Below are 72,089 nucleotides of genomic sequence, written 5' to 3'. Positions count from 1 at the left end.
GCGATCAAAGGCAGAGGTTAGTTGGCAGTCGGGTACACGCAATCATATGATTGAATTGAATGGCTCTCCACAATAGAGGATATAATTCAAATCACATTTCCTCGTTACAGAAAACATTCAATGCGGAGAGAGGGAGGATGAGTTATGCAGTGGCAGGCACCTGCTCCTTGCCCCTCTCTCTTTCTCTCTCTTGCTCCCTGCTTTTCTTTCTTTTTCATTCTCCTTCTCTCTCTCCCTCCATCTGCCTACTCTATCTCTCTATCTTCCTCCCTTTCTCTCTCTCTCTCCACATCACTCTCTCCCTCCCTCTCTTTCTCTCTCCTCCCGCCTTTCCTCCCTCTCTCTCTCTCTCTCTTTGTCTTTCTTCCAGCTGAGACTGCAAAAGTGTGGCTAGTAGATTTATGGTGCACTTAATTCTCCAGCTGGAGAATCGATAAACAAGACGTGCCCACCTTGATAACTTGGAGCCCCTGATCTATCATAACACGCAGAGCCACGGGGGCTGCGGCCTCGTTGAGTCCTGACACGCTGCGCTGACCTCTTGTCAAAGCACTTATTTAAAACAGTTCTTATTTTAGCGCTGATTTAATCAACGACCTTAAGTGATCAGCAAATGGACGTTTCCGGCTGAATTCTCTTCTGCTTCTACCTCAAAATGTGCAGGCAGAGTCCCTGCAGAGAGGCGAAGACAGTTCCACAGCCCCCCAAAAAAGAGAAGAGCTCAGGAACTATTTTGATATTCCATCGGAAGATTAATGGAAGATAATAAAAGAAAATAGACTGTCTGACTGTGGGTGCGTATATTGATGGTCTTAACTCCAGCATGTGCCATTTGGTCCTAAATGTACTGGTAAATGTTATGCTGGGCACATATGACTGTGTGAAACAGCCGTTTGAAATAGAGGCAGCCTTGTCTTGAAGGAGCAGATAAGTCTCAATATTGAGCCCAGCAACAAGTCACGGGATGATATGTCACTGTCAGATCAGCCAGTCAAAGTTAGGCCATGGCTCTCTGTCTGTCCTTGGAAAGCAATTGGCCATGTCCTAAGTAGATCCCTCTGCAGATGCATAGGGCAGGCTCCTTTCGTTGGCATTGCTTTGCATCAATCTCCGATGTTTGATATCAGTTTAGGTGGCTGCAGAGAGCCTGATGGAATAAAGTGAATATTTTGGCACATGCAAATCCACTGATGTGCTTGATGTCATCAGGCATCATGACACATCTCTTCAACGTTAAGCGTTATGCAACTGAAATGGCATTTTGAGACATTTTAGACATTTAAGCTTGAAAACAAACACCTATATTTAAACCCAGAAAGTGAAGCAAAACTTTTTTTCACCTCACAAATCAGACACCCAAAACTCAAGGGGAAAAAAAGGACAGTAACAGTGAACTATTCCTCCGAGAGCCTGTAGAAGTAAATCAGTGAGGCGTATGTTCTCCGTCCTGTCAAGGGGCCTGGGGGATTCAGTGATACGTGCAGAAGGTGCAGCACAATCTCAGCCATCTCACACAAGACACTTTACAGATGGGTGTTGATGAGCTTAGCATAGGTTCAGCTAATGACAGGGAAGAGAGCTTAGCCTTAGTCAGCCCAGCCTAAAATAAACCCGGTTTCACAAGTCAACCTTTCAATAGTGAAGTCGAGACATTTCTGTCAGTCCGGTTCTCCTTAAAACGGCATAATCAAGAGGCCTGAGGAGTCACTCTTCAGCAGTTAACCCCCTCATTAACAGAAAGGGTGGCTCAAACACAGGTCTGGAGAACTGCCATTTGAACATTAATGGCGAGACCTCAAATGGTAACTCTATAGTACTATATGCACCCCATCATGCCACATTAAGCGCAAAACGTATAGACCACTGTCAGTAATGAGCGAGAGGGAGAAAGAAAGAGCAGACTGATTCAGAATGCCACAATCAGTATAAGAGCATACCATGCACATTCAGCTTGACAGGATAAGTGGTAGAGGCAGGAGCCATCAATGCAGCTCAATTGTAATTTGATAAATGAAAACGTGAGAGACAGAGGGCTTGCCAAAACTCGACACGCGACTGATAATCCGAAGCCTTACCCCTACATGACTGTCGGTCACCGCCAAATAAAAGGAGTGGATTGGGTTAATTCATCAAGACATCTGACAGACACTGGTAGAGTATCAATTAAACAACACATTCGATTAGTACACTCTCAAAAGATGTTTGATTAAAAGATTGCTTGAAAAGACTGGCATTAATAACAGGCACTAGTAGCTGGCAATAGCTCAGTAATACTGAACAAAGCATAACTACAACACAGAATATTACATCATTTTTTGCTAATTTTGAAGTTATTGGTGTCCAATACATTATATTGTGTTGAAATCTGAAATTATATCTTTAAAATAAACAATCCATAACTCTCAGCATTTCAGATTACACATTGTTTATGAATACCAGAAGGGTCTGTTGAGTTGTGCTTGTTAAATAATGCATTCACTATTGTAAAGTAAGATGACCTTAATGTAAGACATTACCCAACAACTTGCTTGGTCATTACCCGTTATGAAATTCATCACATCTCTCTGTAATGAATCTGGGGTCCAGCAATAGGAGAAAGACTCATGTAGACAAGATTAGTTCCCAGAACAGTGATTAGTATGCCTGTCTCCACCGATGGCCTATGACCTTCAACAGATGAGCTGGTGAACAGGCTGCCTTCTAGAATGGAGATTTAAGAATTTAGAATGCAAGACGTCACCCGTTTTCAAGGTGATGGACACACTGTAAAACATCTCAAGTTTGGGATCATGTCTATCATGCTGATCTCCTCGTGGGTGGAAGTTTCCCAACATTTGAAGGAAACACTCACAACACACATATACAAAATAACTTGAGAACAGGCTACATCCTCCATCGTTGTAAAGTTTAGAGTTTACAAAGTTTGTGTTTTATTAATTCAGAGTTCAGAGTTCAAAGTTCACCAAATTTGAACTTTGTTATGGGATGATAGACAAATACATTCATGCAATATAGATGTGAGCCCTTTGTTTGTGCCATCTTCACAGGTCTGAGTCAACCCTGGTGGAACAGAATGGACTGATGTAACTATAACTTCAGTGCGGCAGCCATTGTCTGCCCAAACATCTGAAAGGTCTGTTAGACACCCAGCAGGAAAAAAAGGAGTGATACAGGTGATATTGCTGGAATGATAAATATCCACACAGAACCTTGGTCACCTGACTGATCACCTGATCACTCATGTTCACTGTTGCTTTCACTCAATGATGAACAAAATAAGAAAGTTTGAATATAGTCAAATGACTGTGATTATTGACTTCAAAGCTGCTTTGACATTGTAATGATGTGAGGAAGAAGTAGCACTATACAACATCACAAAAGAGTTTATGCATTCAGGTACTTTGACATGATTTGTGTGATGATACCCATGCAAGAGGCCTTTCGCTGCATCTGAAACAGCTGTACTGCCGTGTTTTATCCACCATCATTCGCAATGTCCTCAACAACATCGGAGAACGTGATCTCCTCCGATGATGATAAATTAAAGTCCAGCTGTATCCAAGAAATTTAATTAAGATTCAGCATTCACCTTCTGCTTAGTTGGGTTCGTTAATTTAAATTAGAGCAGTAGTCTGGGAAGGCATCGACTCCGAAGTGTGATAATATTCCTATGTCCTTTCGCCGCCCTCCAAACAGCTGTAAACATCGGACGAGCAAGTGACATGCCGTCACACACGTGAAGTAAACTCTGCTTGTTTATCCACTTTTATCCTCCCAGCAGTTCCGCCAACGCTATGGCACGAACACCAGGCCTGGCGATGTCATCGTAGAGGTCACAGCTGTGGTTCATTTACATGAGATTTACATCTGCTAGACACATCTCACCATGAAAGCAGACAGTTTAGCCTGTGGACCTGTGACACCTGCCGCTGCCCAAGCTGTGAGCCCTTATTCATAGAGCCTATTTATGTTGTCACCTCTCCATCCTCAGGGACAGCCAACAAGGTTTTCAACCGAAACTCAGTAACAGCCAACATAACCGTTAGAGTTACATAACATCACAGAAACTAGCATGGCATGGTGTGGTTGACCAACTTAGTATGTCCTTTGTGTGTCTGTGTGTGTGTTTGTGTGTATGTGTATGTGTGTGTGTGTACGTGTGTGTGTGTGTGTGTGTGTACTTGTGTGTGTGTGTGTGTACGTGTGGGTACGTGTGTGTGTACGTGTGTGTGTGTGCGTGTGTGTACGTGTGTGTGTGTGTACCTGTGTGTGTGTGTACGTGTGTGTGTGTGTACGGGTATGTTCTCCTTTATTAAGTTTGCAATGTATTGCTTTGGCTGTTTATCTGACAAAAATCACAGGATTGAAAGGATGCGCTAGATCAAGGAAAATTGAAACTTTTCATTCACCATGACCTACGACCTTTTCTTCCTGTCTTCTTTGTGGTTCCTGTAATATCAGAGCATTCATCCACCGAATGTTGTGTGTGTGTGTGTGTGTGTGTGTGTGTGTGAGTGTGTGTGTGTGTGTGAGTGTTTGTGTGTGTGTGTGTGTGTGTGAGTGTTTGTGTGTGTGTGTGTGTGTGTGTGTGAGTGTGTGTGTGTGTGTGTGTGTGAGTGTTTGTGTGTGTGTGTGTGTGTGTGAGTGTTTGTGTGTGTGTGTGTGTGTGTGTGTGCGCGTGTGTGCGTGTGTTTGTGTGTCTCTGTGTTTGTGTGTGTAGTTATTTGTCAAATATAATGTCTTTAATGATTTAAAGACAGAAAAAGGAACTAGTTATTTTGTTCCTTTTTAACCTCTGCATGTCAGTCTATGGAACAAGCATCATAGCGTGAGTGGAAATCCACTGAAACAAACAAAACCACAATGAACCCTGAACCACATGATCATGCGTGACGTTTCCCATTCATCTTATTTCCCCATGGCTCCCCAGCTGAGGTCTAACATGAAGTGTATGCAGGTATTGTGTGTGTGTGTGTGTGTGTGTGTGTGTGTGTGTGTGTGTGTGTGTGTGTGTGTGTGTGTGTGTGTGTGTGTGTGTGTGTGTGTGTGTGTGTGTGTGTGTGTGTGTGTGTGTGTGTGTGTGTGTGTGCGTGTGCGTGTGCGTGTGCGTGTGCGTGTGCGTGTGCGTGTGCGTGTGCGTGTGCGTGTGCGTGCATGCGTGTGTGCTGCCCCCGCGCGCGTGTGTTTGTGTGTGTGATTTAACCCCCATGGTTGTGCAGATACAAAGGTGCTTATGTACTTCTCTTCATGAGACAGTGGTGTCTACTGTATACATGATGATGTCTGCATCTGCACACGTGTTTGGGAGATAGACCGCTGTGCTGAGTGCTTTGCCCATGCTTGTTTAAGACACATGGGAACTGAAAGACTGATGCCCCATGTGTGTTCTCTGATTCAGTGTAAAGGCCAAATTTATGGTCCAGACAACAAGCTCAACAAAATCGTATAAACGTATAAACAACTACATTTGTGTTTGCTAGTGCGGCGCAGACCAAGTCACCTTGATGTAAAATTTTCGAAAGGGTGCAGGCATTGATGGTATTTGTTGCTCTCCCTGATTAAATGACAAGAAGATGACAAGAAATTGATGCATGTTTTTTGCCCTCTTGATGTGGCTGTGGTCATCTAGCTGGCTGGAATACTGCCCATCATGATACAGTACATCTCAAAACAGATTTGTAACGGGCCTTGTTAAGCAGTGAAAAGCTGTCAAATCTTATCAAATAATCAAGTATGCCTATGTAGAGGGGAGGTTTGCGATATGATGTCATGTTGCCTTGGAAATATATATATACTGTATATATACTGTATATATATATTTTTTTACATACGAAATACGGTAGTTTATGTCGTGGTTGCTGTATGTTGTATTTTATTTGGCAAATTTTGGAGTATTTGGAGTATTTTGAATCTTATACGATAGTACATTTTGATGTATTTTTGCCCATCCCTGTCTATGGCTCTGGGTCTTTCAGGGCTTAAGTTTTAGATTCAACAATGGTGTTTTTATGTCTCTTACTGTTATAGGTTGAAATGTCCTTCAAAGGATGTCCTTCACAGTTATGTATGTATGTTGCAATCAATATACTGTAAATGACTATGAAGGATCATTTTGAAGATATCAGTAAGATACAGTATACCCAATCCCCTCAATCATGTCTCTCTGCTGAGGTAAAATGTGAAACTATAGCCAGTCAAATAAATAGAGAACAATAATTGCCAACATATTGGAACAGATTGGAAATTTTATAGATAAATAGCTTTGAAGAAACATTATTAGTTTAATGTAGTGGATCAAAATAAATGGTTTACATCACTGGAGACAATGTGGCAGTCCATTATAATCATATTCATGGGAGCGATTATTAAAAGGCATTTCACAGACCTCATTCAAATTCCAAAAACAAATCATGTGCCAAAGTGTGAGTCTGCTGTTGATTTCTGGGAGCACAGTGTTTTGAAATAACACCAGACAACAAGCATTCAACACAAATACTCGTGAAATCATAGACAGCTAATGTAGAAGGACCCAACCAATAGCACGAGGTATATAACATGTTTTCCTGTGTACAACTAAAATGGCAGGGGTCTATGGCATAAAGCTGTATGTCACCATACGTCAAGAAATCTGAACTAGTCTATCATATATAGTCAAGTGTTACTTGTTTCCACGATAAAGATTGACAAAGACAGTGATTAAACTGTTATCAACTCATTGTTGACAGCTATATTACTTTTGCTACTAATACACCAACTATATACATTATTAATTCATTCAACATTTCACTTTTTTTAATTAAATAATTGTCTTATGTATCTGCTGTTTGGTCCTAATGTTCTTACAAAGTTATACAAAATTGTCCTTTAGATTGCCTTTAGATTGAATTGAATTGAATGAAAGGACTGATGTAACTATAACTTCAGTGCTGCAGCCATAGTTTGCCCAAACATCTGAAAGGTCTGTTAGACACCCAGCAGGAAAAAAGGAGTCATACCCTTCATTATGCATTGCAAGTGTAGCAGCAAAATACATTTTGTGGAATGAAAATGCTTCAGCCACGCATCATCCAAAATCCTGTTTTATCTCAGCTGGGGGACTGTTTAAAATGGCTGCTTTTCTATTACCATACTATCATAGCAAGTGTCTGCACTATTGTGTGTGGTGTCTAATAGCTATTCTAGAATTCGGCCTTCACCCTGTTCCACCTGTTTCCTGTGCCATTCTGGGGCTACTTCATTTCACATAGGCTGCTTGGGTGGGAGCACGTGAAAGCAGACTCATCTTTTAGTAAAATCACAATGATTTACAGAGCTCACAATTAGAAACATCACAATGATTTACAGAGCTCACAATTAGAAACATCACAATGATTTACAGAGCTCACAATTAGAAACATTAAAATGATTTACAGAGCTACACTTGTAGTACCTAGTACTTAAAGAGCTAGGGCTGAGGGGCAAGGAGCTACACAAAGCCACCAGAGAGCTGTCTGAGGAAGCAGAGAAGGCAAGTTTTTGGCTTTGGTTAAGGAGACAAGGCATGGGGAGCGAGCAACTCCTGAGAAAGGCTAGCTGCGGGGGGTGACTGGGAGACGTCCCTGTTCACTGCCCCGCCACCAGGAGATGTTCCGGGATAAGGGGCGAAACATCTGTGAAAGGTGGTCCCCGGCTGACGACCCCGCAGCTAGCCCAAAGGGCACCGGTGGAGGTGCGGCAGGCCTAGAGCCTAGCAGGTTTTACCACCTACCTGTTCACACTAATTGCCTGTCACAACTACTCCAAGGAACACAAGGGTTTGCCCCACTGAACTGTCATTTTCTCTGTAAATGCCAGAATCAGTGTTCTTCTTTGAGATTGAGGGCCATGAGTGCATGTCAACAGGCAGCTACGCTGACATTTGAATGAATTGTGGCTATCAAACCATCTTCCTCCACTGAACAAAGAGACAATAATTGCCTACCCCTGCACTGTGACTTATATTACAGTCACTTTAATACTTTAAAATACCAGAACATCCCCTCTAACACTGTCTTCCCCACCCACCTGTGTTCCCAAATATTTAGCATTAAAATGCTGCAGTGTTTGTGCACAGTGGCTGCATGTTAGGTCCTCGTTAGGATGATTGTATTTTCCCTCTTGTCTGATTCCTGTCAGGTGGGCTCCTGCGCGAGGAGACAGACAAGCACCTGTCCCTGTTATGCATTCCTTCATTGTACACATAAACATATGCTCCTCACATGCTGGCTCTTAGTGGATCAGTGCATGTGTCAGCATAGAGCAAAGGATGTAGGGTTGACCTGCTGGAAATATACATTATCATCCTATACAACAGCTGATAATATTCTTTGACAAATGTATGTGCAGTGTGTGTGTGTGTGTGTGTGTGTGTGTGTGTGTGTGTGTGTGTGTGTGAGAGAGAGAGTGTATGTACATTATATGCGTCTTTATCCTTCTGTTTCAAAGTTGTAGAGAGGGAAGTTAAGCTATTTTCATAATCCCTATTCCTATGGTATAAAAGCAGATTTCAGTCTTTCAGTTAAGTTCAACATGCGAAGGAGACTGAGGTCACATTTTTGTATTTTGAAGTAAAAAGTCAAGCTAGTTATGAGTGATTGGAAAATGCTAGAAAATGTGATCATTTCAAAAACGAATGAAAATACATACAAAATGCATTCATTGTTGTAATGTTACATTATGTAATATTCTTTTGCATGTCGTATAATTTTACAAGCATGAATGTTTAAAACATTCAGTAATTATTCATAAACGTCACCTTCAAACTGTCACCTTGAATCATCTCTTCTGGTGTGTGGTGATGACGCAGTAAGGCTGTGTGTCAGGTCTCACCTCCTGTTATACTGTAATGCCAACTCAGACCACGCCACAAGGCTCACCTACAGTGTAACCCACCACCTTACCATTTCCCTGGATCACTCATGATAGCTGATCTGATCTCTATTCTCTTCAAAACCACTGTGAAAATCAACGAATAGGAACAGTTCATGGCATGGCAGGTTGTAGACACTAAGACAGTAAAGGATTTTTAAGATGACATTTGGGGGGGGGGACCTCTCACTAATGCAATTCTAATGTGGAGGGAGTATAGCCTATACTTCACGAGACCAGCACTGTTTAAAGTGTGATCAAAACACAGTATGGTCTGCTAGCCTTGACAAAAAAACATTAGCGCTGTACCACCCAGGGAGGTGGCAGTCTCTGTCATGGACTCTTACTTGCTTCATGTTATTTGCATGCGGAAGATGTCAGATTTGCGCCTTGGGACCTTCCTCTCCCCAATGGTAGACGAAGGTGTTGAGGACATACAGTGCTGTAAAACTCTCACACACACAAACACACACAGCCCCCACACACACTGGCGTCAGCAGGCCAGATGGTGGATGGCGTTTGCTGTGTTTGCGTTTCACACACCAAATGGCCGCCCACATCTGGTTTTGGCTCTGACTGCCAGGCGAACAGCCGGCAGCTGTGCGGCGGCGTATGCCTGTCAGCGAGGATGACGTGCCGCAAACACACAACACAAAGCAACGGCGCCGCTTTGCCTGGCCACATGCCGGCGGAGAGCTCGGGCTGGTAACACCAGGGCACGGACTTCAGGCAACCGGCCAGGGGACAGCGGATTGAAGGTTGAAGAGGAAGACCAGTGGCACCAGCATTTCTTTCAGTTGAATGAAGAGACACTTGTAGCTCAGTTTTAAACTTTACTGAATAGGGGAACTGCAGCCATTCCAGCAGGGTGATCATAAAATGTACTACTTACAACCTTTAGAGCAGAAAGCCAAACAAACAAATAATTTAAAGTTATACAGTAGACACCTACTTTATGTGGACCTGAGGGTGCCAAGTTGAGAAACAGAGAACAAAGAGAAGACTGAAATTCAGTGATCACGCTATCAGTTTACAAACGAGCAACTCGTACATCAGGCTGAGTTCCTACACACATGCATAAAGTTTGCCCAGAAGTCTTAGCGTTCTCCAGAAGTGTGATGCGGTGTGGAGGAGGAGACCTGGATCTCTGACTGAAATATTAATGCTTCTAAGCTGTCTCATATTGCTGGGGGCACCAGGTCACGGTGCATTGCCAGGACTCACAGATCAGAAAAGCCTGCTCGTGAGGAGCACCTGGGACCTCGTGATCAATGGCCACACAGCCATGGCCCCAGCACAGTTTCATACTCTCAGGTCCTTACACATAATGAGACCAGCGAGAAGGGGAAGTGTCCCTCTGCCCCTGTGGTGCAAATTGAGAAGAGTTACCGTCATGTGTCCTTCCTTTGAGAGGAGAAATATGGGCTTTCATCTTGGGAGCGACACTCAGGTGGAGGCTGTCAGAATTGCCTGCAGTTTGTGAATGCCCGCCTGAAGCACACACAACTGTAGTCTACCACAGGGAGCAGGGAGGGAATGAGGATTGAGCTATAGATACAGAGGGACGGAGGGAGGGATGAAGAGGGGGAGAGAGAGAAAGAAAGATGGGGGGATGATGGAGAGATACAGAGAAAGGTAGCAAGAGAAGATACAGAGGGAGGGAGGGATGAAGAGGAAGGGAGAGAGAGATGGGGGGTAGGATAGAGAGATACACAGGAAGGAAGCAGGAAAAGAGAGAAGAAGAGGGGGAGAGCACCACAGCCAGAAGGAGAGAGATGAGAGTAACGGAGTGATGGAAAGGGAGGAACTGAGAGAGAAAGAGAGGGAGAGTGGGAGTAAGAAAGTGAGAGAGAGGAAGAGTGTGAGTGAGTGTCTGGTCATTATTTATGATTTTTATCTGTGTGACTGATCTGTCCTCACTTTCCCTGTGAAGTACTGTACCTCATTCCTCTCTAGGATATTAGACTATGCAGCTGAGATCTGAACAGTCGATCTGCCGATAGAAAACACCTTGTTTGAATTCAAACATGCACACCTTCCGATTTTCATCAACGAGGTGATAAATGCTTCCCAAATGTGTCCTCTTTTGGAGGCACCACACAATCCCAAGATAACCAACGAAATACAAATGTGGCTGTACATTACAATCTCAGTTGTTCCTCTCATCGGGCACTAAAGAGAGGACACAAGCCGTGAGATATCCAGTACACCAGATTGCTATTCCAGATTGGAAGAAAGAAGTCACCGGTGGTCCACAGAGGACACATCAATATGATTTATCATATTTGTTTTATGTCCCACAAAGCAAAATGTGTGTAAATAATTGTTAACGGTCACATTAACCGTAATAGCCTCATGTAAAATGGATGAATTATTATTGGATGGCCATAATATTCACAAACAGAGAGCGGAGGCATAAATGCTAAATAGCATTGACTTTCAGTAGCGTTCACAGGTTTTGCTGGCAAATTGAAAAATGTACCTGGTGTGTGTGCTCAGCAATCAGCTTTATTTCAGTTTAGTTCAAATCATCTTAAAATGATGTGTGCCACTGATTAACAATCAATAGTTTCTCAAGATGTTTTGCTGAAGCTAGGAGTGTGCTTGAAAATAAATATTATGATTATAATTAGTCAGAAATGGCTCTAATGCAATGGCCACTTAGTCCCATCATGTGTTGTGGGTCAAACACAATTACTGTAAATCAGATTATTTTCTCTTTTTAGGAAAAAGATTGTTGTTGTTATTCACAAAATATTTGGAATGAATCTATATCTATAAATGACAGGGTAATCATTTATTTGAAGGGGTGTGCATAAAGCCTGACATGACACCCTCATAACCATGGCATGACATCTGTCATGAACATGAAGGAGTCTTTATGAATGTTTATGACTGTTGTCACTAAGTGTCATTGGGTAAATCATGTCATTTTTAATGTCAAGTTGACATTGTTTGGGATGTCTTTGTCTGTTAACACCTTTTTATAACAACTTGTCATTAACCAAGACTTTAAAACCTGTAAATATCTTTCTTATGACAACTTGACATTAACCAAGACAACATAATCTGAAACATGCCATGGCAGGCCCAAAAATCAAACTAGCTTCAGCTTTATGTGTAATATTACATTAAATTGTCATATGTGGTTGGTTTTGAAGTCGGCTATCATGACACTGTTAAAATTGTGTCATAATTTTTTCTTTGATCTCAACTACAGTGGTACAAATTGGACTACTCCATGTGTCTGCTGTTCACGGGCTTCACCTGAATTACACCTGCTTTAAAAAGGCCCAAAACTCCAACTTTTCCTACGACCCTCCCACGAATGCATATCCAGAAAGTCAGAAGAGCACAATTTGCATTCTATGTCTTGCAGCACGCAAAATGTGGTTTTAACCATGTGTGGTCTGTCCGTACATACCATGGCATGTTTTAGGCGCATGTTGAGACGAACTTATACCTGAAACTAATACTACTACATGTTTGTATGACTCTTAAGGTACTGTTTGCTGATTAGCTCCAGGGAGAAGTGGACACGCATGGACCCTCATAAGGTCCCTGTAACAAACTCACCCAAGAACAGAAGTGGACACGCATGGACCCTCATAAGGTCACGGTAACAAACTCACCCAAGAACAGAAGTGGGTGCCGCCGCGGGAGACAGGACGCAATTCAAACAATTAAATTTCGTGCCACTCTAAAGTTGTGTTCATCAGTGTCTTGAAATTGGATTCGATTCACATCTGTGCACTTTATTTATTAGAACGGCCATGAAATTGACATTAGATTAAGTGAGACTAGAACACCATAGTCTTGTGAATGAGCAACATCAATGGATAACTTAAAATTGAGATATTTAAATTTTTTATCCCCTCCAACGTTCCCCTTTATATATTACCCACTGTAATAACCAATTATTTTTTTCGAAAGCATAAGAAGACAGTGACATTAATGATCATGCTTTGCCGTGGGGGTACTCGACGGGAATTTCAAATGAGATATCTGGTCTTGGAAATATTAAAATAATTTCAATCAGTTACACATGAGGGCGGGTGAATAACACATTAAGAATGCATCAAAACAAACACGAGCTAAAAAGCCACTGTGCATACATTACAGAGAGGTCGCTGGAGGGGTCATGCCTTCGCTTTCATTAGTCATGCCAAGGAGGAGAAGAAGAGACTTGCAGGTCTTAAAGAGACATCACCCAAAAAGCAGAAGGTCTGGGAACTTATCGACCCCCGATCAGGGCCGGCTCTGTGCCCGATCAGGGCCGGATCAGTCAAGGTTCATTCAAGTCGACTCAGCATGGGTCTACGATGACATCTTAAAGTTTATAATTACAAAAACAATAATAACAATAACAATAACAATAATACACTTTCTTTGTATAGCACTTAATACAATATTCCCTATACAGCTCGAAGTGCTTTGCATATCAGCAGACAGTACAAAATACAAAACAATAATGGATAAAACAATAAAAGGGGGCATATACACAATAAAACAATACAAAAAATAAAAGAAAGTAAAAGAATAAAACCAGGAAAGCACTTTAAACAGATACAGGATATAATTTCACTAGTGAGTCTTTAATTATAAGAATGAGGTACAAGCATGCCTTAAGGGTTATTTGACTTCCATACAATATTAGCAAAGTAAAGGATTTTGTTTCTCCCAACATATCTGGGCAATTTCAGCTCATTACTACAGGGCAGTAGTCTGTTGACATTTGCTTGCTTATGAAATGCAACGTATGGATGAGGGGCTGTGTAATATATTCATCTTCTCCAGACAAAATCTAATCATCTTGTCAATACACTGAAAATAAATTATTTATGGACACAGCAGGCAGTGGGCAGCAAATAGGAAGCAAAATGTAAGTAAAATGTCAATTACACATTGACTATGTTCCACACCGAGAATTCCAAACATATTACACCCCTATCAACCCGAGGTACAACCAGGGTTATACCCAGAGTTGATTTTGTATTTGAAAGGGTCAACCCGTGTTGTCCGTTTTGGCTTCTCAGAGGGGGGTCGGGTTATGTGGCATGGCAGCACCTGGGTTTCTATGAACCGGGGGGGCAAATTAATCTCATTGGTTGCAAAAGGGGGCGCACAGTCGTGAGGCAATTGTCACAGGTTGCCGTTGCCCATAAACAAAGCCAGCAGGAATTGTTGTCAAACATACTGGTGCTAAAGGACAATTGGATCAACATGGAGGTCTGGCAAGATTTCAAAGTGCACAAGCTCCTGGCCAAATGTGGTGATGTTGAGGAAGAGATCAGGAGGCCGCGAGGAACAGTATTGCCTATGTGCACATAATAAGGCTGCTGAATCAGAGAGGTATTAGCCAGTCACAAAAAACTCAAGGCACTCAAGACAATTTACACCAAGGTCCATGACTACTGTAAAAACCATAGTGGTTGTTGGGCGAGTGGACTGGCAGTACGATGATCTGACATAATGCCCTCACATCAGCTATCCTCCAGCTCCAGACTGGCCAGAGAAGAAACACCATTGCCATCACTATCACCATCACCATTAACTTCTGAGGCTTATGAGAGGGAGAGAGATGAGATGTCAGACATGGCCACTTAATCAGAGACTAAAGGCGATAGACCTGTCAGACACTACATGTCTGTCGGACACTACATGCCCCTTGCAATCGAGTGGTAAGAGGAAATATGCATTATCACAGTACACAGTTGTTCATTGTTTCCCGTTACATAACAAATATTTATGTTTCAGCTTATCTAATTACTCTTCTTTCTTTGTGCTACTAGGCTACACGGTACATCCGCCTAAGCAGAAGAAAACCATGATGGAGCAGGTGGCTGAAACCTGGACTAGAACCATGAAGGAACAGGTGGCTGAAACCTGGACTAGAACCATGAAGGAACAGGTGGCTGAAACCTGGACTAGAACCATGAAGGAACAGGTGGCTGACGCCCTGACTAGAACCATGATGGAACAGCTGTGGCTCCCCAGCTCTTCACCAGCGCCTTCACAGAACAGGTACCAGAGCTGCGAGGAACTTCACAGCAACCAGCTGCCAACCAGACCAGACCAAAAGTTATTTTGGGCCAACACATGTTAGCACACTGTCTGCTATGAGCACATACACCTGAACACACTGCACCAAAAGCAGGGTTTTGAAAGCATGATTTGCACATTTTCAATTTGTACATTTTAAGTGTTTCAAATACATTCCTAAAATGCAAGAATTGATCTGTCGGCTGCAGTTTTTCGTATTCAAAAAAAAAATCAAACACCAATTGTGCAGCCATTTCATAGATTTCAGTGCCCCGTAAGGCCTTATTTCACTATAATTGACTCTGTCACAGTTGATTTAACTGAGTCGGAAATTGGTCTTTGGTGCGTACATTTTGAGTCACACATAGTTTACCCTACAAATGCAAATGACACGAGTTACAATCCACATGAATCACTCAGGACATTAGACAGTAACCTCTTCCGCGTAATTATGGCGACAGATATTACTGTTGGCTCTGTGCAGAAAGTAGATAATGTTAGCTGTCCACTGTCAGCTGTCCCTCAGCCCTTTCCAGCCTGTGAGCTAATTGTTATGCATCTATCCCAGGTTGTGACCTAGGTTCTTGTCTGAAAGGTCATGACCAGGGATAAACCCGTGCTGACTGACTTGGTTTGAACTGACAAAAGAAGGGTTGAAAATTGGTCAAATAACCCCTGTCCGACCCTGGTCGTCGGTTTGAAAGAGGTATTAGAGATTCCTCATGTCATTCACACCATGACCTAAGCCATCTCTTTGTGGACCAAGTACATATGGCCAGTGAAACGATACATTTTCCAACCAATTAATCCCCACAACACCACTCCCATCACGAGAGGCAATTATGATGATTATATGGCCAGGAAATGATAAGCATAAAGCCTGATCGCTGGTTTCAGCCTCGTTCCGGAGCCAACATTATTTGCCAAAAGAATTATCGTTTGACCTTGGACTGTATCGGTTTTATCTGTGTTTAAACAGACCGGATGAGTCCCCACACTGGCTGTTTGACTGGCGGAATGGGGAAGTCAAATGCTGTGGCTTTGAACCGCTTTCATTAAATACTATTGAATGGCACAGCAAGATTGCTTGCCTCACCTCTCATCTGACCTTTCTGCAGAGATGTTCCTAATCACTCCTAACAATGTCCTAAATTGGTCAGGAAATGTACTATTAGAGTAAAGTTGTGACCTTCACTGTTTATAATAAGAAGATGTGTAACCTTGTGCTATTTAAAAAGATCCTCACGGGGTATGATGCACATGTTCAATTACAGACATATAAGGACCACCTATGCAGGTCCACTGAAGGTTAACTGGTAAGTGAGAGAAGTGTGTGTGTGTGTGTGTGTGTGTGTGTGTGTGTGTGTGTGTGTGTGTGTGTGTGTGTGTGTGTGTGTGTGTGTGTGTGTGTGTTTACGTGAACTGTATTTGTCTGTAGTTTCATTTGCATGTGTATGAAGCCTTCACAGTGAGGGAAAAAAAGCGCTGATATGAAGGTTCCTTCATGTTTTACATACTGACGTCTGTGGTTGATCCGAGGCGGAAGTAATAAACCCTGACAGAGGAGCTCATGACAGATCTCTTCTTGCCTCGTGTGAAGGAAGGGAGGCATCACCACAGCTGAGTATGTGCTCTGAATGCCTTATCAATGCGCTCAGCTCTTTGGTGATGTTTCTGAGGCCATGCATATTACCCATGAGCCGTGGGTCAAGGCTGGGCATAAAGATTATGTGTGTGTTTGGGTATGTTCCTGGACCTCAACTAGTAGACCAAGGTTTCACTTCTAACCAAAACAAGGTTATCAGTGTTATTCCCTGGAGGCATATTGGTATACTGTATATATCTTGGATTTCAAGTATGCCAGTGGGATAACATGGAGTGTGTGAACGGGATGGCAGACCATGACTTCAAGTCATTCCCATTTATACTCTGAGTGCTCTATGTGGTCAGAGAGCATGAAGGTATCTAATATTAAAACTTTAGAAAAAACAATGTCAATACACTGAGGTACAGTAGTCCCAAGTTTAATAGTGCAATGTTTCTACCATTACTAAGCAAGTCAGCTGGCTCTCGTGCGTGTTATCAGAGATGTGCTACTGTAAATATTTCTAGATAAATGAGAAACATTACAGTCCTGAACATGATACAGACTGCATCATTAGACATGTTTTCATTATCAGCCTGATGAGAAATAATTGATGGCACATAAACTCTCTTATTTAATATTCCACTGTTCGGTGATTTAGTGAGAGAAACTTCCATCTATCATTAATTTTAACTGCACGCTCAAGACTACAGGCATCTGAGTATCTCTACTGATACGGATATGTCTGACAATAATGCCATGCCAAGTGTCTATTGTCTTAAATTAGCTGTCTCTTCAGCAGTACAATGATTCAGCAAAGTATAGACTACGTGACTATTTTCATACGTTCTGTGTTGCGACTAATTGTGAAGGGCATTTTGGATGACATTATTTTGCTGTGAAAAGGAGCTGAACTGATTGCACTGATGTGCTGATTACTGATTGAAAGTTGTTTTTCTCTCCTTTTGTCAATCAAATCAACTCACACTGTTGAATAATTAGGAGGATTGTTTCTATCGACTGCCGGGCGCATTTTTAGGCAGAACGCATCATCCCCCGCTAGGTATAACCATGAAGATGAGTGGTGTGGAGAAGCAGTTCATGCAAAGATGATCGATACATTTAATCCACTTTATTGCTGGCTGATGACTTTGTTGTTGTCGGTGAGCCTTTACTCACATTTGCATGTATCTGCTTTAACCCGAGTTAATTTCTGATTTTTGCAACGCTGTTGAGTACCATTGGCTGGGCTTGCGTGTGGCCCAGTCCCTTGTTTACACATAAAAGACATGATTGAAAATGCTCATAACCTTTTAGCTGAGAACGGCGCACGTCTTTCAAACAATGCTGTAAAACAAAACAAAAATCTCATTCAGTGCCTCTCTACTTTCAGGAGGGATTGGTCTAAGGAACATTTCCACTTTTTAATACTTGAGTGTTACATTAAAAGAATTGAGAGGAAATGGGCACTTCTTGCACCAGTGGTTAATGATGGGGATTATTCACTGAGTGATTCGGTGCTGCTTACCGTATTTATTTCATCGCTTCTGAATCCCCAGGGCTCCAGTCGCACTTTGAGGCCAGTCGTCTGTGTCTGTGGGGAAAGGGAGGCTCTTTCAGTACTTCACGCTTGCATGTAGCATTTTCCCTTAGCTCTAAGGGAGAAACATCCTTAGGGTGACATTTATACGAAACGCCTGAAAGGCTGCGACTATGCTTTTTTTTCTGCCACTGTTATTTCCTTTTTTTGCACAGCAACAGGGAAGAAGTTAAAGGGCCACTGGACTTAGAATGTTATGTGATTGAGCTTTGCAGTACTTAAAGGTGTGGTCCGTGATTCTAATCCCATACCCTTTTTGTGAAATTCAGCTAATTGCTCCTCTCAGTCGGGTGTTCATACTAAGCTCTGTAAATGAGAAACAAACATAACAGCGAGGACCAAGCCCTAAACAATCACAGCAAATTAACATGGTGCTTCAGGAGCACGGAAGAGAAGAGTGTAATTCTATTGACTGTTGAGCTCAAATATCAACAACCTTTCTCGAAATTACAAAACTGCGAACTACATCTTTAAGGGTGTGCTATGCGGACAGCCTAAGATTTAACCAAATGTTATCTTACCTGAAGTGCATTATAAACCATAACAGGATAAGATATTTGCAGTTACTATTCTCATCAAACATCAACATAAACAAACAATCATTGATTCTGAAAATGTAGTAATGCTACCCAGCATCGCCTGCACAGAGGCCCCTAGTAAGACAAACAGCTCCAGCAATGAGGAACAAGCTGCCGTTCTGTGTGTAACTACATACAATGTCCAGCACAATCTTGCCAGACCTCCATGTTTGGTCATTGCCTCTCCCAGCGTTACATGTGAAGGACAGGTGACAGCAGGCTTAAGAAGGACAACTGGCGAGTCGCGTTTCATCACATTAAAAACATGAAAACATTCCAATGGGGGCTTGTAGTGATAGTGATCCCATCTGAAACAGATGCCTGGGCAAATCATTTAAATAATCTGAGGATTAATTGGGTAAGCAACGCAATAACCCCCCTGGTTGTACCACGGAAATTGAAGTGAAATCAAATAAGAAAGTCTGTAACATGGCATTACTCACAGGTCTCTGAATACATTAAAATGAATTCACCAGACCCAAAGCGACAGAGTCACAATAGAAACTAACGATGCATTGAAGTAAGCGCTGCGACTTGTGTATACTTAATTTCTTTTGAACAATAGCAGTCGATCTTATGAAAGACTGATGGGAAAAAACAACTGTGACGCATTATATAAAAAGCGTTATATAAGAGATGGAATGTCTCATTCTGCGATCGCAGGAAATGATAATTTCAGTGGATGCAGGCGTCTGTGTCATGCTCTCAGGGCGCTGGTGTGAAGATCTGCCTGTTGACACGAGCCAGCTCAGATAGATACACTGAACTGATAATGGTGAGGATCACGTTACGCTCTGGAAGTTGAATCAAGTTCAACTCTGCTCCCACGGGGACGAAGTGTAACGCTGCTGATCCCGGCCATCGTGTCCAAGTGCGGCTACGCATCTGGCACAGATCTGGCCCGGGATTGGGTTAGACTCAGACCAGCTTCTATCTAGGGAGAAAAAAGTGGCTGCCTGAACACACACAATCTGACACCCAGGAACACCCCCCACGCACACACACACACCCACACACACACTTACCCATCACAGCGAGGCCCCTGATAAAGGCAAAATTAATAATTCAGGGCGATCTTAATCTCGACAGGTCACAAGGTCGTTTCCCCACTGACGCGGCTCAAATGATTACCCAGGCAGATGAGATTACTTTCTCTATGAAAGATGAGAGAACAGGACAAAGACAGCACTTATGCTCTCCCCTTCTCCTCTCCATCCTTGGAGGGATGGATCATCAATTTTTGAAAATGGAGCACGTTCCAGTCTTACTCTAAACCTAGCGGACACAACTGAGAATTAACAAGGTCCAAGTGCACTGTTGAGAAAAACGCAATTGAAAATCCAGAATACAAAAAAACACCATTCTGTGAAATCCATTTTCACATTATTTTATTTTATATTATTTTTTATAAATAATATAATATTATTATGTTGCACCAAATCATGTTATTTTAGATTATTTGGTGCAAAAAAAAAAAGATTGTGGACATGTCAGATAGACCTTAATACTGTTAATTCACAGTTGATGATATGTTACAGAACACATATCATCTCATATATCACACATATCAACTTCTATTAAGAATTTTGTTAATAATTCAGTTTCTCAGGTTCTACCTTGAAGTGAAGCTCAAATCATGAATGTTCACCTCTACTGAATTGCATCAGAAATAAAGGCTTTGTGTATCCGCCGGAAGAATAATGGATTCTATCCCACTGAGGTACAAATCTAAAATCAGTTAAGCTTTGAAGTTTAACGCTCTCTGACGTTCCAGCATTTCCACGCATGACCATCTGAAATCTGCTGTAATTGGTATGGACAGTGTGCAAGTCAGGATATAATGGTCTGGGGTCACTGTCTGCGGCCATCTTACTCTTTACATGTAAGTGTCTCCATCAGATGTGGGTGCGCAGAGTCAATGATGAAAGTGAATTATCCACGTTCTGTTCATTATATAGTGGATAAGGGCTTGAATTACCAAGCACTCGGTATTTGGCATACACAGATGAGTATTGACTAAGCAATGGTTTACTATATATATACGTATATATGCTGTTTTAGCTAGGGGTCATAAGACGTGTATCGTATCCTTTCCAGGAAATAATCACATTTCCTGTAGAAGTAGCACTGGAATCTAAGAAACTCATTTTAAATGATCATTTTGGGTTGATTCTTGAAGGTCTAGGATACCTTAATCATCTGTAATTACACTGCGAGTCCAAAGAGCCAAGCCATTAACCTGCAGTGGCATTTTGCTTTAAAATACCACTCACAGCATCAAGTACCACGGGACTTGAACAGAAAGCACTGAACTTTATCAGAAGATAATGATGTAAATAGATCTTCTCGGACATGATGAATTGTGAATCATTTGCTCACCATTGATACCCACGCAGATGGTATATGTTGTGTTTAATGCATTTACCTGACTTCCACAACGTGACCAGAAGAAATGAAAGCAAGAACACAACAGAAGATGAGAAAAGAAGAGAAGAGAACATAGGAAAAGAGAAGAGAAGAGTCCAGCAAATAGCAGCAGGTCACTGCTCCCTGAGTCATGACGTTATTTGAAGTTATTCAAAGTCATTCAAAGTCAAGAACTTTCTTTACTAGTTTTATAAAATGGGAAGATTGCTCTCAAGATGATTCCTAACCCAAACCAAAATGCTGCCAAATAAAAGTGAGAGGATTAAGAACTTCAAATGAAAATAAACAGGGAAAGAAAACGTAACCTTTCTAGGTTGACAATAAATAGAGAAGAGGAAAGAGGCAGCTCACCCTTTAGTAGGTTACACAGACTCAGAGAGACGGATGTGGACAATCTTATCTAATCTAATCTAACAGTGGCCTGGCAAATAGTAGGTAACTGAATTGTGTCTTTATGCAACAGTCTTATACACAGTCTGTAGATTCCTGAAAATAGGACTACTCGAGTTGAGACTCAACTGTTTCATTGTCTCTGCCAACAAAAATAGTTTAATAATGACGCCAACAAAACCTGTTGCCTGGGAACACTAAAAATGATCTCAGTTTAGCTCTGCAAAGCAGTGGGCTGCATGAATTAGATAGATACGTATCAGCACAGATGGGAGGTGTCTTGTCCAATTAAATTACTCAAGTGGAAACTGCTGTTAACTCTTGGGTCAATTAGGAAATGCTGAAAATTGAATTTTGGCCTTGGGACATAACAGCCCATGAAAAGATTTGAATGGGCATTATGAATGTGCACCATAGTATCTATCTTCTAGGTTTGAAATATACTGCACAAGTATCACACAATCAATGGTGAAATGAAATGGACACATAAATACATCATTGTAGTTCATCTTCAAATGTGAGGTCAGCCAGTTGTATAAATTAAGCCATGACATACCACAGATTCCAGCTGCTTGGAATCTGTCGGTAGTTTTTAGGAAATGTCAAGCTGACATTTAAAGAATCGGCTCCAGGACACCGAGGCTTTTAGTGGAGGTGCTATCAGGCAACAAGGTCACTTGACAAATATCTACAAAGATCCAGATCCCCCCCCCCCTCCTCACCTCCCAGCCGAGGCTTCTCCATGGTCTCTGTCTGCACTCTTTCCTCTTCTCTCCTATAGGCCCAAAACTGGAGCGCCACACCACCAAGAACTTTCCAGCCTTTCTCTTTTCTTTTTTCTTTATTTTCCTGAGATGGAGATAAAAGTGGAAAATTAAATATTAATGTGAACCAAGCAGACCAGGTTCCAAATGGTCATTAATCTTGGCTTGCTCTCTGAGGAGAGACCTGGAGCTGGGCTGGGGTGGGGAGAAGCTACAGGGAATTAATCTGGCCTCACACCTTAGATTAATTTAGGAGATAAAGGAGGTTAAGTCAACAGCCGAATGGGATAGAGGCAATGCCTTTGTTTGGTCGCGGAGGCTGAGGATGGGTAGGCGATTGGCAAAGGTAAACTTGAGTGTGACTGAGACCCTTGCACACAGAGCTCACACTGTTCTGGCTTCTACTCCACTGCTTCATCGAATGACAGGAAAGGGAAAAAAAACTCTGTAAGTCTTGCTTGCTTGTTACTTGCTTCACAATTGGCCTGTAACTTATGCAGGACCTTATACTTTTTTTTTCTTCTTTTTTTCACCAGTGCTCTGTCTCTCGTTTTTTCTCTCTCTTTTTTTGCTTCCAGGAATAAACTGAAGGCAGTAGGTCTGCGATTAGGCATTGCACATTTATCAGTTTCCAAGGGTATCATTATCCCCCAGGGAAGCTGTGCTTTCACCACGCACTGACAGGTGCAGGGCAATTTGGAGATTATTTATAATGATGGCCCAACCTCTGGATGAGGCGTCGCCTCCTTTGCCGCAGAGGCAGGAAGTACGCTCCTCTCTCCCCACATGCTGTGCCGCGTCGCTCCACGCATTAATGTACCATTTCCTGTTTTAATGGCCGCGCCGAGGCAGCAGTCGCTGAAGACGATCCAGCGCGGATGAAAAGCATTGGAGGCAACACAGCTTCTCACTGAAAGGTGCCAAGAGGAGGACGGAGAGGAGATCTCATCGCACATTTTCTGCTCTCCACTTGATGTGGTTTCCCAGTGAAAGATACGAGGAGTAACTGTGCCATGACATCGACTGAATGATACAGAAAAGTAATTTCACTTTGACAGCCCTCCCTCTACACACTTCTAACTTCATCAAACTGAACTTTCTTTCATGTGTTCACTGTGCCTTTATTAGCTCGCAGTATCTTTGTTTCCCCCTTCTTTAAGCACACGCCTGTAACTCCCAGCGGTGGAACCGCGAGATATTAGTGCTGATGAGCTTCCTGTTCTGTCTCAGCGATGATGGATGCCTGAGCTCTTTACTGTATCTCAACAAAGCGGGACAGCTCCCTGAAGACGCCCAGCCCTACAAGAGCACAAGATTCTGGGGGCAGATGTCTCCATCTGAACAGATAAGAGCACACAGGACACAGCCCTCTGTCTGTGCAACGTTATTGAATTTACCCCTATTACCAGGGAGCGTTCCCGGGAGGTGTTGCTCTCTGGGGTGAGGGTGCCACGTGAAGTGATTAGACGAGTGTGGACTAATGTCTGCCGCAGGTCCTGAGGCGCGACACACAAACGCAGCTCTCATCGCACCCCTGCCAGTTGCAGTTAAAGCACAGCATATATAATTCCAATGATGCATTTTCTCAGGTATTAGTATAAAGTTAGAGCTACCGTTTACTTGCAGTGGAGGAGAACAAATTTAAGGTCTGCCCTGTTAGATGATACGTGGCAAAACGCAGTGTTGAATTAGAGTGAGAAGAAATTAGGACTTTCCCCCTGAGCCTATGACTCTCGGGACTAAGTGGAGAAGCCAAATAAAACTTCAGACGAAATACTCTACAGCCTGGGTGCGGGCATGGTATCCAAACGCAGCAAAACATAATACACAACGTCTCTGTAAGCAGCTAGAAATATGCAGAACCCACATTTTCAAACTTGTTGTTGTGGTTTAGGGCAGCTCTCCAAACAGCCCTCATGTGGATTTATATTAATTATATTTTGAGATGCAGCTCATAGAGGTTGACAGAGAGGCATTGGAATCACTTCCTGTAAAAGCCCACTTTACATTACAGGCATCATTTATTAAACACTGAAAAGGACACTGGAAGAGTCAGACATTCGTATATTGGAGAATAATTAGTTTGCATTACATATCAATCTAATTATATTTCAATGTTGATAACATGATTTTAATGTTATTATAGTACACTGGTAATATAACGACGCAACCAATTCTAATCAGTCCCAAAGGCAGAGGCCTCCCCTATAAATGTTTTTGCTATGCAGACAATAGAAAAAGTTCCTTTGTAAATACTGAACACTGCAGAAAAACATTAAAGCGATGCAATTGATTACAAACAATTGATCCCTTAATTAACTCACGCCTTGTTAATTATCACACACATGTTTCTTATGTGGATTAGTGCGATTCTGGCTTTTTCAGCAAAAAATTCAATAACTCGTAAAATGTGCACAAAGATCCCTTTTAATTGGAGGAGCGGCATCAAAGGTGATGTTCGATGGTGGAAATAACAACAGGTTCTCTCTCTCTCCCCTCTCTCAGTCTCTCTCTTTCTGTGAATATGTTTCTCTGTGTTACTCTGTGTAACCTCTTCTCTTGAATTATCCACGAATCCTCAGGTAAATGTAAAGTCCAGTGCTTGACCAAGTCTTGTGCTAGACTATGCATGCTTAGTCTCAGTGCACTTGTGATGGGCATTGAGGGCACCGTGTGTTAGCGATCAATGCAAATGAAATCCTCATTAGTGCACATATTATCATTGTATGTCTTGATCGGTGCATGGTGTGTGGTAGTCATCAGTGGAGCCGTGGTCCTGATCACTGCTACTTCACAGTATGCAGTGTTGCATGCAAAAGCCTTTTTTCGGTTCTTCTTCCTAAACAAGTAATCCCCCATTGCAGACGAGTTTATTTCTTCAGGCAAGTTAGGCTGAAGTTGCAGGTCTTGTCTTAACATCATCTTTTTTTCTTGCTCTCTCCTTTTTCTCTCTATCCTCCAGCAGATCCGCTGCGCAGGCTTGGCTGTCCATACTGTCTCAGAAAGCATCAAACCAGGCAAGCACATGATGGGCCCAAACCAGCCAGAGTTGGTTTCTAGAGACAGCTAGCTGTGTGCTTCAACTGCCAGTTCTTCTTTTTTCTTTTCTTGGAGCATTTCTTTCGATGTGAGATGTTGTGTTGCGAGGGAAATATCAACATACCTGCTGGAGACACTTTCCTGGACTACATCTGGACTACATGACCCGAGCTACACAGGGTGCTCTATAAACAAACAACAACAACAACAACAACAACAACCACAGACTCAACAAACTCACCTCAGGAGACAGAAGGAGAGGCTGAGAGCAGATCGGCCAAATCCACAAGTAGACAGAAAGGAAGTGCCTTGTCACACAAATTAGAAGTACCTTAGAAATCATGGATATTTTATTTTCAGTGGCTGTCACAGTTCCCTTGGCTGAACTTTGCTTTTCTTACACAGTTGCGATAGTCATGAAATAGTGAGAGGTTTGGCCGCCGTGGGAAGTCCCCAACCAACAGGACAAGGAATACTGCTCTAGCGGCTGTTGTTGTATATTCATTACAGACCTTAGTCTGACCTGATATACTTGGGTACTTGTTATTACAAAGGGAACATAAATTAAGATGTACCAGGATAATCGTTGACATTACCCAATCAGCTTTAACAACCCTTCTTGCGTCATTTTAATATGACCTTCTACAGAAAAAGTGGGCAATTTCAAAAGAACACAGGAGAAGGAGTCATTACTTTGATTGGCAACAATTTTCCAGTCCTCCGTGGCAAATAACCCTTTTCTGATTCACAATATTTCATGCAAATAAACGATTGCGGCTTTGTATGCGTAATCTCAATAGATTTGTGATTAACTGTTAAATAACAGGCAGAGGAAAGTAGCTTAAAAGTGTTTGTTTCCTTTTCAAGAGATTCAGAGTCACATAAGTTTAGCTCATTCATCTAGCTCAACTGTATTTTTCCAACACTTTTTCTTTGGACTCGGCTATTCTTAGGATTATGGTGTCCATTGACTCTATATGAAGCTATTTGCATGAATGTCCTTATTCACGTTGACATATTGTATACATCATTTCAGTTATATAATACACTGACACACATGAAAGATCCATACACAAAGAGTGAACAAAATCGACACAACTTTGAGAACATTTTGTTGAAAAGTCCCACTCAGTCTAAGCGCAGACATTTTGCTCCCTATCTCGATTTCAAACCATAATAAACACACCGTTTCACTTTCATAATATGCTACCACCTGAAAGATCGATCCACATAGAATGATCAAAATCATTTTAGAGACATCTTCATTTAAAAGTCTGGCCCAATGTTGTAGACAGTGACATTTTGCACCCTCTCTCGAAGGGAAAGCATAATGCATAGGCCTGTCTTCCTATAAATGTAATTACTTAGCTGTCAAAGACATGGTGCTTCAAATAATAGTAAGATACTCTTGTCCAGGACCAGTTGTTTGTGAAGGTGAGTCTTTATTTGAATAACTGCCGTCAACATGAAACTGTGCCTGGTGTGTTTAATCACCAAGTAAAGTGTGTTTAGGTTTAATGTTTAAAATCCTAGTAATATCATTGCAGGTAACTGAAGTGAATCATGGTGGCTACTCTGTTACCAGGATCTTAAATATTTTATGGCACAAACACACCTGAGCCTTCTTGGTGATTAAACACACCGCACACACAATGGGGGGCGCAAACATTCAAAACAATTTCACTTTCCATCTATGTGACATGTCTCCCAGAAACAGAGACTGTTTATTTTCAGTTGACCTGTAACACTGTGAAATGATCACATGTTTCGCCCACTGGTCTACCACACAGCCTGGTTTATATGTAGGACTGTGACATGAAGACCTCTAATGATGGTCTCTTACTTTCGTGCCATAGAACACCAAAGCATTGAACAGAAGATGGCTGAATGCACTAGCTAAGCACCTGCCATTAAGATGAATGGTAAATCCTTAACTCTGTCCAGGTCTGTATGATACCTCCATGATCTCAGATTTGGGTAGACTCAGCTCCACCTTACACCTTAAGTGTGTTTGTGTACCAATATGTCTTGGTACCGATATCAATTTATATGGCTACATTCAGTAATAGATGTACACTGATAAAACTGTAGCAAATATCCATCAAATCAGATTTTTCATTCTTAGCTATTACACTGCAAAGCTGCAATACTGACAAGGCAATACCCTAGACCAAGGTTGCTTAAACGTAATTTATTATGAGCCATTGAGAAGACTTGGCTTTTGAATGCTTACTTATGGCTTGTTGAGACCTTGTAAAAGCCGAGTTGTTTTATCCTGAAGGAAAGTAATTCTGTTAATGTCATTAGCATCTAGCGCTGAAGTTTTTTTTTTTTTAAACTTGATGGAATGATGTAGTGCAACAGGCTTTCAGTGACATGATATACAGCCATCCCTTTTGGGTGTGCTCTCCCAGTGAGAAAGCCCATTACAAAGACTTAACAAGCTGGGTTATAAATCCCCACAGAGTAGCTGAACCTAAGACCCATGTGGCTCGAGTCTGGCCCGCCTAATCAGAACCAGATTAGTGCCGGATCAGTGCCGGAAGAGTGCCAGATCTGGGCTAGATCTGGGCCATAGTCAGCTAGCGTCTAGGTTGAGACACAAGGGCAAGAGTGATTCTCATTTATTAGCGAGTATGCTCTCATAAACTGCCTCAGAGCCCTGAGATGTTTACGGTCCTGGAGTCCACAACTGGCCTGGTGCTGCCAGACTATAGTTATAGCTCACTGACTATAGCTCAGTGCCGTTTTCAGGGGGATTATGGAAATGATCAAGACAGCAGAGAGACTTAGAGTACATGTTTTTATGTTGCTGTGAGGAGGTAAGGAGTAGCTTAGGTGATGGAAAAGCACTTTATGAAATCTAACTAGAATGAGGTTGGAAAAGATGAGTCCTTTTTAACACAGGTTTTGTGAGTAAAGTTATGGAAAGGTGAGTAAAAACTACGATAGATCAGATAAGCAAAGGAAAGCATCTCTAAGGTTCATCTCTGGGATCGGGAGGCTAATTTACTGGGCTGTCTGCTGCATTAATACCGTCACAGAGTTCTCTGTGATGTCAGCTACAAACTGACCCAATCACTTTCAATGTGGTCTATATTGACTCTCTTTAGCTACGTCCCAAACCTAAATGGAATCCAATGGAAAGTGTCCAGACCACAATCACTGCATTGAATGTACACTGGCAGCACCAGGCTAGTTGAGTGTCCTCAGCATAAACATGAGAGGGGTTGAGAGATCCTAATAAAACACTTGCACTCAATACTAAATGTTTCATTCTCAGCTGTGGACCATTCCGTAACAAGCACGTGAGTGGCAACTGACAATCTCTCTTATTATCAGTCACAATTCAAGAAGCAGAGATGTTCTGCCTATTTTTTTTTTGTATCTCTCATGATTAGAGTTTTGCTGCTGCCATATCTCCAAATTGCTGCCATGGCTCTGGCATTTGTAAAACAGACACCGGCCTGCATTTTGCCCTCAGATAAAAACCCCTTTTGCCATCTCCCTCCACCAGCATACAGATGAGGCCGGGCTGCTGCCTGGCCTTGGCAAAAGGCCTTAAATTGCCCCACAGTCCCACGATGTGCTGAGTGAGAGATTTGTCCCTGAAAAATACATAATCTCCTTAGCAGAAAAATGAAATAAAAATATCCCTTTCTGTCATGAAGGATGAGACTGTAGAGAACAGTTTTTTTTTTTGCTTGTTGTTGTTTTCTTTTTTTCCCCAGAATGGCTCCTCTTTGGAACTTATCCTGGGTTGACTTTTTTTGTTTGTGTGACCAATATGTTTGTTTTTGACTAATTCCTCAGTACAGCTGCAGCCGACGAGATGAAGCATCTGCTACAACATCTGTGTCTTTCATCGATATCCCTTTTGGTCTGTGAGTGGTGGTCAGGCTGAATACATTTCACAAAACACACACGCTTCAAAATCTTTCACTGAAACTTAAAAGAACCTAATTTAAGTCTGATGCAAACAAATACACATCTTTTCTTTCATGGCAAAATCATATTTTAATAGGACACGAAATCCTGGCTGTCCTTGAAACCCTCTGAGCATGATGCAGTAGTTTTCTACCTAATAAAATGTCCACTAAAGTTGAATGTTTTTACAGCTGTATTTGTTTACCTCCAACTAGCGGGAACGAGCCATCAACATTAAATTATTCCTGCCCTCCCCTCTGATTGATTTGACCAGCGTATCTATTTTCAACATAGCATCTGCCATTTTAAGATTAGGTGTAATTAAGCCACAGACCCAGCCAGAGTTTTTCATATCTACAGCGTACGATTCACATTTTGAAATTTGAACATTGTGTTATGTCTTGGATACAACAAGTGTACTATATCCTATGTACCATATCTCTCACACACACACACACACACACACACACACACACACACACACACACACACACACACACACACACACACACACAGCATATCATACACTGGGTTTCTGGGAAATGATAAACACAACTTTAGGTCAATTAAGTATTAATTGTACATACATCTTCAATTAAATTGCATCCACAAAATGTTTTAAAAACATTTTCTACACACTTTTTAAAGTACTCTCTTGACTACTTGAGTTTCAGGACTCATTCATTAATATGCCCTGGCTCTTTTCACAGAAGACACTGACAGAGAACAGCAAATGAGGCACTGCAGCCGGAATCCCTGACGGCAAGCCTGAGGTGACAAAACTCGCCTTTCGGGAGGTGGCCTTAAATTATACCGGCGAGTTCTTGAAAGTAGATCCTAACTTAATGCTTTCCGTTTATGTGGACATCTCCGCAGCGAGTCTGCAGAGACATGAGGGAGATTTAGCACCCCGGATAAATAATGATCACCAGTTCCCCCATTCCTTAATGCTGATGTATAACTGCAATCGGACAGGTGTGCTAGCCTTAGCCTTCTCTTATCACAGTAATTCATCTAAAGTGTCACGACAAACCAGGTGCAGATTTAGCCACTACACTGCATGAATTACAACATAGTGTTAAATCTTACTTAACCAAGTTAAAATCCCAGACACATCGATTACCAAAACTACCATTATAATGGGAAATGGAGAGGAAACCTACGATGTAATCATTCGGGGGAAAAAACAAAAAATAAAAAACAAACACACCACACTTCAGTGATACAGTGCTGAGATACTTGGGGTGTTTTGGATTCAGGGGCTGTGTTTAGGCATGATTAAAATGCATGGCGTAGCTGCCATTGGTATTCAGCCCAAAGCCAACAGTCAGACACTTATGTTCCCCTTACCTGACCCACTAGAAAACAATCAGAGCAGAAACTGATTGCGCTCGTTAATGCTTTTCACCGGAGCCTCGTCCATTGGCCCAGTTCTGCTGACAGCTAAAGGTGGGGAGTGACGGGGAAGTCAGGCTGACTACGGAGAGGGTGCATCTCCAGAGGCATGGGCTGACACCTGTTAGCATGGATCTCACTGTGTATCTTTCAAAGTACAGACACAGTGTAACTCATGCATGCATACAAAATCGCGTTAGAACATGCAACAGCAACGTAATGGCCTCGCCAACCAGTGATGTAGAGCTCTTCATGATGCCTGACCACATCTCATTCATGATATTGATGTACTTGAGCCATTTCAGCAGAATATCAATTTTTTATTTTTTTATATTAGGACTATATTCAGTGAAACTAAGACTATTTGATCAGCTGCAGTACACATTCTGAAGTATAACTTTCCTTAGGTTACTACTATTAAAGCTTATACCGCAATATGCACAATTAGTCAGGCGAAAGAGCTGAAGTGCACAGATGTTTTGCCTAAGGCCAGGACTCACTAGTTAGAGTGAAAATCAGAGAGGAAAAAGAGGTTTTCATGATAATTAAACATAATTCTTAGTAGCGATTTCCTTTCACTGCTGCCTCCATAAGTGCTTGGCAGTGTGAAATCAGGGGAAAGGTCTGTAGGCCTGGCCCTGTAGAGCTGAAGCGTGGATGTGGGTGTGAGTGATGGCTGGTGTACACCCCAGAGCCCAAAGATGTAACTGCGGCTTGAGGGGACAGGGTGAATGCTTACTAAGGGGAGTAATTACAGTGTGTCACCTTTATAACCACCCAAACATCTAGAAATGTCCACAAAAATCCCTGCACTTGCAAATTTGAAAACAATAGAGGACAAATTGATCCTTCTCTGGGGGGTTTTGGAGGGGGTACAAACAAATGATGACACTGGAGGTGAAAAGCATAGACAGCACAAATTATCTAAATGCGCTTGATGGGTTCCTTAAAAAGTTCACATTTGCAAGCTCGGGGAGAGAGGCGAAAGGGCTGCGGTGTGAAGTGCCTCTTTCGGCGGTTTGAGGGGAACGCAGCAGAGAGCTACCCAGCAAAGGGCACGCCATACACAAGAGACCTGAGCACGCAGAACACAGAGGATGGGCCCCACATAAATTCTGGCAGAAATAGAGAAGAAAGAGGCTGGGCTATAAGGACATGGCACACACAGCAGAGCTTTTCACAGTGTCTTATTGCTGAAAATCACACCCACGCCATGTTCTCTCAACACAAGGAAAATAAAAGTCTGTGTATTATCGGCAGATTACAAAAAAGGATTTCAGAGAGCGATAGAGAATTGTATAGGATGTTATGCTAGCTAGACTACATAAAACAAGTACAATTCTGGAGAACTGCAAATGACAAATAAAGCCTAAGAGTTACAAACAAACCTGAGGTAAACATGCATACAGTCCCTCTATAAGACCTGATTCATTTCTTAAAATAAATAATCATCTGCCTCTGTACCATTACATTTCTGTGCAGTGAGAGGACTGACTGGAAGGATTTATGTTCCCCTAGTCCATATTTTACCCATAATTTATGAGTGCGTTGGCCAACATACCACCAGTGAATAAAATGGTGTGTTTGAACTGGCTGGAAATAAAGAGGCATGCTGAACTTTCCAAGGTCATAACCAGCTGAATAAATATGAAGGTGAAGATAACACAAAACGACAAAGAATATATTTTACAAGGAAAGACAAAAAACGACAAGCCAATGAATGTTGTGGACTGAGAATGAATGGATGGATGAATTAATTAGTGAACACAAATATCAATGCCTGTCTTGTGAATACCCTCCTATGTACTCTCAAGATCCACACACACAATGTATCTGTGGGAAGCAAATCTGCAGGAAACACAACTCAGTTTGAATAGCAACACACCCTATGTCACACTATTCCACTGTGTGTTATAAGAGTTCAAAGAGGTTTGGCATAGGACCAGAGATGGTAAAATAAAGCAAATAAATCACTTCTCTGGTTGTTACATTGATGTGAAGATGTTCTTTTTTTTCCATCTAGGGCAACCAAACCAATAATGACAAAGCATTCTTCATTTTAATAGGGCTTTGATATGGCTTCAGTAACACCTAATGAGCTGGATTAAAGATGTTGTCTTATTAAGATCTGTATCTATTCTATACATGGCCTGCTTCTCTGCCATTATTTGTATTGCTTGTGAATATTAAACTATAGAAGCTGAATGTGAATGACCAGGAATGACTGTTTCAGGTGAGCAGCTGTTTATTTGTTTCAGACCTGCATGTACAACATAATCCCACTTGACATCATCGCCACATGAGGCCATAGTATCCTGCTAACCTCATCCAGGACCTCCTGTTTATTGGCTGCATACTGTTATATATAATTTAATTAACACGCCATGTTTCATTTCAAATATAATTTAGAAGATTGAATTTTCATCAGTGGACAGATGTCTTGCTGAGTATAACCAAATCCCAAATTTGTAGATAGGCCAAATACATAAATAAGTGACTGAATAACGGATCACTCGCTTCATAAATTCAGTTGTATGACAGTGATAGTAATATATAATGGCAGTATTTGGTATTACCTCTTATCTTATTTTCAATAGCCTGGAGTTTCTGGAGAGCAAATACATATTCGGAATGAAAGACAGTCACTACTGAATCACCTGCAGCGCGTTTCTAAGTTGACCAGCTGCATTTGAATTCATCTTAAAGGTATTCTGAACCCGTCATTAGCAAAGCGTATCATCTCAACGGGTGGTGGGCTGGCATCTCCGGCACACTGCTGTAGCAGAAGCGTTCAAACTGATTGCACTTGCTTCGCCATGCTGTAACATACTGTAATATTTGGCTATGGATCAAAGTAAACCACAACAAACGCCGTGGTGATGTGATGTCAAACAGATGGAAAATGATCACAACTCTTGCCTGTCTAATGTTTAAACAGAGAATCCATTAATTCATGTCAAAACGTGCTTTTGCTGTCTGTGCTTATGGCTGTGTATACGTTTATGAGTCTGAGAGAAAGAGGGAGAGAGAGGGGGAACGAGAGAGCGCAATAGAGAGAGTGAGTGAGAGAGAGAGAGAGAGAGAGAGAGAGAGAAAGAGAGATCTCGCTGTCAGCTGATTGCAATACTGCAAGCGCCTCCCTTGGGTTCGAGGGGCGGAAGACAAGTCCTGGATTTGAGAAATAATTAGACTAAACCATGGCCGTGGGAACGCAGATCTCAACAGTTCACAGTTTGTCTTAGTTTCCGGCGTGATTCGGGTGGGGAAAAGAGTGACATAAGTCTGTCTTGGTGTTTACCTGAGTAATCCTTTAATCCCTTGAAGGAAGTGGGGTAGGCTACTCGCTGAGCGGAGTCTGGAAGGATCACTCTGCAAGGCTGCACGGCGCAGAGCGGATGGTCTGATGCCGTCGCTGAGACTTGCATGCAGTCCTTGAAATCACTCTCCCTGAAAAACTCAGTCAGTCTCGGAGTACAATGGTCAATCTACAGACAACATTTTATAACTGGGATATGTTTCAGCGCAGTAACTGCAACTGATTATCAAGGGAAACACGAGTCCAGCATGCCGACAAGATGCAGCACTTTCCCCAATAGGTAAAGTAAGTCAGACTTTTATCCATACTGTTATACTGTTAATATGACAATAGTGATGGTGATCTTTTCATACAAAATACCATATTGATATAAGCTGCTACTGTAGGGCAAACTTTTCAGCCCCCAAGCAGAATGTTCATAAAAAGGAGTACCTAAACATGTAACGGAGTCCCTTGGAAGTGAAAATAAATTATGATTGGTATTCATGTAACTGCTTCTTTAAAAAGAAAATTTGTATATCTAACACGTGAATGTAAAGGTCATTTTCTTGACTGGTCTTGACTGGTGCCGTGATACCGACTTTGTTGATAACATTAACGCAACACCATTGAAAATCCTCTTCATAGCTGTGTAGGTTAAGTCGGAGGCACCTGTCCAATGTTGTATCTACGCTGACAAGCCAACAATATCGTTACTCATTTTAGACACTGCGATGCATACCAAACATTTCAAATACATAGTTTTTTTTATAGCCAGGTTACAAGAATACTTGAGCAATGCACAATTTTAGGCAAATGAGCTGTAGCCTACAGCATATTAAACACTTAGGTGAACAGCACACTCTCACACACATGGACTCACAGACACACACATCCTTGCTGTTCCTTTGCCCCATAATTTAGCCTTATGTCTTTGCCTGGGTTTATGGTACTGAGTGTATTCATACCCTGTGCAGCCAGCAGTGTGGTGCATATGTAACTGACCTAGGACTGTTTTTACTGGGAAAAGGCATACCTGTGGGTTTGCTTGATTTTACTGTAGTGTGCAGTGAAGCAACAGCATGTTCATTATGTATGTTTACATTTGACCTGAAGTGCAGGGACTAGACATCAATATATTTTTAAAATTTTCTTCTGACTTTTAGAAAAATCATGCCCTTGCTCACCTGTGTTCTCTTTCAGTGTGTCTACTTATATTGTCCTAGACTGTAAGTTATACTTTTACAGACCAAATGCATCTAATTAGTCATGTAGCCAAGGCAGTGCAATAAGGAAATTATAAAATGAGATAACATGTGTAGAAAAAAATGGAAATCAGTGTAAAGATAGCAGCAAGGGACCAAATGCAGTATCTGACAAAGACATGGCAGTAGCACTAACCCAGATCAAACTGCACTGGCCTTCTACATGACTGAATGCACCTTTCATGTTCCCTGTTGCACCCTGTGCTCCTAGACACAATTTTGTCTGTTTGTTTCATTGCACTGGAATAGGTTTCTGGAGCCCACTGTCATGTCAGAGGAAGGCAGCCCCAGACCCAGGCATGGCTTGGCATCCCCGGGTGCGATGAGAGCTGCAGAGGACGCTTCAGTGACGAGCCTCCCTCTTCCCCGCTTCACGCTCCGGTCCGAAAGCGTGTAAAATGGCCCCTCTCATGGGCCGCCTGTGAAAATGTGATGAGCTCTGCGATCGTCCCCAGCTCAGGCGCGGATGGAGGGAAGTGAAGGAGGCATGCAAGTTAATGAGACCATTGCTCTTACACTGTGGAGCTCGGGACAGGCAATTATCGGAGGATTACCCACTCGAGCACGTACAACAAGTGCAACAGCAAGCAAGAGCATCCAGGTACTTCTGTTTGCTTGAGGCATTTTATTTTGACATTTTCATTCCCTTTTTGTGCTGTCTGTGGAGTTCGGCATTTGGTGTCGGTGGCCTACGCAGCACTATCTAAAATGGAGCTACAGGTACGAGGTTGGAATAAAGACGTTGCTGCGTTTATCAGGCCTTGGATTCCCATCATGCTCGGTCTTCACCTGCAGTTTTCCCGTACCACTTCCTGTCCGGAGGAGTGCCGGTGTGACAAGGCTTTTGTTTACTGCAACGAGAGGAGCCTGACGTCAGTGCCGCTAGGGATAGGCGAGGGTTACAAGATCCTCTACCTGCACAACAACCAAATCAACAACGCTGGCTTTCCCCTGGAGTTACATCACGTCACCTCGGTGGAGACCGTATACCTGTATGGGAACCAGCTGGACGAGTTTCCGTTCAACTTACCAAAAAACATGCGCGTGCTGCACCTGCAGGAGAACAACATTCAGACCATCTCCCGTGCAGCCTTGGCTCAGCTGCTGTGGCTGGAGGAGCTGTACCTGGATGATAACTCCATCTCCACTGTGGGGGTGGAGGAGGGGGCTTTCCGGGAGGCCGTCAGCCTCAGGTACCTCTTCCTCACCAAGAACCACCTCAGCAGCGTTCCCATTGGGCTGCCCGGCGATCTGAAAGAGTTGCGATTGGACGAGAACCGCATCGCCGTCATTGCGGAAGAGGCCTTCGAGAATGTCACCGCCCTCGAGAGCCTCCTTCTGGACGGGAACCTGCTGACGGACGAGGGGATCGCCCCGAGGGCGTTTCAGGGCTTGGTCAATCTGAGGACGCTGTCGATAGCACGCAACTCCTTAACTGTGCCCCCCTCCTATCTGCCGGCGGACTTTCTGGAGAAGCTAAGCCTGCAGGATAACCAGATGAATGAGATCCCTGTGGGAGCCCTCTCTCGGCTTCATCGGCTGGAAAAACTAGATATTTCCTACAACCAGCTGCAGGCGCTGACACAGGGGGTCTTTGATGGCCTGCTCAGCCTGCGACAGCTGACCGTTCGGAACAACCTTTGGCACTGCGACTGCGGAATTAAATGGGTCGTGCTGTGGTTAAAGTCCCTGCCAGAGACCCTCAACGTCCGCGGCTTCATGTGCCAAACCCCAGAGGGCTTTCGCGGGATGGCAATCAGAGAGCTCAACCTGGACCTTATCCAGTGCCCAGGCAGTACAGTCGGGGAGCCAACTTACCCACACCTGCAAACACACCCTTTACCCACAACTTATGCCTCAGAGGCGCAAACACCCCTCTCGTCACCACAATCCCCACCTCAGGCCTCCCTGCCCCCCTCACTGAAGGGTGAAGCAGGGAGGGAGAACACAACAAACGTTTTGGAGTACCCACAGCAGGAGCCGCTGCAGGCTTCTCTCACTGTGGTCAATGACTCCTGCATCCAGGTGAGCTGGTTGGCCATGTTCCCTGTTACTGCGTACAAGATAACATCAATTAAAATGGGAGAACGTTTAGTAAGTGAAAGAACACATGAGACAGTGATTGCAGGGGAGCTAAATGGGATTTTACTGGCAAACCTGGAGCCTGAATCTACCTACCACATTTGTGTCGCCCCCTTAGATGCTTCTAACAACCACTACCCAGGAAGCTACACGGTATGTTCTGAAGTAACAACCTTGACGGTTCCGGTGGACACTGAGAACAATGCTGTCGGGCCAGAGCAGGCCACACAGCAGGACCCAAGTTCCCCGTTTCTGCTGGCTGGGCTCATCGGTGGCGGCGTGATTGTAGTTCTAGTTATGCTGCTGAGCCTGTTTTGCTGGTACATGCACAGGAAGGGGAGCCTGTCGTCTTCCAAGTGGAAGTACAGCCGAGGCCGACGGAAAGATGATTACAGTGAGGCGGGGACGAAAAAGGACAACTCCATCCTGGAAATGACTGAGACCAGCTTTCAGATAGTGTCCTTGAATAACGAACAACTGCTGAAAGGAGCCTTTCACATACAGCCCATTTACACGACTAATGGGAGTGTTGCTGGTCCGAGACAGAGCGACTCTGGGAAAACTAGCACAGCATATAACAAGACCAATGGACCACACTCAAATGTTTGCCACACAAAATGATTTTTCAGTGGAAATGGCCATGTTTGTACATTTGTATTAAAGCGCCTCTAGATATTTAATTTATAACATGAAAAATAACTGTGTTAAATCTGTGCTTTGTGTACATTAGTAAAGTGCATCATGATTTATGAGTTGCTGGTTTCTCTTTTTGCATCATCAAGCATTTCAAGAAGTATATTTTCTCTGCTCTGTGGTTCAGATAATGCACAAATCTTTTCAACTTGTTGCAAAATAGTAAGTGTTTGAGATGCAAACATTCTGATGGAACTAGGACATACGAGTTGCTTTGGCTGCATTGATGGTTTGGGATACAGGGCACAAAGTAAAAGACATCAAAGAACTTTTGATTTTGCCATGTGCGTTATTTTGACCTTGTCCTCCGACTCTGGGTTTTCTTGAGCCTGGAACCTTTGGAAATATGGTACTTTGGTCACATAGGAAATTCACAGTATTTTTATTGTATGAATACAAAACGTATATTAACAGATAAACTAAATTAAATGACAATAAAGCTATATACTCAGTGTTAAATATAACATGAAATACCATTCAATTATTCTGTAGATCATAGAAGATGGCTTCTTTAGATCCATTTACTTAAATATTTATTTTGGTTTTTCAATCTTTACTGGTTCATGTCATTCTTGGACTCCATCCCTATCAGATGTGCATTGTTAGAGTGACTGGGTCGTCTGTTGTAGTAATAGCTCATTAATGTGCCTTATATCTACCAAACGTTTACAACACACCATCAACTTGTCAAAGCACCAAGGTATATTGTTGTACAAAAGTAATAAATGATTACAGTATTAAATTAGTTGTTTTGTCCAAATGCACAATGAATGGCTGAAAGATTTGAAGACTATCTGGACATTAACATCATACCAGGAATAACATCACAGGTTTCTTTTAATCCATAGAAATGTTTTGTTATACATTCATTAAAGTACATTTAAGTATTTATAAAAAATAAACAAAAGACTGAAGTGAACATGACAGTAAGAGCATGACGTAAGATTGTAGGGTATATTTTTGGTTCGGCTGAATGTATTTTACATCCAAAAACAGAAGTATAGCTTTACACTGAAGAGAGAGTTACTGGCTATGATACTTGATGAGCCTTAGTCCATCAATAAGCTGTCTTTTTGAGGAAGACTTCAATCTCCAGTTAATTTAATTTGTTCTGCATCTGTGCGGCAAAATCGTTCTTTTGTTCTTTTGTCCAATTTGTCTTAATTATCTTGGCTAATTAGACATTTTCTATTTCTGTGTTGTATTTAATGCATTTCTGTAGTAATAAAAACATCGTTTCAGTGAGGGAAGAAATTAATGAAGAACTCTCAAGGGCTCACTGAAATCTGTGGTATGGCTGCTGTGCTGTGGGTTGAATGAACGTATACTACATGTGCTCGCACCTCTTCTATTCCTAAACGAATGGTCCATTTCAGAGAACTGCGGAGTCACCACTCATAGGTAATGAAAGTACTCAGCTTTGTAAAAAAAAGAGAGAAGATTTAACAACTGATAATGAATGGAAATAATCACCCTCTTTGCAATCAGAGGTTGTGCATTTAGTACTGCTGAATTGTGTGAAAGGGTTTTCTATTCTGTAATGAAGGTAGGCTATTACAGGTGTAGATAGGGATTTCTCAAGCGTTCCTCTATAGTAAGTACCCATGAGACTGGAAGTTGTAACAGCAATGGTTTTCTTTGTAAGAAACTGAACAAAAGAAGGACTTAAAAATTGACAGCCATTTATACTGAGGATCAGGCTTGCCAATACATTTACCGTACACACTTTAGGCCATGAAAACCTTACCAAACTCTTCGCACAGCTCCTGGTCAGGAAATCCACACCATCCTAAATAATCCCCCAAATAATTCATGAGCTGAGACAGTTGGGATATTTGTCAGAGCCAGCTAATTGATAAAGATTTGTCTAAGTCAATGGGCCGGGTGTTTCCAGCTGTTTGTATTTAATCTTGGAGGATTATGCTAATGAGTGTTAGTCACAGAGTAAACAAGGTTTTGGGATTTCTGGCTCAAGATGGCTGCCAGAGAGGTTTGAGGTAAAAAAAAAAAATGTACACCCCCCACCCCTCCAAACACCCTTAAAACATTTTTTTAACTGAAGCATCTACGATCAGTGGAGTGTTCTACTCCTGCAGTCCAGTTCAGAGCCCACTGCTGCTATTAGTGTTCTACTGGAGCAGCCCTGTTAAACCCTGACAAGTCTGGTGGTTATTCAGCCATTTAGTTTCCTCATTGGTGCACTTGACTTGAAACCTAGAGATAGTGGACTCAAGCCCACTGAAATGCCAGGCTGCCCATCACAGTCATTCAGGTCTGATCAAGGTTTAAGATGATGGATATGACAGATTCAGGCTAATCGTACAATAGATCATCTTACATCTGAACCAAGACATGGTGCTAATAGTGAAGCTAGCTTTATGGCTGTGAGATAGCACCTGCAAGCTTTCCTTTAACTTTCCTATAATATATAGGAACTATTTGCATCCTGGTATCTTCAGGTAGGGGGCATGGGGTTTTGTAGGTAACTCATCTGACCGATTTGAACCTCAGCTTTTGATAGATAAGGCTCAAATATCTGCTACAATCCACTGCACAGGAAACAGAACATGGATAATAACAGCCTGCCATCATTAAACTGCTGTAGACAAATAACCCCATAGTCTCTTAAATAACTGTTGTTGAATTTTTCTAGGACAAACTCTCATTAAGTGATGTGTGATGTATTTCTGGGTAGCAACAGTTGCTATGTGCAAGCATTTGGTAAATATGGATGTGAGTGTTCTCTTTGGGGGAGTAAGTGTGGATGACTTTGCAACAACATGGGCTCTTTTCAAGTTTTAAAATAGTTTTGTTTTGTGAGTTTATGTTTTTGGTTGATTTACTTGTTTTTCGCCCCTTGTCCTGAACATGATTAGGTATATCCTGGCCATCTCTTGCGCTGGGGCTGTGTCTGTGAGAGCCTTTTTTTTTAGGTGACCACAGACTTACTTACTGTGTGTCTCACATATTCACTCTCCTGGATTGATCTTTAACACTTTTGAGTGACACTCCAGTCACCCCTATTAACCTGAGCACTGTGCATGAGCCACCAGTGTTAAAGTGACATAATTGCCAGGCCACGGCTCCCTCAAATTTCAGTGCTTGTGTTGCCTCAGTTCAGAAATGTCTTTAGCGCATTAGATTAGATTTCCTTTTTTGAACATTTATCCATTTAGCTGATGCCTTTATGTAATGTATATATTTTATCAGTATGGATGTTAAGCTAAATGACAGTGGTGTTAGTCATTTTATCAGGTGAGCGACAGGAATCCTCATCTGGTATTCAGTTTGATTAAATTAACAAAATACTGTTCGCACTGTTCAGAAGAGACGTGATATTTTCACAGCTAGGCAAGGCCATTCGTTTTGTGAATAAGAAAAACACATGCATAGCCATAGGTCGTTGTAGCATTATTTGGAGTAGTTATTTTTAATTTTTTAGATTTCTCTTTAACACTCAAATACATAAGTGGAGGTCTTTGGTGATGTAAAAGGTTGTCAGAGTATAACCACTGACAGAATCACGATGTGAGAGCTGATGTATCTGGTAAGGATGGCTTGATTGCATATTACACATGAATGACACCAATATGAATGAGACCTGTTGATGGCTTGATTGAGAATGGTACTCACAGCTCTGGGAATTCCTGGGGGGCATCCTTTCTCTACCATTGCACTCATTCTAATACAGTTTCAGTTTACCACCTAACAAACTACATAAAAATGAGACCTATTCCAGGTCCACAAAGTCATCTTTACTTTGTTGCCTTTTGCCAGTTACCAAGCAAAGTTTGATGTTATTGTCAGTGAACCCAACGATTCATAATCAATCTGAAATCTCAATAAAGAAAAGAACGTGATGTAATTACTTTTGTTATGGAATCTGACTAGTTGATGAAATCCCCCCCCCCCCCCCCCCCCCATTGCTTATGTTTGATATTAAATGATTACGAGACAGTGATGGATGATTTCATCATTCTTGTGGAATTCTCTCCATTTAGAATATTTACATCGTTCTATATCTCAAACCTAGGCTCAAGCTGAATGAATCCTTGCACAGATTGAATCATTCATCCCTGATATTTAGGTGCGACGCTCTCCATGGCCCTCTATTCTACCCTCACAATCGAAATGAGATTTCCCCTGGACATTAATGTGGACCTGAAACCCTTTCAAGTATGCAGGTCTATAATGACCTCCGTAACCCATTCTGCATATAATCTATCACTGCTTGAGCTTAATGAGAAAACTCCAAGGCAATGGGCAAAAAGTAAATTAGATCAAATCGATAGTCAATGTTGATACAGAACTATGCACCCAAATCAAATGCGAGGTGCTTTTCTGTGTGATTGAATCCTTACTGAATCCTTACTGAATCAACATTTATTTTCACTGAAGTAATTAACAATTACCAAGAAAGCATATTATTGTATAATTCTGCTATATAGTAAGTATAGTATGGTATAAGTCATATAATTATATAATGTTTAGGGTTACATGGAATTCTGTGGTAAGATTTTTCTATGGGTAAACTGTGCATACATATTAGTCTGATTGTCGGCTCTGGTCTACAAAAAGAGGCTTTTGGGATTCTGTTTGTTTACAATAAAAGGATTTTAATAGGAGGAAATGCATTTTGAACATACATTAAAATGCAACATCATTCTCTGTAAATAGCATTGAGTTGTCAAGCAAGGTAATTACTCTACATTATTAAAATATGTAACACCTTTATATTGTCAGTTGTGCAAGACTTTTCTTGTATAAGAACATATCCCTGCGATACTGATTATACAAAGCTGGCAGGAAACAAACTCTCTGAGAGCCTTTAATCTAAGCTTTTAATCTTAAAACCCATACAGTAGATGTTTAAGACAACCCTGCATTTAAAGGATGGTTATTGACAAAGTCAATGGAGCTTCAAACTGTCTGGGAACAAACCAAACAATCAACTCCAGTTTAAAGCAAAACCCAGAGCCTTAGAACAGGAGGGGGAATGAGAGCATCTGCAGAATAATTAGTCTACTCACAGGCTGAAGCAATGCCAAGCCTGCCACTTCACACAATTAAACTAGAGGTGATCATATACCATTAGACCAAGGTGACAAAGATTTTCTACGGGGTGAGTTAAGGGACAAACCTTGAAGTTCAGCTGCGTCACTGCGTCGGCATTCCTTTCTTTCTGCTACGCTTGGTTTTCCAGCATCTAACTGCCGTAAACACATTTCCTCACAGATCACTTCACCGAGGGCCATGATTAGTATGGAGAGATGACTCAGGAAAAGCAGAGGAAGCACAGATCGCTGAATTAAAGAGCACCGAAAGTCTCTCAGATCATGAGTGGGCTGTGAGATCGCACATGTAAAATGCTGTGAGGTGCTGTAAGTTATTCAGATGAAACATATGGCCGTCAGAATGTATATATTTTTGGTTCGGGCGGGGGTGTAAATAAACATCTGATATCCATCCAGGGGGGTGCTCCAAGTACCTGATCTAGTGACAAATCTGGGTAAGCTCAATCAGAGTAAGAGGTAATCGTCTTAAAAGAAGAGACCTGTGGCTTTGTTGTGCTAGGAGACTTTAGACATAGAGGAGGTCCTTCTATGAGGAGGTTTGCCACTTACTCTGAAGTTAACTTACCCAGGTTTGTCACTAAATCATGTACTTAGAATACCCCCAAGGTAATGTTCTCACTTGTGCAGGAAAGTGTATTTATTTATTTAATTCATATTAATTAAATTGAATTAAATAAATTATTGGCATTATACCTAACTAAAACGAGGCCAGCTGTAAATATGTGTCCAGAATGCATTACTGCAAACATTTCCCGTTAGGTTTCTGTTTCAGTTTCAGAGACTGTTTGTGGTTTGGTTTTACCTCTGTAAGCATCAGTGTGGAGGTGTGCAGAGCATCATAAATAAAGCAATAAAAGGTACACCTTGCTGGCTTGCTAATCCCCCTCCTGCTTCAGGAGGCATCACTCTCGCCTGGAGCGCCAGCCGAGGAGAGGTAGAGGAGAGGAGGCTTGGGTAAGTTACCTCACTTTTTTTTTTCTAATTGCACTGTGTCATTGCCCTGGGGGCATAAATAATGATTTTCGCTTCACGGCATTGTGCTGACTGAGTCGCTCGGCTGTCCCGTGGTTAGACAGCGTGACCGCGACCCCCTTTCCTGAAGTAAGTGTCATGGAGGGAGTCAGAGCAGACACCCTGTCTGGAGCCGCCGGCAATTGGCCTCATTGATTAAGACAAATACAGGGTGCGCAGAGGGACGGCTGTACAAATTGAAGTCGATATGGAGACAGCAGATAAACCGTGTGCTTGGCTAACCCCTAATGCGCAAGCTTAATATTCCCGTTTTCCCTTCCGATCCCATCCGGGATAGCCTGTGTCACATTTTATTTTCAATGGGAAGAAGAAAAAGAAAATTCTGCAATGTCAAACTGAAGGACACTCGCTAATTAAAATTGGATTCAAAATATCAATCAATAATCGATGTCCCGACTCTCCAATTTGGACCGAAAAAGGCCTTCTCTATCACATCTCTATCACACTCCATATTAATTTCCTCTAACCTTCAGCAAAGCAGTAGTTTAGATGAGGTCGTTAAAGAGGTGTAGTCAGTGGCGTCCTCTCCACACAGTGCTGGGAAATTACATCTGTGCAAACATCCGAGTGACCCTGAACAACTCTCTGAAACTGTATATCATGCATGCCAGACGTTCTCTGCATGAGCGCTCTATTGAGTGAGCTGTTGACCCGGGGAGCAGGAGATCTGCTGCAGCGGGTCTTATAAAGAGTCCAGCTCAGTCTTATTATTCTCTCATCACTCAGGCTAAGGGATGAACCAAAACAAGCTAACAAGCCTTGAAAAAGGACCCCAGAAACCACAACCTTTCTCTCTTCCCCTCTCTCTCTCTCTCTCTCTCTGTCTATGTCTCGCTCTCTCTGTATCTTTTTTCCCCCTTTTTTCTGGTGACAGTTACTACGACATTTTGCATCTGGGCTTACTGACAACCAAAACTACCAAAGTAGCTCTTTGGAAGATACTACTGTATATGTCTGGAAAACAGACTCTCTAAATTGAGACTATTATCTGACAGAAGCCATTATTAGTCAATCATTTCTGTTCCATGAGTGCACTGAGTTCAGGAACAATTTGACCTTCTTGATTTTTACCTATACTAACAATGCAACCTGATCTTTCCTGTCTTACTGCTTATTGACAATCATAGTTAGGGACTGTGGACCAAGTGAAAGATGATAGGGGGAACACTTAACAAATCAAGTAAGAATTTGGGTTCACTTTGTCATAAAGTAAGCACAGGATTCAAAATGATGTTGAAATTTGGAGGAGCATCTTTCTGTTCATCTTCCCTGAAGATATTTCCTACAGAAATTACTTCTGGTTTGCAGATGTAAGAAAGTCATTAATCAGCAGGCATGACGTATTTAACAGATTGGCTGAAAATAACAAAAATATGAGTTCTTCTTCAGAAACCACCATGACATTGTAGTTCTATTCAGCTTTGAAGAACGTGTGTCCTTGACTGTACTGTTACACAGCTATAATAGTGTTTATGTTTTAATGGTACTTCAGACTGGACTTCCCTTGGGAACAAAAACAAGCAAATGCCTCTTGGTTTCTCTTTGCTGTGGCACCGTGGCTTTCTGTTCCATCTCCAGTACCTGGAAACAACTAATTTCCCCATGCCTGGCACTACCTCTGTAGCCTGCTCTACAAACAAATGAAAATGGCCTTCTTTGACTTAAATGTGCATTCAGTGATTATAGTCCAATGCTCTTTTGATCACATTCAGTGAATTTCTTCTGAAGGTCCCCAAGCTGTTCTCATTCTGTGTGTGTGTGCTCAAAAAAAAAAACCCGCTGGTGGTCGTATACAGTCTTGGTTCTGTGAATGGGAAACAAACAAAGTGGCTCGGACAGAACCATACACTGTTCCAGCCAATAAACAACTTTGCTTTGGGACTACTGAAGATAGGGGTGTATTTGATTGGCTGTTGAGTTCATATATCAGCAATCTTTTTTGCCAGGATCAAGGACTGCACCTTTGAAGTAAAAAATAGCAACTTTGCCGAGAGCAGCGACTGGAACTATTTCCTATTCCGTTTGAAATAGCAGGGTTTGTTTTTAGTATGGTGCCCTTTACATAGCTTCACTGAAAAGGGCAGCATGCTTTAGAGTGCACTCTATATGTAGGCCATGCCACAAAAATGCTTTCATATACAAGATTTGTGTTCTTGCCATAGGAAAAAAGAAGAAACATGTAGACTTTACTCAAAGAGGCTGAATTAGGGCAACTCACTTGCACAATGCAGGAACAGGGCAAAGTCAGACAGAGAGCCAATAAACTGAACTATGTGTTTTCAGATGAACTGACCGTGTTTCTGGCTGAAACAGTGTGAGATTGTAATTATTTAAAGCAAACATCATTATTTCATCGTGTATTAAAGATGAAAGCAACAGCACTGTACATTTGCCTTTGCCGGTTGGTTTCTTTATTTGACACGAGCTCAAAGGTATACATGGCCAATGCTTCTGGAAGTCAGGCTTTTTGAGCAGCCTGAGCTGTATGGGATGGATAGTCCCTGATGAAATGTCACTGCGGGACCTTCCCTTCAACCAATCAGAGGCTCAAAGTCAGGGATTGGGCCTTTAGGATGTAAGTCTAACTGGAGCATATCATGGACTGGATGGGGCAAGGAGGGGGAAGGGAGGAGTGTGTCCGAGAAAAGTGTATTCAGATCTCTGGGAAGCACACACACCTGATCTGCAAGTCATGCATACTGTTGCTCTAATTCTTAAGAACTCACAAGTAAAATGACATAAGTGAGTTAATATCAGTAATCAGTACTGTCATTTGTCTTTGAAGAGTACTTTAAGGCAATTGTGGTGGTAAAATGTAATCAAAAACTTATTTTAACATTGAAGAGTGGTTTAAAGCACAGTCCAGTATAACAAAGTGGTAGTTAGGCACATTAATACAAATCAATGCCATGTTCCATTAAGCTGCATTCAAACACAGTACAGGAGTGCTTACAGCAATTGGTTGAATAGCAGCTTTATACAAAGAGAAAACACTCTGTAAAGGAAGTGTGTGTAAAAAAAAAATACTGCATATTCTCAAATGGATGAAACGGTGAGAAAACGGTCCCAGTTCAGTTATCACCAAATCCCATTTGATAGCCAGAGCCTCAGATGGCCTGTTGTTGTCCAGTTGCATGTATTAAAAACCTCCAAGGGTGTCCAGCAAGTTCCACACTGCGAGGATGCTGTGGGGATTTGTATATATCAGGCCAATCTCAGTCTGAGATTTTATCACATTGCATTTCACAGCTTTTAGTCTTGCACATGAAATGAAAAAAAAAAAAAAACATGCGGCACCTCAGGAGAGATATGGTAGAGAAGTGCATCGATGCGAGTGTTCAGCGATGCGAGTGTTCAGCGATGCTCTGCCAGCAAACAGGCTCGTTTCAGAGGGCGCTCCCTTTGTTGATGTACAGCGGGTGAGCTTGCGGCCCCTATTACTGACAATATTAATGAAACCTTGTGTTACCACTGACAAAGTACACCATTATGGCTTGCAGTGAGGCACAATTTCTGTCAGATCCATGAAACTGAAACGGCGTTTCTAATCTGTGCCACCAACATCAATCCACACCAAGCACCTCAGATATATGACAGTGCTTTAAAGGATCTCTGATCTTCCGCATTTATTACTCATTGCGTGCGGCAGTAGACTACCTACTTCAATCAAAAGTCCATGAATTATATATGGCAGCATATGGGCTGTCCTCCTTCTCTCCCGTATAATTATACGTGTCAAGAAAAATCCAATTTGCTATTCTGCATTATTAAAAACGTCAGAAAATGCACACGCATCTCAATTAATAGGTTACTTCTGATGTGAAGGGGGGTGAAAAACTACTTGCCACACACAGATCGCCCAGATTTGTGAAGTGCTGATCAAAAAGTGACAAACAGGTCCTCTACTTCTCACACAGCTGTATACTATGTTTGTGCAAATAAAACTTTCCAGAAAGTTCTATCCACCCTAATTAGGGTATTTTTTAACGAGGCGGGCGTTTTCTCCCTAGACGTTTAAGCGGGGAGCTGAGACCCAGAGGATCATTTTCAGGATGATGAACTGATGGTTTTGGAATTTGCCACAGGGGGCTGGAAATTATGTATCTTGGCAGTGAATCAATACCACCCTCTGTTGCAGGGGCCTGGCCATGGCGCGGTGACTGCCGTATCCGTCAAGTAAGGTCGCGCTAATGAGCAAAGCCTTGAGTTGGGCTCCTTTAAATTACCGTGCTGAGATTTAACAGGAGGAATTGACCATAGGGATGGTGATGCTGGGTGGCAGGATTGTCTGTGAAAGTCTCTGTCACTGCATATTGCCACCACAAAACATGACCTGTTCCCCCGGAGACAATTAAGCTTGAAAAATATGTGCAGTGCCTGTTCTCAATTTCATCGATTCCTTTTCTAATTTGATGTGCTGCCTCTTTGAGTGCCCTGTTTCTGTTTACTTTGTTTTTTTTATTAGTTTGCCCAATATCCTCATGATTAACTAAAGTTGTCTGATTTACTGGTTTGCTCTGCTGGTGAACGTACCCAGAATGTGAAATGAAGCAAAGGCACAGAGAAATATTATTATTATGGGTGTGTCATTGGTGACGTCCAGCCACAGGGTGGCTTTTAGGTGTGTCATCCATTGTCTGACCCCAATCACAGCACAAGTTCCTTAAAAATATCCCCTGTTAATCTATGTCTTGCTGTTTACAGACATTTGAGGATTCCAGATATCCCTCCACTGCACTGCCCCCACCTGGTTTGGACCCTTTCCTGCAGTCTTGGACAGGTCCCCTTGCCCCTTTTTCTCTGGGCATTCCATAGACTCTCACCACTGCACTTTAAGATGGAGACTTGCCTAAGATTTGAATTCTCGCTGTTGAAATAGTGAAGTGTTGTAGTGTGCAAGGGGGTAGCGTGCTTCCGTGTGATGTAATGTAGTTCCCAGAATGCTTGGTGAATGTGCTGCGTGAATGTTAATGTTTAATTGTATAGAAGTGTTTGAATTTAGAATGTAGATCGTGTGCATTACTGTTATCATTTTAGTCCATGTGTCATGTTGTACACTTAGAAATTAGAATTAGAAATTACAAAAGCTTTATTGTCATTGTATTTGCATACACCAAAATTGGGCTTGTAATTTGTAATACCTGTGAGTTAGCCCTTTATGTTAGTTATCGTCTCTGTGCACCGTCAATGCCTTTGCTATGGAGAGAATAGACCTTCCTCCTGTTTCCCGGTAGTCAGTATCAATGTTTCCTGCCTATTTGTGTGTATTGCATTATGACTGACTGAAAACCAATGGAACGCGTGCTTTTCGTTCCTGCTTGACATTGCAGTGTTAATCAATTTCTCTACAGCACAACACAGTATGAGAGAGCAGAGGGGTCTATTAGTCGCAGTAGAAAATATTACCTGCGCTATAAAGTAATAAAACATTCACAGCCCTGATATGTGTTCATTCAGGTTATTTAAATTATAGGGAGCATTATTGCACAAGACCACTGCTGGTTTGATGATTATTTCATAGATATTCTATCTTTTACAATATTGCTATACTGCCTTAAAGTGGGAACAAAACACAAGACCACACTAATGAAAATGATTTTGTTATGCTCCCTTCGAGACATGTTGCTTGTGGGTGCTCCTTTAAGGTTCTTGAAATGATGACGCCATCTAGTGTTTGAAAGAATGAACAACACCTTGGTTTTGACCAGCAGCTGTGTGTTTCTAAGGAACAATGTACAATAAACAAAGATAATATTTGCAAAAAATACTGTGGGTTTTTCTGCATCATTTTCATGCTTTTGTTTACATTTCCACAACCCAAAAATATAAAAGAAATGAAGATTACTGAGTACCTCCTGTGTGCCACTCAGTGTTGACAATGTCTCTACATGATGAGACATACGTATACTGAAGCCCTATTAGACTGAAACTGACCAGAGATATTTTGTGGTGGTAATCTGTAGAACCTCCACGATAAAACATTCAGAAGGTAGGGGATACAACAAAGAACCAATTTCAGATATAGAATAACAGGCACACATAGCTGTAACCATAGACCTATATATGTCTATGGCTGTAACGCCCACATTCAAAGCTCAAATTAACACCAACATGGACGCACAATATTGTTACTTAGTGTGTGTTGTGCAGATGTGGTCAAACAAGGGTTTCGATGAAATAATCAGGATGCAGGAGAACTGACATCACTCCGAGTCTGCAGCACATGGTGAACATTTTGGAAAGTCACGTCCAAAGATCACGTCAGGGAAAACAGGAATGAGGATGATTAGCCTCTGGGAATGATTAGACCATCTCTGTCTGTATCCATGACAATGTTATGACTGCCAGAGTCTGTCCATAAAGAAGACAAGTTCATAATACTCACAATTGAAGTGTTCAGTGAGTTGTCCATGTACAGTGCATTCAGAACCCCTTCACTTTTTTCACATTTTGTTATGTTGCAGACTTGTTTAAATTAATTTCTTCCCCCTCATCAATCTACACTCAATACTTCCTAATGATAAAACTGGATTTTAGAAATCTTAAATATAAAAAAAACTGAAACGTCACATTGACATAAGTATTCAGACCCTTTATTCAGTGCTTAGTTGATGCACCTTTGGCAGCGATTACAGTCTCAAGTCTTCTTTGGTATAACATGAAAAGCTTGGCACACCTAAATGTGGGGATTTTCTGCTATTCTTCTCTGCAGATCCACTTAAGATCTTTTAGGTTGGATGGGGACTCAGCGGACAGCCATTTGCAGGTCTTTCCACAGATGTTCGATTGGGTTTAAATCAGAGCTCTGGCTGAGTCACTCAAGGACATACACGGAGTTGTCCCTAAGCCACTCCTGCGTTGCCTTTACTGTGTGCTTAGGGTCATTGTCCTATTAGAAGGTGAACCTTGACGCTGAAAACCATCCCCAAAGCATGATGCTGCCACCACCACCGTGCTTCACCGTTGGGATGGTACTGGACAGATGATGGGCGGTGCCTGCTTTCCTCCAGACATGACTCTTAGAATTGAGGCCAAATAATTCCATCTTGATTTCATCAGACCATAGAATCTTGTTTCTCGCAGTCAGAAAGTCCTTTTTTGCAAACTCCAAGTAGGCTTTCCTGTCTTTCACTGTGGAGAGGTTTCTGTCTGGCTGCCACAAAGCCCAGATCAGTGGTGTGTTGCAGTGATGGTTGTCCTTCTGGAAGCTTCTTCCATTTCCACGTATGCATCCTGCTCTGATATGCATTGTCAGCTGTGAGACCTTATATAAACAGGTGTGTGCCTTTTCAAATCATGTCCAATCAATTTAATCAAGGTCCACCCAATCAAAGCGTATCTCAAATATGATCAAAAGAAATGTGAGGCTCAATAGCTGGGTTTCGTCAAACTCATTTGCATCTTTTATGTTGATACATAAACACAAATGCAAAGAAATACAAACAACAAAATGCGAATCAATGTGTTTTTTCATCAGCTTTGTTATGTGAATTGAAAAAGGACACTCACCTCATTAAGGGAGGAGTTGCCTTCCGCCTTCGCACAATTAGTAGCCTAGTATAAGTGCAGTTGGCACCCCTTAGCACCGCAGTTGTCCTTAAGAATTTTCCTTCACATCTTTCCTTGACCTCATGACTTTTTCCATTGAGGTCAAGGAAAAGTTGTTGACAATCTGATCACAGCCACTGACTTTAGGGACTCCAAACCAGCAAGAGGCTGTAATAGGCGACCTACCACATCTCCAGTTAAGCGCTCCTGTTGTTCATAGCAACAACAAGCAATCAGGAGGCAAACTCAAATTTGAACATATGTCAGTATAAAAGTCACATTCCTTAAATATTCTCATTTTTGACACTACTTGATGGACTTGATGCTGACCAAAGAGGATATGCAGTGAACCCCAAATAAAACTGTAACATAAACATTTTATTAAACACAGCACAAGATGAGAAAGTTACAAAACACTAGTCAAAGGGCATCAGTTGATAAGCTCCAGACTCTGTAGGCTTAATGCTGAAATTGATTTATGAATAATGAAATTAAACTTTATAATCTATAACATTCCATCGTCAGCCCACTGTATTTGCCTCACTAATGATGATTTTGCCAATGCCAGGGAGAGAGAACCTATGTTTCTCCCACAGTTATTAAAGTGTACTGGCCATGTCAGTCATATGACTTGCTCAGCTCAGATGATGGCTCTTAAAGATTCCGTAATTCCTCACTCCCTTAATTGGGTCTGTAAAATCAGTGGCGTGATAAAGTACACTGTTTTATGTAGCGCCTGAAGAACATTGGACTTTTATTTTGACGGATCGTATGTTTGGCGGCCATACTGGAAAACTCTTTGTTGTAGCTTTTTTCACAATGCTGTTAGACACCTATGATCAGTGTCAATAGTTTGACGCTCCAGGGGCATCGAAATGATGCTTTCCTCATTAGTTGTAGTTTATGTGATGTTCATGTGTTTCCATTTTTCTCTCGGTGACAACTACGTACTTGATGATAAATCTGGATTAGGACGAACATTTGACGGCATTGGTGGTTTGAGTGGTGGAGGGGTACGTTTTTGAATGAATGCTTCTGTATGAGTGGGTAGCGATGACTGGAGTTAGCTAACTTACTTAAGTTAATTAAACGTAAATGTACGTTTCCAAAACAAGCTTAATACAAATTATGGTGTCCACTCATGTGATGTTTCTCTTCAATATCTTTTAGGCAACCTCTCGTCTCCTTGTCAATTATGCTGAGCCATATCGTAGCCAGATTCTAGACTACCTATTCAAGGTGAGGTTTGGATTTGGACTAATAGTTAGCCTGAAAAGTGTTATGCATTGCAGTGTTGCAGTTATGCAGGATAGAGGGACTGGTTGTGCTCGACGTTGAACTTGCCTCTCTAGAAAAGGGCAAAGGAAAATGCTTTTGAAATGCTGTTGGTTGTTATTGAGGAAGTTACATTCACATACGCTACTGTTGCAAATGAAACTGACTGTGTAGCTTATGTTGTATAATCAGTCTGTGTAAGTCTGTGCCCTATTTTTTTCTGCGCATGTAAAGGTTAATCTCCAACTAGATTGTTATGGTATCATGAAAGTTGTAGTCACCTGAGTATGTCAAGTGTGAATGATGACACCCCGTGATGTGATACAGTTACTGAACGTCTTTTACAGCCAAACTTTGGAGCCTCTCTTCACATATTGAAAGTTGAAATAGGAGGCGATGCTCAGACTACAGGTAACTTAAAAACAAGAAAAGAAACCATGTGTTCTCTACTGATTCAGAATTGATTTTTGAATAGTTGATTAAAATGTTCTATGATCAATTATTTGATGAGACTTTCCTTGAATTGATGCATAGCGAAGTATGTATCTTTAAATTAACTCTAAAAGTTATACCATACTGTATAAATGAACTTATACCTCTACCTCACTATAAATTGGGTGTATTTTACATCATGGAATATAACAGGTCCAAATCACCTAAGGGCCCAACTGTAACACTACTGTCCCTACTGTATATACACTATATATAGATAATTTGAATTCTAAACCTATTCTTCAGTATTGTTTTAGTTTAACTGGTGGCCCGGTGTCAAAACACAACAACATTTCTGAAAACACGACATTTCACAAAACACAACAACATTTTACAAAGATTATGGAAAAGTTGGGACAACACTTATTGTTTGTGATTAGACAGAACCCAAGTCCCTGGCGATAGTTCAATGTGACTTCCTGTTTCTACTCAGTGTCTCTGAAGATTAAGGGAACTTCCCTGAGATTCCCTCCCAAGATTTTGCGATTCTTGTTGGAAAAGTACCAGACGAACTTAGCCCCGCCCACAACGTTTGAGGTCTGGAAGTTCGGTCTGGCATTGCTCCGTTGGGGAGAAAATATGCCTGACCAAAAACTTGACCAGACCAATCAAATTGTCAGGGCGGGCTTTATACGATGATGGACAGATGATCAACCGTAACGTAATCAACCACGTCACTTGGGTTGAATTTGTTTTAAACAAACATGGCTGCCGCTGGAGAGATGAGATGTAGATGTGTAGATAGAGATGTTTTAGAAGACATCGACAGCGCATTCATTCATCAAGGCATTTGTCGATCGAAAATATGTTTTTGCCGTCCTTCCTACAGGATTCGGTAAAAATGTAATGTATCAGCTGGCCCCGATGACGACTACGTTGCTCTGCTGGTTGTAGGTCTATCCAATTGAGCGAAGAGGTATTTTTTTCCTGGTTCGGTTGAAACACGCCCCATAATCACAGCCCAATGGAGCAGTATCAGACTCATATTCTGACTAGAATTATGAGTATGACATCGTCAGGCTAGGAAAACATTGACCTTATTAAAAGAAATGGGGCATCAAACGCTCTGTGTTCTGTCCAATCACAAACAAGAAATAATATTTCTCTCCCATATTCAAAAATCCAGGCCTCGGCGGAGAATTTATTATAAGAGTTTAGACAACCCGCCAAGTCGGAATCATCCGTTTCCGCCAGCCCTTATCGTCCTCAAAATGAGGGTCATTGTGTTTTCCGAAATGTTGTTGGTTTTTCTGAAATGTTGGTGTGTTTTGACCCTCAGGGCCATGGTACTTATTGAATGTTTCCCCACCTTTGGTTAAAAAATTGATGAATCATTAAGGAGAGTTGTAAAGCATGCTACCATTCCCATTTCCCTCTGCCTGTGTTTAGATGGAACGGAGCCTTCTCACATGCACTATGAAAATGATGAGAACTATTTCCGGGGCTATGAATGGTGGCTGATGAGGGAGGCCAAGAAGAGGAACCCCAATATAACACTCATAGGTGTGAGAGTTACCCCAATATAACACTCATAGGTGTGAGAGTTACCCCAATATAACACTCATAGGTGTGAGAGTTACCCCAATATAACACTCATAGGTGTGAGAGTTACCCCAATATAACACTTATAGGTGTGAGAGTAATCCCTGTCTTAAAGTTCACATTTAGCTTATGTTCATGATTGTGGCCTGTTTGGATTGGGTCACTCTCAAAAGTGACATGTAGTGTAATGTTAATGTTGTGCTTGTACACTGATGCTGTGCTGTGGTACCTAAAGGTGCACAGAAAATGGAAGTTATACCAGTTTTTTTTTACATGTTTTTCTTTTTTATTTGTTAAAAAGACTTGCAACAGACAACTTGGTGCTTTAAGGGGGGAACATGTAGTTGATGGGATTGTCAAACAGCAGAATTGACTTGGTGGCACTGAAAAAGTATATGCCCAACATCATGGCCATCTTGAGAATTATGTTTTATCCCACACATGAGGGCTGTATGTCAACCTTCACAATTTGTCTAATCTGAAGATTACTTTTTCTTTAACACTACCTATTTTGACTTTTCAAAGTAATTTCTCCAGAGGGGAATTCGGCCTATTGCACCTTTAAAAGTTTTGATCAGTCAACCACATAATTAACTCTTTTTCTTAATGTGGCAGATGTTGTCTGATGTTAACTGATAAGGTCTCTGTAGGTTTACCATGGGCCTTTCCAGGATGGGTTGGCCATGGAAAGAACTGGCCATATGACTTTCCTGATATTACTGCCTACTATGTAGTGTCCTGGGTCATTGGTGCAAAGCAGTATCATAACTTGGATATAGATTATATTGGGGTAAGTATGTCATTAATTATATTTTAATTCTTTATCGTTAAGAGGTCTTGTTAAATATTTCTGACATTCCCTTTTCTCTTCATGAATAGATATGGAATGAGAGGAACTTTGACGGGAAGTACATTAAGGTTAGTGGTGCTTATGCATCATATTATTGCAACTAATTTTTGCTGTAATATTTAAAAGAGTGAAACTAGCTATTTACTATAAAGGGGGAAAATCAGTCACCCACTTTTTGATTTTTGTTCGAGTTCTACTCGAGATATTAAAATTGATACTTTACACCAAGGTCGCCAAGGCAGATATTGAAATATCAAGGGGAAGTCATTCCTCTGTAACCATTTAGTTTTTTTCTTGTTTCTTGTGCTCAAACTGTGCACAAACACCCCACAATCAAATACATAAATAATACATTATGAGGATTGGATAATGTCCCCCCCCCCACCCCCCCACACTCACACACACATATTTAATATCTCTGGCCGGATCATAACATTGCTATACAGTTTTACACCAGTGCGTGTATCACCTTTGAGTGTGTTGTTCTGCTAAGGTCCTTCGTGACTCACTGGATAGAGTTGGCCTTTCCCACATTGGCATCATTGCGGCAGATGGTGACTGGGATATTTCCAGTGCTATGATTGTTGACCCATACCTCTTTGATGCAGTAGAGGTGATTGGGTAAGTAGTTTAGTCTTAGTTTCATTTGATCAATATAAAATCTCTCTTTCCATATGATTAGCTCTCCTCTGAAAATTGTGGCACGTTGGCAAACGATTCTGCTGCACACCTTAAATCTCTGCATGATTTGGTGATTACGACAATACAAACACTATTCAATAACGACCTTGTCTCATTAGCACATCTACTGTACAATGTTATGAGTGACAGAAATGTTTTAGAAGAGGCTTAACCTGGACGGATATCCAAACTCTTTTGTTTGCCTTATTCAGAAAGCTATAGGTCCCAAAACTAAAATAACTGTTTATATAGGCAGTTAAAATGAGATTCAAAAGATAATTTCAAACAGCATTCAAAATTCAACAGCAACTTTTAATTACAAACATGTAGAAGGGGCTTATCCTTCCATACAATTTCTTATTATTTACATATCATACATATATCATATTACATGTTTTTTTAATAAGATACAGGTGCTGGGCTATCTTATTTTTCCCTTGTTTTGCGTTTTCAAACTGTGGGTGGCTGGTTTGTCTATCTCCTGAAGCACATGTATACCCTCTTAGGTAGATCACACTCATTGGATTAGAAGAGCCTGTGCAAGATTTGATTACGTTTTTTTTTAAGAAACGAAACTAAGAACTGGTAAAGATGACAGTGCGTATATACTCAGGTTTGGTACTTGTTTTGGAAACCATTGACATTCATTTCATTCTATGAACAAAACCAAGTTAGTGGACCCAGGGTAGTCCTCAGTGTTCTAAAGTGTGTTTTAAAACAAGACTCCGCACATTAAGAACATTATATTAGTGGATTGTGTAGTTTTTTACTTGTGATGGTAAACTACCCTTCAAAGAATAATTTTCACAGTAATATTTCATTCCCCACCTCTTTGCTCCTCTCAATGTCACTGGTAGCTGCTACGCTACACGCTGGATAAGTATGGGCTGGACAAGGTCAAAATCATAGCCAGTGACAACCTGTGGGAGCCCATTACATTCTATGTGCTTCAGGATGGAGAACTCAGCGATGCTGTAGATGTTCTAGGGTATGGCGTTTTTGACCGTATTCATTTAAGCAGAGACACGTGGATGAGATGTGGAACAAAATTGTATCTATTATAAATGTAGGCTATAAAGGCTCTGTATCACATTACATACTCTGCCTGTCAATCAGGGATAATCATAAGGCTTGCATGCTACAAATGAATTCATTTATGTAATTGATTTATGAGTAAATTAATGTTGAATGATAACAGTGCCTGCTAAGACATATGAATGCCTTTGTGCTTTATCAGTTTTTTCCCTGTTGGTTGGTAGAGCTCACTATCCTGGCACTACAACTGTGATAGACGCCTTAAAGACGGAGAAGAAGTTGTGGTCATCGGAAGACTACAGCACGTTCAATGATGAAGTGGGCGGGGGCTGCTGGGCCCGCATCCTCAACCAGAACTACGTCAACGGCAGGATGACTGCGTATGAACTTTCATGCACACCACCTAACAGCCCATGATAATGCAGATGTTTGGCATATCAGATATGTTGTGAAATTATTATTATAATTTTTTTTTATAACTTTACAACTTTTCCAAACTCTGAACATACAGCATGTAATCTGTTTTTCCACAGTGTGCACAAAAGATATCGTGAATGTGTTTTATATTGTTTGTATTGGATGTTATGCTCTCAGAACCATATCCTGGAACTTGGTGGCGAGTTACTACGAGAGTCTGCCGTTTGGACGAGATGGCCTAATGACCGCTGAGGAACCGTGGAGTGGCAACTACGTAGTGGAGTCCCCCATCTGGATAACCGGTAACATGACCCTTACTGCCCCTGACAGTATGGCACCTATGCTACCTTTAGTCATTTGACTAGTAGTTTCAGATATGGTCATATGTAGTGCTAATCTGGTGTTGTGTGTTATAGCTCACACCACCCAGTTCACCCAGCCGGGCTGGACCTACCTGCAGACTGTCGGCCATCTCAAGAACGGAGGAAGCTATGTGGCTCTGACCGACCGCAATGGCAATCTCACTGTCGTCATAGAAACCATGGTAAGGTCCACTTTTAAGAGATCTTCCATATCATATCAATTGCTACTACTTCTGTATCATGTTTTATTTTTTTCTGTTGTTTAAATATGATAATAAACCATAAAACCCTTACACTGAAAGTCCTTTGTGTATTCAGCGCATTTTTGTGTTGCTGTTCTGCAGACTCATGATCACTCTGTTTGCATAAGACCTCCGCTTCTTCCCTTTGAGGTCACACCTCAGAATGTCACATTCTACCTGAAGGGATCCTTTGTGAGTTTTTTCAGATTTCAGATCTCTTACTAGTTAATGTGTGACCACTGAAATATGATTGGAAATGTTTTTTCTCTGACAATCCTTCTCACATTCCACTTTACCTTTAACCCTGCAGGCTTCCGTATCACAGCTTCAGTTGTGGAAGTCCCGGTTTGATTTCAAAACCAAAAAGCCTGTCTTCTTCCAGAAGCTGGACCCAGTAAAGGTACTTTTTGCAGATATTTTTCAGATCCTTTACTGTGTACTGTGCTTAAGTGTTGAGTTCACTACACACTGATGGAGGTACACAGATTAATAGAATTAGCTTAAGGGTCATGCTCCAGCATAACAGCAAGCTACCAAAATGTTTATGTGCTAATGGCTCAAAAGTTTTTGTAATGGCAGACAGCAATTGAATCTGAATTGGTTCAGATTTTTGTTTTGTTTGCCAAATAAGGAGCGGTTCTACCAGATCTTAGAATGGGCTTGTGGCTTTGGGAAAACTTTTGTGTTACAGAGAGTGACGGAGAGTTTCGAGGAGAGGGCCTGACATTACCTTAGCTTACTGTTACTTTATATAACAGCCTTCTTTCAAAGTGTCACATGCTGTATGTCTGGTTGATCATTAACTTTCCACAGATTTCTGACGGATCTTTCACCCTTAGTCTGGATGTTGATGAAGTCTATACTCTATCCACCATAACTACTGCTCAGAGAGGGGCTCATCCCGATCCACCCCCCTCTGCGCCTTTCCCCAAGCTATATAAGGACGACTTCAATGTCCGTAAGTCTGCTTCAAGTGGCACACTTGGAATGAAGCAAGTTTTGATATTTACTAAAAATTTGATTTAGCATTATGCATGCTATTGATGTTGTGCATAACTAGACATAATATGCGAGAATTATGGCAGAATAAAGAGTGTATTGAAAAAACAAATACATGGTATCCATTCATTGCAATATATGTTACAGGTCTGACTTTACAAAAACAGGAAGGAGTTGTGTAAGATGCTTGTATAACGTACAGATTGATAATCCTCTCTTCTCTTCAAGGAAACCCTCAATTCACAGAGGCCCCAGACTTTGCTGATCAGACTGGAGTTTTTGAGTACTTCATCAATCTCACAGACCCTGGCCCACATGTTTTCACCCTGCGTCAGGTGGTCACCCAGCGACCGATTACCTGGGTAACAGATGCTGATCAGACCATTAGCGTCATTGGGGATTACTCATGGTACTTCTGCTTTTCACATCACACAAGGCGTTGCAGAATGTTATTTTGACTGTTTTGTGGAGAGCAATACGTAATCTGTAAATGTGTGGCACAGGGGCAGACACCAACCTCTCCACCCAGTGTTAAACCCTTAGGGCAGTAGAGGTGGCATTCAGAGCACATACCCAGCCACTGTGGCAGCATTCATCACTATAAGAAAATATAATTTTGATGTTAATGATTAACTCATCCATTATCTGAATGGATATAAAGGTTTTGATGGTTCAAGTTCCATGTCTGTCTTTTTTTTTTTTTTTTACCTCTTCCAGGCAGAATATTACAGTCACCTGTGACGTCTTCATTGAAACAGCCAAAACTGGGGGGGTGTTCATCGCTGCCAGAGTGGATAAAGGTGGTGGAAATGTCAGAAACTCCAAGGGGATATTCTTCTGGGTTTTTGCCGATGGCACTTACAAAGTCACCAGTGACATAAGTAAGGCTTTTAGTTTGTAACTTCCTATCAAAAGTTGTCGTTGCTGCTGTTAAGAGTCATAATCTCCATCGTCATCTAACTGTGTTATGTGTGACCTACCTGCAGACTGATAAGGTGTGACTATTCTTTCAACAGAGGGAGAAACTGTTCTTGTTAAGGGTAAATCAGGACCATCATCTGATATTTGGTACACGCTATCCCTTACTATCAAGGTTTGTTCACCATAATTTCAGTCCTAGCTCATTTCAACAGCTATGGACTTCACCTACAATCACTACATTTCCATAGCCTTCAGCTGGTTGTGTTAATAGATGTTTTGGACTTCCGTTTCCAGGGTGACAGCACCTCAGGGATGCTGAATGGATCTCCGCTTTGGAAGAGTGGGATGGTGTCAGTCCCAAAAAATGGATGGGCAGCCGTTGGGACCAGCTCCTTTGAGCTTGCACAGTTTGATAATTTCTCAATAGAGGCAGAGTGATTTTGACTTTATGTTTTCTGTGGCCTTTTGTGATAGTCACCTTGCCATTGATTACTTGCATAAATACAGATTCTCTGAAAACTGTTCATTTGAGCCATGCAACAATGTGCAAGTTATGAATTACATACGCAGTCACAACAATAGCAGAATGGTTTCCACTTGTTTATGCATCACCCAAGTAATGATTCCCATTGGGATATAAGATGTTTGCACTTTGAATCAATTCATGCCTTTTAATCCAACACTGGAAGCTTGCTTTTTACTTTTTCTTTTAAACAGAAATATGCATTTGCAAAAAGTAACATTTTATAGATCTTCATCATGAAGACTTCATGTGTTTTGAAATGCCTTAATGTTTACCAAAGCGTGATGTCCAAGGAAAAGCTTGAAGGGTACAATGCACAGTCTTACTTTTGATTACTACTGTGAAAATGTCAATTTGTCTACATGTCTTAACAGCTCGTGTGAGTCATTGTTATACAATGGACTTTTCTGTTAGGCTGAAATAAACATGATTTTTAAGCCAGTTTGTTGCCAGTATTTCAGTTTGTACACAAGTTTTTGTATAGGCCGCCTATACTTTTTTTTTTTTTTTTTTACAATTACCATTTGGCATTTGGATAAATCGTTGGTTATATTTTATATGGTGGTGACAAAGAGAGGACAAATTATGGGCAAAAAAAAATCTGTTTTCTATTGTTTCAAAATAGTGTAGAAATATGTTTTCACCAGCCGCCAGACATTCTGACGAGCGTTGCATTAAGCTTGGATGTCGCTTTTACATATCCATGTTCCCTGGCGTCGTCATAGCAACCACTGTCAACAATATGGCTCATGAGGATAACCACAGGATTCAACGCTCAAAGCGAGTTTTTATCAATAATGTTGACATTTATGCATCAAACTACATCGGAAAGGTGAGTCACCTTTGTATCTCTGGTTGCCGTATTTGGACAACAAACACGAAATTAGAGATATCTTGAAGAAGGAAGGCTAAGACTTGGTAGCTATTAGCTCTTGCTAATCCTACTCTCCATACATAGTTTTTGTCGGCGAGCTATATTGGATCGACTCTTGAGGAGGCGACAGATGACTTTGAAGAAGAAGACTTGTCTCCACGAAACCCTGGTCAGCAAAAAGTCAAACCGGGAGGTTATAAAATAGTTGGGACCATTAGAGACCAGTCAGACAGCAAAAAGTGCATTTACACCTCAGAGGAATATCACGTGAGTAATTTACAGGACCTAATGTAAGGTCAATCTAGTATGAATCATTAAACTCTAATCATTAATTTACCATCATTGACATGCAAACAAATTGACATTCCCAGTATCCTTTCAGCAATTAGATCGCAATAAACTCCTGAAGCAAATGCTGGAGTGTGATGTCATCATATATAACATCACTGAATATGCAGATCAGATTGAAGAGGCTTCATGGGCAGTCAAAGGTATTGACCCTGTCTGGTATTAATGAACACAATCTTTCTGAACGGTATCATACATTTGGTGGAGCTACCGAACAAGTGTATGTGATGTGATTGATTCTTTTACAGCCCTACATGAAAAGATGGACACGTTCTTCAGCCCAAAGACATTCATCCTTGTATCAACAGTCATGACATGGGCCCTGAGCAAGCCAGTCGATGCTGTGTGTGCTAAGTCTTCATCCTTCCTTGTTTATATCCACAAACAGCAAGGGTAACAGATACACACATTAATGTTTTTATTTTTCCCATTGTAGTTGGATCTGGCCATTCCTTTCACAGATGAGGATTATAGAAGACGAAGACCACACCCCAGTTTCAAACAGCACATCAATGCTGAGAAACTTGTGGTCAAATTGGGAAAAACTGTACGTCAAAACCATGCTAACATGTAGTTTGAGAAAATGACTAATTACTTTGTTTCACCAGCAAACATGGTAAAGAATCAAGACACATTTTATTATTGTTCATTTCTACAGATAAAAAATAATATTTTTGTTACTGGACAACTGAAACATGAAATTTGATCTTGCTTGTTGATTGTACTTTTGTCAAAACCCAGATGACCAAAATAAAAATTAAATATAAAAAAAAGAAATTTGATCTTACTCATGTAAGTTCATTTATAGCCACCACAACCTCAATTCTAGTGACCACCTTACATTCATACTGAGTTTGCATTTCACAAGTAATAGTATATCAGAACAGTATTCCTCACTGTACTGTTTTTGGGCAATTTTGACCATATTTTAAGAAGTGTCATACTACTGGGCCTTGGTAAATGTCTGGTGATTAGTAAAATACATGAATCTTACTAAATAGCCAATACGTTCTATAGGTCAGTGTCTTGGAATGAAAACTGTAAAGCTTTATATTGATCAATGCTCTGTATCAGTTTCTAGCTATTTGTTTCCCCTCAGAAAAGCTCTCAGTTCAGCACGTATGTAGTGGCATCAGGACTCCAGTATGGAATGGGGGAGCAGGTTTTTCACTTCTTTTTCAAAGTGAGTCAGGACACCATACAAAACCTTTTTCATTTATTTTTATGTGTAGTCTTAATGGCTCAGGGTTTGTGATAGTGTGCGTGAAAAGGAAACATAGCAGTAATGTAACTGCGTGACAAAGTACATCATGACTTACAGGTGATACACTGGTAAATTCCTATGGAGTGAAATGATAACATCAGCTGCGATTCTTATTCATATTCCCAATAGGCATCTTGGCTGGGAGAGATTCCCAAAGTTCCTATCTTTGGAGAAGCCAGTGCTCTCCCAACCATACACATCAATGACTTGGCCAGGTTTGCTTGTTTTTTTTTTATAGGTTTTTTTTGTTTGTTTTACTGTTCATTGTCTGTACTGTGTTTAATCTTCTGTGTTATTCCGGTTTCAAGCGTGATCCTTAACCTTATTGATCACAAGCCAATGCAACAATATATAGTTGCCGTGGACGACTCGTATAATACCAATGAGGACATAGTGAAGGTGAGGCACTGTTTAATTGCTAAATGTCTAGGATGATTTTTTTCAGAAACTATTCCTTGTGAACATTGTACGTAACATGACGTTATGTGTTTTACCAGACAATATCGTCAACACTTGGACCAGGACGAACTGCGGTGGTTCCAGCAGAGGAGGCTTTTCTCGTTCGAGAACTCACAGTAAGTCTGAATGTGTGACATTTGTGTCACAGGAATATGCTGTCATTTTAAGTTTGAAGTAGATCTCTGAAATGTGCATATTCATAATTTCTCATAATGCCTGTCCTCAGCAAACATATATCGATTTGCTGTCAGTGAATCTTCGCTTTGAGGCGGTCTTTATCAAGGAAAGACTTAACATCCGCTGGGTGTCTGAAGCTGGCTTGATTGAAAACATTGAACATGTCGTGGAGGAGTACAAGCAGACCAGGGGGCTTCTGGTCAGTCATATCTTTCATACAGTATCTGTCAGATGCTCTTTTCATTGACATGTTTTCTACTTAAAGCACTGGTACTGGCTGTGTAGGGCAAGGCCTCACTTTAGAAAAGGGGTGTGTTGAAATATTGTGTTGTCATACACCGTTGTATTTTTCTGCCTGTTGATTGAGTCGATGCCGTTCAATGTTTATGCTTGCTCCTTTCTCCTGTGGTCCAATATGAAATGCATTTGGGTCTTCTAGAGGTGTGGTTTGGTACTCAACACACTAGTTTATTTCTTTCTGTATCATCTTTATAATCCACTTCTGATTTTTTTTCTATGACCCATGATCCATAATCCATTTCTTTTTTTTCTATGTATCAGAAGTCATACATTTGTGGTTAAATACAGCAAATGAACATCTTACATTTTTTTAAGCGAAACTCACGCACATTGTGTGAAGAAGTGTAATTCTTCTATAAAGCGGTCCGTGTGAGAGCCTCTGTCCTCTACCCTCAGCCCATCCGTATCTGCGTGCTGGGTCCGCCCGCTGTGGGAAAGAGCACCATCGCTCAGAAGATCTGCAGACACTACAAGCTGCATCATGTCAGGCTCAGAGACACCATCAGTGAGACCATCGCTCACCTGGTCAGTTTGGACGGACTCATGCTTACATAATTATTGTATTATTCACACCTTATTCATTGTCATTCAGGTCAATGTCTACTTCGCCTTAATGTTCACTACATCAATATTCTACCGCATTCACCGCGCTTTCTCTCTCTCTCTCTCTCTCTCTCTTTCTCTCTCTCTCTCTCTCTCTCTCTTTCTCTCTCTCTCTGTCTGTCTGTATGAAAACGAATGAAATGAAAACGAATTAAATTAGGTTGTGAATAAATGACATTCTATATTGTGTGTGTTGTTCAGGAGTCACTCATTCACGTGGATAATCCCGATGAGGAAAGTGCTGACATGGCGAGTGGAGCTCAAGAACAGCTGGACACACTGAAGGACAACATGGAACAGAATGGAGGTACTTTTACCGCTTTCACTTTTGGACAACAACCAGAGGTTGGAATCACTTTGGACCTGTGCTTGTTTATCAGCTCTGTGTTTCCAATATGAGGTTGGAATCACTTTGGCCCTCCGTTTGTTTATCAGCTCTATGTTCCAATATGCATTTTGATTATTGTTTTGTTTTTTCTAGGCCGGTTAGATGACCAGTATGTTATTAAAATCATCAGGGATAAGCTGAAATCCAAGCCATGCCAGAACCAAGGGTTTGTGTTAGATGGCTTCCCAAAGACCTATGATCAAGCTAAGGAGTTGTTTAATGGTAAGATAGGTAAGATCGGTAAGATTAACATCCCAGATACTGTATGAACCTAACCACTGGTTTATTGACTTCTTTAGCTGACGATGAAGAGGGTGTGGACATGAAGAACCTGAAGATATGCCCAGGTATGTGAGGTGCTCACATGGTACATTTATTTTACATTCAGTCATCCGGCCCACCTTCTGCCACGGGTCTAGTTCTTATTAAGTCAGTGTTCTGTGAAGGGTTTGCGAGTGTTTTCGGTTTTTGTTTTGCATGGGTCGAAGTGTTTTCTGTTTTTTGTTTTGCATGTGTCGAAGTGTTTTCTGTTTTTTGTTTTGCATGTGTCGAAGTGTTTTCTGTTTTTGTTTGCATTTGTCAAAGTGTTTTCTGTTTTTTGTTTTGCATATGTCGAAGTGTTTTCTGTTTTTTGTTTTGTATGTGTCGAAGTGTTTTCCGTTTTTCTTTGCATGTGTTGTAGTGTTTTCCGTTTTTGTTTTGCATGTGTCGAAGTGTTTTCCTTTTTTTGTTTTGCATGTGTTTTTGAGATCTTATCTTTCTGTGTTTGTCGTAGAGTTCATCTTCCCTCTGGATGCCACGGATGCGTTCCTTAAGGACCGTGTGCTCCACCTTCCTGAGAAGGAGGTGGAGGGAAGCTCGTACACCCGGGAACGGTTCCCCCACCGCCTGTCCAACTACCGGGACAACAACACGGAGGACGAGACAGTGCTGAACTACTTTGACGAGCTCAATATTCAGGCAGAGAGCTTCGGTATTTTTAAAGCCCATTTTAATTTACTCTTTATATACCACCTCTTGAGTGTCAAAAAAGCAAAACAATCAATCAATGTGATTGGCCAACCCCCTCCAGTCAGTCCCCTTGGTCATATTGATTACATTGGCAACAGCGGACCCTACAAACCTGAATATCTCTCAGACTCATGCTGCTTAGCAAGTCCACATCATTTCTCTTCATTGTTTGCCTGAAAGCAAATTGTACCAGAAATGACGAGTCCCATTGAAATGACAATGGACTTGAGGTCAAATGCTATTACTCTTGCTGCATATATATATTTGCTACATATCGAACCTCGTCAGCCTCAGGCGATCATGACATGGAGAGCAATGTACATAAACCCACACTACAAATTACAAAACTACAAACGACATTTCCCAACTTTTAATGACATAAAATGTAAAGGTTTCATGAGGGATGTGTTGTGGTTGGTCTGCAGAGATTACTAGCGTTGATGACATGGACTACCTGGTGGTGACGGAGAGGATTGTCAAAAGAGTGGGTCCGTCCCAGAACTACGGCCCCACCACCAAGGAGCTGCAGGAGGCGGAGAGGACGCGCACCGAGGCCAGGCTGAAGAAGGAGGCCGAGCAGAAGGCTGAGATGGAGAGGCTGGAGGCCGAGGAGGCGGCACAGAGAGAGGCACGCTGGGAGGAGTGGGTAAGCAGAGTGGAGGTGGAGTCTAACGTGGGGGCAAAGTAGCCAATAGCTGAAGCAATACAAAAAGGCGGAGAGTTTTGAGGAGAGGTTATGCGATTTAGTAAGACATTTTAAGCATCTATATGATGTTACACCGCCATGTACAACACTGACCTCCACTGTTGCCATGTTTGTTGTTGTCATAAATATTTGACTCTGAGCTGCCCTCTAGTGGATGCCTTACGTAACATCCATGCCAACGTAAATGACGCATTGAAGTACGTGGGCAGTGACAGATACATTGTTTGAAAGGGACATATTTATTTTCCTACACAAAGAGAGCATAAATAACCCATTAGTGTGTTCCTGTGGCTTAGTTAAAGGTAGTGAATTCAGTGAAATGCTCCTCATGTTCCTCCAGCTGTCCATCCAGTGTTAGTGCTCAAACATGACCACAGTTGCACAGTTCTGAGCCATACATTCCAGTCAGTCAACACGTTGCTTTACAAGCACAGAAGGGAGGAGTGTCATTTGTTTGGCTGTTGAGATGAAACATGGATGACCTTTTGCCAGAATCAAGATTTGTACCTTTAAAGTGAGGCCAGGTCCACGAATGAAAGCATAGGTTTTAACAAGGGTACACATATACTGATGCCATGTTTACCATACATGCACTGTAAGTGGCATTAAATGTTTGCAGCAACAACACCTATAGTTAAATAACAAATAACATGAGACATGTAGTCATACATACACGTACTGTTATGTTAGCCCTAATTTGTACTCAAATGTAGCCCAGTGTGTCAGTATCAGTGGTTTTAGACAAACACACATTTGGATTAGTTTGATGAGGCAACTCTTAGTTGATAGGTTTTGTTGTTGTTGTCATTGAAATCAGGGTCCCTTTGATTGAGAATCATTGAAATGTACTCCTAAAACGTCTCAATGGTACGTCCAGGGGCATTTGTGGGGCCAGAGCCAAATAAGTACAAAGCATCCTGGGAGAAGGGACGACTTGTGACCAGACATCACAGAACTATGTTAAGTGAAGAGCTAATGTGTTTGTGTGTGGGTGTCTGTGTGTTTGTGCATGTGTGTGTGTGTTTGTGTTTATACTCGTGTGGTTGTGTGTGTGTGTGTGTGTGTGTGTGTGTGTGTGTGTGTGTGTGCATACGTTTGTGTCTTTGTGAGTGTGTGCGCGTGCGTATGTGTGTGCATGCATGTGTGTGCATACATGTGTGTCTGTGTGAGTGTACAGAGCAGACAGCTTGAGGAGGTGAAGCGTCAGGAGAATGAGCTCCTGGAGGAGCAGTCGCTGCCTCTGAGAAGCTACCTGACGCAGCACGTCATGCCCACGCTCACCCAGGGCCTCATCGAGTGCTGCGGCACACGGCCTTACGACCCCATAGACTTCCTGGTAATGAAGCTGCGCTCACACATGGACAGTAGCTGTAGCAGTAATACTTTTGATCTCTCAGTGGTTTGCCGCGAACTTGTACGTTCATGGTCTTGAGAGAAGTTGCTTGTAGTATTGTGTGTTCTCATGCTGTGAATGTGTTTGCTTTCAGGCGGAGTATCTCTTACAAAACAACCCTGACGTTGAATAAAATGACTTCAACGGACTATACAATCATCAGCTGCTGCATTTTAATGGAAAACATGACAAAAAAAAGAAAAGAAAATAGGATTACATAAAATATTTTGAAGGCTGTTTGGTCACCATACACATTAGAAAAAAATAAAAGTAAAGCTGAATTTAATCCTTATCCTTCATTATTTGTGTCTGTAAATGCCTACTCCTTGGGCTCTTTCCTTTATTTTGAGTTGAGAAAATGTCAATTTCTGCCACTAGGAGGCTATTATTTTCATATACACACAATATACTTTATGTTTTGAATTATTATTCATTTGTGGTGGTCTCTTGGTTTTGTAGAGAGAGAGAGAGAGAGCTAGGGCAGGGACAGGGTTGTGTGTATCCTATTGATCTCTGGTGAGAAATTAATTGACACAGACACATGAAATATGAAGTGCTTTGGAAAGACTTCATTTGAAATAATTATTCCTTGTCTGAATAACACTCAGTGGTCAAAGTCCTTCGGCAAACATACAAATCTTCTAGATAATATTAAAGTGATATTACCCAAAAAAGAAAACTTAAGTGACTGTCTACCTGTGGCTCAACTAGTAAAGCACAATCCTACCAGCGTTGAGGTCATGGGTTCAAGCTGAGGGAGTTCCCATGGACTGTTTTGGCCATTACAGAAATGCGAGCCGGCTGAGAAGGTTTAGGTTCTATTGAGGAGATCCACCCATTTCCACCTGTTCAGCACTTGTTATCTGCAAATTCACTTTTAAACAGTAGATGGCAATCTCAGCAAGGGTATGGCATCCGAGTTAAAACACGGTTCTAAAAAAAAATATTTGAGAGCTCAGCAAGCATAATCTATTAATATCAGGTTTTAGTCCCCCCCCCCCCCCCATTCTTAGGAGGTACAAATAAACGGTAAATGACCTCTCCTCTCCTTTAAAGTTTATGAACAGTGACCTTATCATTGACTGTGAATACATTTGCAATGTTATTGGGAAAGCTCTCAGCACTTACAGCCAGTTATAAACTGTCACACCTTGAAACAATGCCATATACACACTTCTCACTCTTCACAAACCAGCACTTCAGTCACCAGCGAAAGGCTGCCCCAGCACCTCACTCGCATTCAGACAGAAAATGTGTTTTGTTGCTTAGGAACAGTTTTCCTTCTGTCTCTGTAGGGGGGCTTCTTGTGAATATCATTATGGCCTCCTCAATTGGCGAAGAAGCCTCTTTTCTTTTCTGCCAATATTTGTTGTCAGATCCACTTGCTTGCAGCCCTTGAAAATGCCTCATGAAAATGCTTTGAATTGGTGAAAAGACTGAAGTCTTGTCCTTTATGTATGACCATTATATTAGCATCTGACTGTAAAAAAATGTTTTTAGAGTATGTGCGAAGATTAACAATATATATTCAAAATGTATCACTTTTGCTCAGAGGTAGAATTCTAGCCCTGTTGAAAAAAAATTATGTAGGCCTAGAAATACCCGCAAATGCAGTATCAGTAGTAATGTACTATAGTGTGTATCAGTACATCTCCACAATGATTTAAACTCAGCTTATATATACACCTTAGAAAAGTGATCATTCATATCCCAGTATAACCTCAGGAACAGCATCAAATCAAATTGACTTCCCTTGTAGATTTGGACACTTGCTGTGGATGTCCCCTGACATAACACTGCGCTGCTTCATATGCCGCCGATACGGGTAGAGGGTTCAAAGCCACGGAGCCGACGAGGAATTAGGACGGGAGGGTTGTGCTGCCACGTGCTCCAAGGAAGATCACACACACACACACACATTTATGCAACTCACACACACACACACACACACACACACACCCACACCCACACCCACACCCACACACACACACACACACACACACACACACACACACACACACACACACACACACACACTCTAGCCTGTGAGAGAAGAGGAGCGGAGGGAAGGGAAGGGAAGGGGAGCCCCAGAGGACACGGCGAGGAGCGGAACGGCCCCCGTGGCGGCCCAGCCTCACGAGTGATTGTGCGCCGGATCGTGTTGACAGGGGGAAGAGAGGCGAGCGAGCCACACGTCCAGCAGGAGACCGCAGAGCCGGGGACGGAAATTCATCAAAACGGGGGAACACCTCCAAGAAGTGTGTGTGTGTGTGTGTGTGTGTGTCAGACGGCGCACGCTGTTCGCTCTTCTTACTGTGTCCCTTCTGAAAGTCAGAGAGATTTTTCTCCCTTTTTTGGGGGGGGGGAGGGGGGAGAGAGCTGGGGGTGTGATTGATGATAGTGTGGATTAGGGTCAGTTAAAAGATTCCTCATTATTAATGATTTGGGCTGTCATCTCTAATTATTAACCATGATAAATCTCACTCTGACCTCCGGCTGACACCGGTGCTCATAAACGCAACTCATCATTTACTCAGCACCACAGTCAGACTGAGAACACAAGAGAAACACAATTAAAGATTCAAATAAAGAGAATGATGATTTACAGCAACGCCACACAGCATTCATATCAGCATCCCCGGATCACACACTCACTCGCTCTCTCACTCACTCACTCAATCACTTTTTCACTCACTCATTCATTCACTCACTCTCACTCGCTCACTCATACACTCACTCAATCACTTTTTCACTCACTCATTCATTCACTCACTCTCACTCGCTCACGCATACACTCAATCACTTTTTCACTCACTCACTCATTCATTCACTTACTCTCACTCGCTCACTCATACACTCACTCAGACAATCACTTGCTTGCTCAGTCACTCACACAACCACTCACTCACTCACGTACACACTTAATCACACACACTCACTCAATCAGTCATTCATTCTCTCATCTCTCTCTTTCTCTTGCTCATTAATTCACTCACTTGTCCACTCACTCTCTCTCACTCATCCACTCTCTCTCTCTCTCTTGCTCGCCCATTCATTCACTTTCCCGCTTGCTCACACACACACACACTCTCTTTCTCTCCCACTCGCCCACTCACTCTCTCACTCACTCACTCTCTCTTTCTTGCTCATTCATTAATTCATTCACTCGCTCGGTCACACACACACTCTCCTCTTTCTCTTCCTTGTTCATTCATTCATTCTCTCACTCACTCACTCACTCAGATATCAGTGGTGCAGCACAGCCTGTGAATGAGACAGTGTCTCTGCATACAGCAGCCCACGGGCAGCACCTCTCCCACCGGCTGAGCATCTGTTTGCACGGGCGTCGGATCAGGTCTCATACCTAGTTGGGTGCGGAGCCGAGGCGGGATGACTGGGTTGCTGGCTGCTGGGCTGCCTGGCTGACGTGTGTGTGTGTGTGTGTGTGTGTGTACGTTTGAGTGTGTGTGTGTGTGTGTGAGTCTGTGTGAGTGTCTATGTCTGTGTGTGTGTGGGTGTGTGTGTGTGTGTATGTGTGTGTGTGTGTCTGTACAAGAGTGTATGTATGTGTGACTGCGTGTGTGTTGGCTGGTTGGCAGGCTGG

At 41.7% G+C, this 72,089-nt stretch overlaps 3 protein-coding genes across 7 annotated transcripts; all 3 read left to right on the top strand.

The window, feature by feature from the left end:
* The first annotated feature begins 33,381 nt into the window (after positions 1–33,381).
* On the top strand, positions 33,382–39,226 carry si:dkey-87k14.1 (leucine-rich repeat transmembrane protein FLRT2). 2 transcript variants are annotated; one of them, XM_012836700.2, is made up of 2 exons: positions 33,382–34,229; positions 35,443–39,226. In XM_012836700.2, exon 2 carries the CDS (start codon positions 35,902–35,904, stop codon positions 37,894–37,896), a length of 1,995 nt encoding a protein of 664 aa, XP_012692154.2. In that variant the 5' UTR covers positions 33,382–34,229; positions 35,443–35,901; the 3' UTR covers positions 37,897–39,226. The 2 variants fall into 2 exon arrangements, with proteins under 2 accessions (XP_012692154.2, XP_031436542.1); XM_031580682.1 differs by having other exon boundaries at positions 33,382–34,234.
* Positions 39,227–52,388: 13,162 nt separating this feature from the next.
* On the top strand, positions 52,389–61,403 carry galcb (galactosylceramidase b). Of its 2 annotated transcripts, none has more exons than XM_031580621.2 (17): positions 52,389–52,636; positions 52,794–52,862; positions 53,246–53,309; positions 54,780–54,893; positions 55,583–55,722; positions 55,812–55,850; positions 56,276–56,403; positions 57,723–57,878; positions 58,093–58,217; positions 58,332–58,459; positions 58,622–58,711; positions 58,830–58,919; positions 59,333–59,477; positions 59,747–59,927; positions 60,236–60,399; positions 60,535–60,611; positions 60,734–61,403. In XM_031580621.2, exons 1-17 carry the CDS (start codon positions 52,499–52,501, stop codon positions 60,875–60,877), a joined length of 1,992 nt encoding a protein of 663 aa, XP_031436481.1. In that variant the 5' UTR covers positions 52,389–52,498; the 3' UTR covers positions 60,878–61,403. The 2 variants fall into 2 exon arrangements, with proteins under 2 accessions (XP_031436481.1, XP_012692181.2); XM_012836727.3 differs by lacking the exon at positions 56,276–56,403 and adding an exon at positions 57,321–57,451 and having other exon boundaries at positions 52,390–52,636.
* An 83-nt stretch (positions 61,404–61,486) lies between these two features.
* ak7b (adenylate kinase 7b) lies at positions 61,487–68,693 on the top strand. Of its 3 annotated transcripts, XM_042709758.1 has the most exons (18): positions 61,487–61,794; positions 61,921–62,103; positions 62,219–62,327; positions 62,433–62,527; positions 62,621–62,731; positions 63,284–63,367; positions 63,578–63,663; positions 63,757–63,847; positions 63,946–64,023; positions 64,134–64,283; positions 64,781–64,909; positions 65,189–65,294; positions 65,469–65,606; positions 65,704–65,722; positions 66,125–66,348; positions 66,812–67,032; positions 68,270–68,428; positions 68,580–68,693. In XM_042709758.1, the coding sequence occupies exons 1-18, from the start codon at positions 61,597–61,599 to the stop codon at positions 68,616–68,618; spliced, it is 2,220 nt and encodes a 739-aa protein (XP_042565692.1). In that variant the 5' UTR covers positions 61,487–61,596; the 3' UTR covers positions 68,619–68,693. The 3 variants fall into 3 exon arrangements, with proteins under 3 accessions (XP_042565692.1, XP_031436482.2, XP_042565691.1); XM_031580622.2 differs by lacking the exons at positions 68,270–68,428; positions 68,580–68,693 and having other exon boundaries at positions 65,469–65,597; positions 65,675–65,722; positions 66,151–66,348; positions 66,812–67,339; XM_042709757.1 differs by lacking the exons at positions 68,270–68,428; positions 68,580–68,693 and having other exon boundaries at positions 63,578–63,847; positions 65,469–65,597; positions 65,675–65,722; positions 66,151–66,348; positions 66,812–67,339.
* The last annotated feature ends 3,396 nt before the right edge of the window (positions 68,694–72,089 follow it).

This window comes from Clupea harengus, chromosome 14 (assembly GCF_900700415.2).
Source record: "Clupea harengus chromosome 14, Ch_v2.0.2, whole genome shotgun sequence".
NCBI lineage: Eukaryota > Metazoa > Chordata > Actinopteri > Clupeiformes > Clupeidae > Clupea > Clupea harengus.
The sequence above is the reverse complement of the archived record's forward strand: the minus strand, read 5'-3'. Positions and strand labels throughout refer to the sequence as shown.

What these genes read in the sequence shown, in the direction of transcription:
- si:dkey-87k14.1 (XM_012836700.2), top strand. Translation starts at nt 35,902, where the DNA reads ATGGAGCTACAGGTACGAGGTTGGAATAAAGACGTTGCTGCGTTTATC.
- galcb (XM_012836727.3), top strand. Translation starts at nt 52,499, where the DNA reads ATGATGCTTTCCTCATTAGTTGTAGTTTATGTGATGTTCATGTGTTTC. An exon ending in GTGGTTTGAGTGGTGGAGGG is followed by an intron (nt 52,637 to 52,793) that starts GTACGTTTTTGA and finishes AATATCTTTTAG; the next exon opens with GCAACCTCTCGTCTCCTTGT. An exon ending in TTGACGGGAAGTACATTAAG is followed by an intron (nt 55,851 to 57,320) that starts GTTAGTGGTGCT and finishes TGTCACTGGTAG; the next exon opens with CTGCTACGCTACACGCTGGA.
- ak7b (XM_042709758.1), top strand. Translation starts at nt 61,597, where the DNA reads ATGTTTTCACCAGCCGCCAGACATTCTGACGAGCGTTGCATTAAGCTT. An exon ending in TTTTTCACTTCTTTTTCAAA is followed by an intron (nt 63,368 to 63,577) that starts GTGAGTCAGGAC and finishes TATTCCCAATAG; the next exon opens with GCATCTTGGCTGGGAGAGAT. An exon ending in CACATCAATGACTTGGCCAG is followed by an intron (nt 63,664 to 63,756) that starts GTTTGCTTGTTT and finishes TCCGGTTTCAAG; the next exon opens with CGTGATCCTTAACCTTATTG.